Raw genomic sequence first — 72089 nt, forward strand, 5'->3', positions numbered from 1 at the left:
GGGTTATAATTTTTATAGATTTTAAAATTTACTTTTCTGTTGTTTCTTATTCTTTTTAGTACTGATTTTGTTATGCCTTCACAGGCAGATGGAATAAGACACTGCCTTCCGCTGCCAAGTTATGGAATTACTTGGATTAACAGAAGATGCTGCACATCCTTTTCCAAGTTACAAGTCCAGCTATGATGTATCTGTGTAGTGTATTTTTCCTTTACCTTATCACCTAAGATAGTTTTGCAAATCCCTTAGACCTGAGTAGCAGATTTTGTTGAGATATCATCTGAAAAAGGGAAAGTTGGAGTGTCTTGACACACACATGAGGGTGTCTCATCTCCCACACCACTGAATGCAAGAGCAGGAAGGAGACGGTGATCTTTTGCGTCGTGTTAGGTGTCACCAGCTCTCCCTTGACGTTGGAATGGGACTTTCACACAGTGCCAAAAGTGGCTTTGATATACACTAAGTATTGAAGACTTTTTCAAGATCCATGTAGAGTTTGTCTGAGTTGGTACCTCCAGGCACAACAGAGATGTCTAATAAAAGTCAGAAGTCCAGTCTCCTCCAAATAGAATGCCAACACACAAGCATGGCAGAGATGGTAGAAGACAGTTTTAAGATTTCTGAACCCTTTTTCTCTACAATTTCAAGTGAAGCCATGCAAACTCCTGCACCATAGATAGATAATCCCCATGGGTTAAATTGTATGGAATTTTATTTTTCTTTAATTTGCCTTTTTCTGTCATATTATTCTAAATATTTTTCCTACATGTATTCACAACATTATATAGTATAAACAGTGATGGGTAGTCATCATTTTGAAGCGAATATGATTCAGGGTCAGACATTTTGGCGAACTCTTTAAGGTTTGAAATAAGACCTGTGTCTTCACTTCTATCATAAACTGAACAAAAGATATAACTTCAGTATCTCAACTAGATGTCTGGTTTCCTATGGAAGGAGAAATATACCCTTGGTGCTTTCATCTACACTGCTTTCTTAGAAATAAAAGGAAACTTGGATATTTTTGGTATACCTTTGAAAATGCACAACAGCTTTTTCTGTGTATATATTTACTTTGCTTATCTCTACCTACTGCAAGCTGCAACACATCAGGGAAGCAGTTACAATGGAGAAAGGTCCTGAAGCCACAGTGTAGACTTTGCTGTTCATAATACTGGTTCTTTGCAAAGGAAGATAATATTAAGATGACTTTTCCTTTGCTGTGTGTGTCTTTATACATCAGCTAATAAGGCTCATGTGATAAGCTATGTCCACAGAAATTATGGCTATGGCTGGGGAAGGGTTTGTTTAGTGCAGGTGGCATGCAGTTATTCTCAGTAACACCGGACAAAGACAGGAATAGAAAAAAAAGCTATAACTTAAAATCTGATTGCACTGTCAATGCCAATGTATTAGAAAAATATGGAAGCGAACTTTAATCAGCTGTTCTACAGCTTAGTGAATGTAGGGTTTTAGCAAATCTCATGCTGAATTTCATTTTGCTATGGCTGCACAGTAACAGATAATGCTTAGCATTGGGGGTCTATAACATGCTTCAGTCTGAGGTGTAGAGGCATACTGGACATGCTGTCTCAGGTATGCCAGGACCACACCAAACCAAAGATATGTACAAATATACACTGTATTCTCCCTGGCTGTAATGCTGAAAAATATCCTGGGTAGGCTGAATTATTTTGCTCTTGATTGGATTGCATTTTTCTTATGATAACTGTAGATGGTTTTTCTGTTGTTTTAAACTTTTATTATATGCCAAATCTTCCATGCGACTCTGAACTTGGGCACAATTAACTATTAGCATATATGAAAATTTCATTGGCTGTTAGAGGGCATAAGTCTCTATACAAAATTAACTATATTCTAGTGCAGTTTGCCCTTCTTGTATCTTTCCCTCTTCCTTTCTAATTCTGACAGCATTTTCCAGAAATTCCATTAATGAAAGACTATGAGTCACTAATTACAAAATTATGTCATTGAAACTGTAATTCAAAATCTATAAAAGTTAATAAAGCCTCTCTAATGGTATAAGTTATATCAATTTATAAGCATAATTAAAAGTACAACTGAAACAAACCAATTTTTCACCTTTTGAAGAACTTCTAAGTCACTTCCGATTTTTTTTAATGTGGCAAATAATGTACCAAATAAAATGATAGACACTAAGACACAAAGATAAAATCCTAAGGATGAGATCCTCAGCCAGTGCTGTCAATATCATCGATTCAGATAGTTTTATGCCCATGGGTGTTTTAAGCCTATAAGATTTACCATTGTATCACAATTTCTTTCCTGTTTGTTAACATCTGTGGGCACCACTGGAAAAAAATAATGAAAACACAAACGAGAACAGGGTCTTGGCTGGGATTAGGTGATGCAGACAACTCTAATTGGAACCGACTTCCCTCAGGGCAGTGATGAGTAAAACTTAAGCCCACTGCTTGCTCTGAAATGTCATAAAAGAGAGAGCTATTTTCCTGTACTTGTGGTTGAACACTGTTGATTTAATTACAACAAAAAGTGATTGGGAAATATTTTTAAGAGAGATTAGTTTGCTGCTGTCAGCTGTCACTGGGATGGATAGAACTCAGGCTTACTCTTGAGGCAGTAGTTATGAGTTGGGTTGCTCGTGGCTGAGACAATAGGCTGCATATTTTTAAATTGTATCAGGAAGGACCTATTATTTAGGACTCCTTATTACTGTCAGTGTCACAACATCTTGCATTATTCAAAGAGAGCATTGCTTCCATCCGTCAGTCTCCCCTTTGCTGTCAAAGATGCAAATAGAAGTTCTCATTGCTTAGGGGAAATTTGTAGTATAAAAGGGAAGGAAGAAAGATGCCAGGAAAAGTTAAATGATATAGGAAGAAAATCCTCAGGGGAAAGATCAACTGGAGCTTTGAATTTTTAGAGGAATGAAAGAAAGAAAGGAAGGAAAGGAAGGAAAGGAAGAAAAGAAAGAAAAGAAAGAAAGAAAAGAAAGGAAAGAAAGGAAAGAAAGGAAAGAAAGGAAGAAAGGAAGGAAGAAAGGAAGAAAGGAAGAAAGGAAGAAACAAAGAAAGGGAGAAAGAAATTTATTTCCTTTTAGAAATGTAGATGTATATTACCTCTGTGCAAATATGGATGTCTCTTTCAACCTAAAGCTGGGATGGTAGAAATTGTGCTGGATGTGTCTCAGAGAAAAAAAGGGAAATTTATCCTATAAAGACCAATGATTAGGATTGTGAAGACAAAAGCAAATTCAAATAGATTAAGAGGGGGATGAAAATATAAATTATATGGCAGTTGAGCACATTTTAGAATATAGTAGTAGGGACTCAGACTTTTGTAATACTTTTTTTCACTATAACTGTTGATTTATTGATACAATATTTTATGGGGACAAGACTGGTATCAGAGACACTAACTCATAAATTGTTTTAGAAGGGTTTTCAAAACTAATTTCAGTATTGCTTCAAATTTTTTTTTCCTAATTTTTTTCCAGTTTAAAGTAACTTCTGTTAATAAAATGAAGGAAACTTTGTATCTTTTAAAATTGTTGTGATTAAGATTATGGATTTCAAGATAGTGTTGGAATAAGCTTTCTTCTATGCCCCAAAGTATTTGAAAATATATCTTTTCAGTCTTGAACATTTTTGAAATTGCTAGTGTTCATCCTACTTAGAGATGAAAATATTTTGAAACGTTGGTGTGCCAATGAAAAACATTTCCTATGAAGCTAGAACGCAATAATTCTCCTTCTGCTAGACATGCATCTGCTGCTCTCATTGAAAAAACTTCATTTAGAGGAATCCAGTGGCCTATGCAAACAAGCCCTCTGTGACTTGAAAATGACAGTAAGGGATTTAAACCACAAAGGTCATTCTGGGTCTAGAGATTCTGTGCAATGTTCCCTGGGCTCAGACCACAGAGATGCTGTCATTGTAGGGCACGCCATCCACAGGATATAAGGGAGCCAGGGCACTTTCTCGTCTACTTCATGCTACATCTTCAGAGTCTGCCTATGGAATGATTACTTCTGTTGTTTTTACCATCAGAATTATGGAGAGTAGTCTTTTACATTTGAATTGGGACTGGGGCATGTGCTGCCCTGAGGGAAGGGCTGTAAATGCAGTGTGGCTGTTGACTGATCTGTTTTCTGTGATGCTGCTCACAGCACTATTTGAAAAGTATTTTTATTATGAAAAGTAATCATAAAATGATATTCCAGTATTTTTAATTTGTGAAATCTTAGTAAAAAAAAATCAATGCCTGCATGTTTTTCAAGGAAACACTGCAGCCTGACAAAATTAAAACAAAACAAAGTGTGGTCTTTGTAGGGTGCTTTTAAGTGAATTCTGTATCACTGCACCTGACTGTTGCTCTCATATTAGCTTGAGAAATGCCTTTTCCATCTATTATCCTGAAAACTCTTTTAGCCAGGGAAGGGACAGAATTCCATAAAATAAATTTATTATATTTCAGGGTTTGCTGCTGAATTTTAGTTTATTTTGCAGGGAGAAAATGGGACTAGATTCAACAGGAATATAAAAGCTATTAGAGAGGAGACCAGGCTGAAGTGTATTTCATTTTCATTAGTGCAAAAGACTTTCCATCTCCTTTAACCTGCACTCTCACCATATGCATGATGAAAAACAAAGGGTTCAATTTGCTCTACAGCACTGGTAGAACAGAACTAATTGATTAACAGCAATTTCCCCCATCAAATAAATGGAGCGATGTGATTTCTGACATGGAGAGAAGCAAAGCTCTGAAACTGGTGAGGATACTGGTTTTGAATGCAAACAGGCAGGAACCAAGGACAGGAGTCTCAGCACAAATGAAGCTCCTGGGCAAACCATTACTCTGAGTCTGCAGAGGCTCCTTTTAGCTCTTACACAGCTCCTTCTTCATGACAATCTGGACTGAGTTTGAGCAGCTGTCCCAGGTAACTGAGCTATCCTTGAGCACAGGCAGCAGGGCAGGAGAGGAAAATGATCTCCTGGCCCTGAAACTCCCTTGCCACAAAACAAGCTACTTCTGCACTTCTTTCATTTGCAGTGGAGGCTTTGTCCTGGCTCCCAGTTCACTACATTTTGTTCTTTTATTGAAATTCTATCCCTTCAATAATGCAGAGCCCATGGGCCTTGAGCTCTTTCCCTCCTTACCCATCCTTTTTTCACTGACCCTAAGTAAAAACACACTTCTGAAGAGTGTTTTAAATTTTTCATGTTTTTTTGTTTTTCATTTTGCAGTGAAATCTTGTTTTCTTCCTTGGTCTCTCCTTCGCCACTTTCTGTAATGTATTTGTATCTTGCAGTAAATGCAAGTGAATGGAAGACTATGGAAGAACTAGATCAGCTATGCAAATTATCTTGGAAGAAGCACGGTGTTGGGTATTACACTAGCAAAGAAGTCAGTAATGTCCCTTAAGATAAAACAAATAAACTTCAGCCATATATTTAGGCCAAAGGAGACAGAAGAAAGAATATAAAAATTAGGAGTGTCTAGTCCAGTTTTTAGACATTGCTAAGTTGATTGTTTGCACAGCTGAGTCAGCTAATAGTGCACTTGGTAATTTTCTTTGACTTTGTAAATTCAGATTTTTGTCAGTGCTGTGTGGAGGTGTCTCTCTCTCTCTCCTCTGACTACAGAACCAGCCTAAGATGATTTCTCTGCTCTTTTAGAGGCCTAATGTTTGCCAGTAGTATTGCTCTGGTTCTCTTTTTTTTTTTTTCCCCCCCCACATAGATGTGCAAATAAGGTTACAAGTGGATTGCTTACTGATGGGATACCATATGAAAGCTCCACGAGAGGAAGGTAGACCTGATTACCTGCAAGAACATTTAGAATAGTTGCCATAACAATATGGAATAATCTTCACATTGATAAAAATTTGATAAATTAAAGAAATCTGTAGTAAAGAAATTGCAGGCCAAAGATGCAAGTCTTCTGTTGCTTTGGTATAGAATCATGAACTACATTTAAAAGGCTAGGAAATCAGTAAGAACATGACACAAAAGGAAGGAGAAGAAAAATCTGTGGTTTGTGCAAATCATTAAAAATTGTGGCAAGGAATGGAAGCTGGCAGAAAACAGAGGGCTAAAAGGGCAAAGAAAGGCAAAGAAAAGTGTAAGTTAAGGTAGATATTAAGGAGCAAGACACAGGAGGTTTAAATCATGGCAGTTGAACAAAAATGTTTAATACTTTCTCATAAGAATTCTACTAGATGAGTAGAGATGAATAGAGGTATGTATGGATAGGTTATTGAAAGTAGTCTTTCAGGCAAAAATCCAAATCTTTGAAAGCTCTTTTGTTGATATTGCTTGTAAATGGTCTTTTAGGAGAAGGAGGAGAATCTCTCAAGACCCAGTTTTAGTAGAAATATCAAAATATTGGTCCTTTGTTTCCGATTCTTGAGTTAGCAGAATTTCAGTATTGCTGTATTTGTGTGGAATGATTTCCAAAATATTTCCCTGAGGCTAGTGCAGTTGAGATGGTTTACCAATGCAGGAAGAGATTTTGCACCTGTATGCTCTCTCCCATGCTCCATTTCTTTTATGTTCTCAAAGCTTCCTGGTGTTTGCCTAAAGTTAATTCATCCCTTCCCACCTCATAGGCAAGAGCTTTTCCGATTGCACTTTAATTGCCTCAGTGTTAATCCCTGTTTAATAGTGTTAAATTTTGCAGCAAATTAAAACCTAATTTCTGAGTTTGAGCTGCATCATGTTGTGAGAGTTACATCTTGACATTACTATGTGCCCAGCTGCCCGCAAGATACTTCATATCCTGAGGAGTGTTTTGTGGCTGTTTTAAAGCAACAAAGCACTGATGTTAATCCTCTGCAATTTCCAAACTAGAAACTGTGAAGAGCAAAAGTGGAATAGTTTCCACAAAAGTTTTTGTGAAAATAATTGGGCTGAAAATTATTGCATGGTGGTAGAGACTGGGAACCTCATAGAGGCTGATGGAGATGCTCTTGAAGAGCAAATCTTCCTGGAGAGCAAATCATCCTCAAATGTCCACTTGTTATTGGGTAAACCTACCAGTCACTGGTCTCCCTGCTGAGCCCACAAAAAAAGACTGGCAGTAGGAAGGGAAGGGATGAGGAAAAGAACTTGTTCACTCTAAGCCTGAGGGCTGAAAGCCCTTACTATTTTCAAGTACTTGGTAAAAAATTCTGGGAACTAAAAACCTGAAAAATGTTCACATTTCAGGCATATAGTGGACAATGAAAAGTGTAGTCTCTTGCTTTTTTTGGTTTTGGATACAAAACCAGCTCAAAGGATATGCAAAATGAGCAAAAATACAGTAAACAGCTTTAATGAGAGGGCTCTACCTATGGCAGAGAGCAGTGGAGCTGACAAAGAGATCTTCATGTTGTCTTTTGATTGATATGTGTACTTAATTGAGTGCCATATCATGTACATGTTATGTGTGTTCTGAGGCACACAATAAAAATTTACCACTAGCAAGTTACAGCTCTGGGCACAAATAAAGCATTTAATTGATTGCGGACTGTGGGTGGAATTGTGACAGATCACATGCAAGCCACTGCAAACATAACTGGTGGCAAACCATTTCTCTGCCATTCACAGCTCCTTTCAGAACTATTTTAGCACTCATGCACTTTACAAGATAAAATGGAGAAGCCATGGGCTGTTACTGCAGGCTAAAGACGGGCCTCCTTACCCCTTCACTCAGTTTATGACAGTGAACTCTTTCTTTTTTTTGTTCCTATTGGGACAGAAAAAGGATGCAATTGACACTGCTACATTACTGTTCTGCTTGGAGGGCTGTCTTCCGAGAGAGTTTTTTTCCTGAATGCTGCTGTATCTTAAAGTGTTTTCACAATTGTGTGAATGTAAAATTGCACATACTCTGACACCTGGCTCTAGAGGAACCTTGATACATGACATTAAGCCTGGCTTGTGCTCTCCTCTCTGTGGTCCACAATCTACTGATACATGATCATTAAAAACAAAAAATGCTTTTTTTTTTTATTTTTTTTTTTTTTTAAGTAGGATAACACTACAGTGAGACAGGTCGAGCCTTACTAGGAAAAAGGGTACTTCATTTGGGACCATCCTCAAACAAACTCCTCTCCCTTTCAGAGGTGGACTGGCAAAGGAGACCATTATGTCATGTCTTTCCACTGTAAACCATTCCTTAGTTCCCTGGAAGCAAACTAAGTACAGAATTTTTTTTGCCTTGCACTCTGAATTAATGCAAGCTTTCCAAGTGCTAGTCTATTAGTTAGCATTTTCTTAGACAATCCATGCCTCTCTTCAAAGAGGTATTGTAAGGTGGATTTGGATCATGGTGATCAGAGTGGAAGGTCACTGATGATATAATGATGATTCACTAGAAGCAAGTAGACTCAATTTCACAGTAACTTTCACAACAGAGGAAAGGTAGTGTACTGAAGTTTGTATTCATGTAGTGCAATTCCTCTTGGCCATGCTGAGCACTACCATAAATGAAAGCCCCATAAGTAATGTTGGCAATACATACATACTTGAAACTAGCTAGTCACAAAGTGAAGTAGTACTAATAATTCAAAAAGTCAAGTAGCAAAGACTGTAGAGGTCAATTAAGAAAAATACTTTCATATTGGATGGAAATCTTGTTTCTCTTGCAGGGATCAGCTGTAAGTGTAGAGATTTTAAGCAGCTTAATTAGGGTTTGATCCAAGTGTCACTAAAGTTAGTGGATACCTTATGCTGACTTCAGGGAACTCTGAATTAGATGTTTGATTTCAGTCAAAGCAGTACCTGTGCAGTATTTGAAAAGTCATAGATGGGAAATTGAGAGAGAGACGGGAACTATCATTTTACCAATTACTTAGAAAATCCAATTAAATACTGACTTAAAGAAGTAGAAAACAGTGGAATTAAATAATTCCGTTTCCCTCAGTTAACAATAACACATCAGGTTAAGAATGGTTAACATTAATAGGTTAACATTTAAGAATCTACTATGCTTTTCATTGTGTGTGCTGTTTGCTTTTACATGTTAACTGCAGCAGGGAAACCTGAGTAGTCAATTTTCTTTTCCTCAGCTAAAGCTTGTAGATTTGTGTATTTCAATATGTTGGAGAGATTATTTATTAAATATATATATATATATATATACTTATATACATGTATATACATATGTATTTATATACTCTTGAAAAGCTCTTTTTTATAGATTTATAACAGAATTGAAAAATCATATTTTGTTGGCTGAAAAAAAAATAATTTAGAATCTTACAGTAATATGTTCATTATCCTGGCTTATATATGCCTCTATTCAGTCTTATACTTGAAGATTCAAGTATTCTCTTCTTCTGATTAAACCGTAATAACAGCAGGCACAACTTTGTTACACAATTTGCACCTCAAACTCACAATTTGTGTGCTAGTATGTTTTCTTATTTATGAGATATTTAAACTGTAAAAACAATGGTTTAATAAAAGCATCTATATCTTCCTGTGGGATTACCATATAATTATGGTTGCTACATTCTCTTTACCATTCTGGGACATATCAAATGTAACCATTCTGAGATGATGTTGCCTAGAAGGTCATGAGTTAGTAGAACAATTAAGTGCATTACAGTTTCTGACTTGTTTTTAGTCTCTTCCTATTAATGCTGAGAGCATGCACGGACTATGTACTTAAAATCTTTTTGCATTTCCAGGAAGATTATTGTTTAATGCCTTCACAGATGTGCAAAATGTTAGTATGTAGTATATAGTATGGTATACTATATACTATATATAGTGTATGTAGTATAAATACTATATACTATATCTATAGAGTATATAGTATGCATATGTAGTATATATACTATATATATATAGTATATAGTATTTATAATATCAAATGTTGTATTTGGTTTTGATTATTTGAAAAAATAAAACCAAAACATACTAATTGAAAATATGCAAACACTATTAAGATACTTAAGATATTTCATACTATTTATGCAGTAGACTTCTTGAGACTTCTCTCGAATTTGCCAAGAGCAGAATAGGCTGCTGGTTCTTTTGTAGATGATGATATAATGAGTAAAAAGACAGGAAAACAAAAACCACAGAACTCTAAATGTGAAAAAGTTTCCACTGTCATATCATATTAAAGAAGGTGAATCTTGAATTCGAAGCTTAACAAGTCATTTGAGGAATATGTAAAGAGTTTGTTAAAACATCAGCATTGCACTTATAGGAGACCAGATTCTGAAGATGTACCACAGTATGGCTGGGACACACATAATCCATTCACAGCCTCTCCTCACTCCTCAGCCAGTGGAACTGATATGGTTTATACAGCCACAGGTCTAACCTGCATCATGGGTTCATGTGTATATGGACTTTATATGTATTGCATCCATGCATTTGCATTGTATTGTCTACTGTGCATATCCTCCTTAATTCACTCCCTGATTCATATGGAACAGGATTCTCCACAGATGTTTTACATTGTGCAATGCCAGACCAAATGTGGTGTGTATAGTATGACATGCTGCAGTCAAACAGGGCAACTTGGGTTTTACCAGTCAAAAATGAAACAGTGGGTGCCAGCCCAGTCTAAAAGGAATGAGACCAGGGTAAGGAAGTACTGGCAGACAGATTGCAGGACACTCTATGAATATATTCCAAGATCAGTGAAAACTGTATCCAGTTTCCTTGTACCCTGGGAAATCCATAGCTGAAATAAAGCTTAAGGTATTTGTTTAAAAGGATACAGGTGATGAATTTTGACATCAAACTATGCATTCTGTAGTCTTCATGATCAGTTTTATGACGGCTTCAGGAGTAATATGACCCTTCTTGTATTTGAAGGTCTTAAGTGTTTAAATATTATAGAGGCTAATGGAGAATGGTGTGATTAAAAATTATCTGAATTATCTGAAGCTCTGAGTGCTTTCAGCTCTTAGAAATTAATCTAATATACCACACCTTCAAGGCACTATGAGAATATAGTAGCTATGATGGTCCAAGACTCTGGAAAATACATGGTTTGCAGACAGAGGCAACTGAGAATCTGCATCTAAGGGTTTGCATTGTGATACCCAAGCACGTGCCTGAGCTAGGAATATGCACCCTAAAACAGGCACATTAGCTAAGTGTTTTGTTTGTATTGAGGACCTTTTCATCCTCTCCCTTCTGACTTGTATAAGAGTTTTTTAACCCACTTAAATTTCCTAATTAAATTGTAAGAAAGTATAAAAAATTTGTCATGACAGGACACACCATGTGCACATTTATTGCAATAGTGTAAATTTGTTATATTTCTGTCTGGAATTAATGAAAGATGTTCACAAAACATTAGTGTTGTGGAGACAGATCAAAGTTGCACAATACATGTGATAGACACACATCTTTTTTTTCAAGGTGATAAGAAGATTAATTCTTGTTGTTGTTGTTGTTGTTGTTTCTTTAGTAGATTCCAGATTGTAGTTGTCAGTCTTGTATCTTTGGTATTGTCTAAATCTAGTTGCAATTAAATAAGAATGTGATTTCCAAAACACTTTGTGGCAGAATCATATGTCCTTTTGCTCAGCCAAGTGTCTACTTGAGGAGAAGAAAACAGAGAAGCGCCTTCAAGCCCAAGGACACGGAAAGTGTAACCCTTCAAACTGACTATCAATAATTAAAGTCTTTGATGCTTTGAATCATTTAGATGATAAGATGGTTTTGAAGTAAATAAATAACAAATTAGAATTTGTGGTAGTCACAGGTGTTTGGCACAACCGCTTGCAATCAAAAGCAAAATGAATGCATTTTACTCGGTGTAATTAGAAAAAGAAATGAAGTTTATATGCAAATTGTAAAGCACTTTACTAGGAGATAACCGGTCAGACGGCTTTTTGTAATTTAAACTTTCATTTATGGGGAGAATTTGCAAAGTATCAATTTTCCATGCAATTTCAGTGCAGCTGCTTGAACTATCTTAGTCTTCCTAAGAGAGAAATTCAAACATCACTGGTACCATGCCAATCTTGTTACAGCACAATAAGGACAACATATGCATTTTTAAACTTGTCTTGCTTTCCCCACCTCTGAAATGATAGCAAACAAAAATCCCTGAAGATTAGGTGAAATTACTTGATGCCAGTAAACAAATAGAGAAACACTGGGAGATAAAGAAAAAATCTGCTATTGTGTTTGAAGCATTTTTTGAGATTGAAAGTTAATATTAAAGAACAATGAGGGCTTTTCACCAATCTTCCACAGTCAAGGGAATATTTCCTCATCGGCTGGCATTGCCAAAGCATGTCAAATATTTCCATTTGGAGTACTGATGTCACCTTCAAAATTCATGACTGACGGAAAATGCATGAGGTAGACATTACTTGGAGAAGGTATGCCAAGAAGAAGATGAATGCAAGTGTCTTAATTATGAAATGGGATTTTTGGTGAAGGGACATGAGATAACAGATAGGAGATTAGTTCAAGGAAATATGAGAGAGTGGGATAAACAGGAAGAGTGTAGAAGCATCAAGAAAAATGCAGATTCAGACACAGAAACTGAGAGGAGGATTCAGAATAGGCGTGTGGAGAATGGAAAGTCTACAGTAGAGGAGAACAGAAGAGGCAATGCACAAGGCTATGATGAAATTGGTATTTTCAAGTTTTACTCTTCAAAATTATGTCTGTAAACTTTAGGATACTGTGACTAAGAAAGACAGCTGACATAGCTGACAGAATTAGCTGGTGAAGTTATCTTTGTAATCTATCTGAAAGAGAAAGATGGAAGGAATGGGTTTTCCTACAAGATTTCTCCTATCCTCTGAATAGTTAGACAGCAATGGCTGCAAATCTGTGATCATGAGTATTAAACCACACTTGAAATTCTCTTTGAGTCTCCCTTCTTGCCCTTAATTGTTAATATTGCCCTAGCTATTGGCAGAATTTCTTGTCTTTTGAAGAAAAAAAGACCCAAATTCTGACTAATTTTAGAGATACTAATCATGCCTTTCGTAAATACTTTCAGGAACCTCTTGCTTAAAAGCTAATGTACAGTTAAAATGTCTTAAATGCTCACCTCCTATATCCTTGTTGTGGTTTAACCTCAGCCAGCAGTCAAGCCTCAGGCAGCCACTCACTCACTCCCCCAGCAGAGAAACTGGGGAGATAACTGGAAGGGTAGAAGTTAGAAAACCCACAAGCTGGGATAAAAACAGTTTAATAGGGAAAGCAAAAACATACACAAGCAAAGCAAAACAAGGAATTAATTCACTGCTTCCCATGACTAGCAAGTGCTCAATCATCTTCCTATCACAGGTAACAGTGACTTGGGAAGACAAGACAAGACTTCAAATGTTTCCCCCTTCCTTCTTCTTTCCCCCACTTTCTATACTGAGAATTATGTCATATGGTCTGGAATATCCCTTTGGTCAATTTGGGTCACCTGTCTCTGTCTCCTCACAATATCCCCTGCAGCCCCAGCTTCCTCACCAGCTTAGCAGTACGAAAAACAGAAAAGGTCTGGGCTCCATGCAAGTCCTGCTCAGCCATAACAAAAACATCTCTCTGTTATCAACCCTGTGCTCTGCACAAATCCTAAACACAGCCCCATACCAGCCACCGTGAAGAAAATTAACTCTACCCCAGCTGGAAGCAGCATTCCTATATCCTGGTCAATGGCAGGTTGAATATGAGTCAGCACTGTGCTGTGACAGCCAAAAGGGAAAATTATATCCTGGGCTGCATCAGGCACAGCGTTATGAACCAGTTGAAGGAGGGAGTTGTCCTGCTCTACTCTGTGCTGGTGTGGCCTCATCTCAAGTTCTATGTGCTGTTTTTGGCACTGCAATATGAAAAGGACATTAAGCTGTTATAAAACATCAAAAGGAGAGCTACAAAGACAGTGAAGGGTCTGGAGGAGAAACCTTATGAGGAGCAGCTGAGGTCACTTAATCTATCCTGGAGGATACTCCTGAGGGAAAGTGGCAGGACAGGCATCCATTCCTTCTCTGTGGTGACCAGTGACAGAATTGAGGGAATGGCATGAAGCTGTGACAGGGGAGATCTAAATTGCATGTTAGGACATTGTTCTTCACCCAGAGGATGGTTGGACATTGGAACAGGCTTCTCAGGGAAGCTGTTATTACACCAAACCTGACAGAGTTTGAGAAGCATTTGCACAAAGGTCTCAGGCACATCAATTATCCCTTGTGAGCCTGTTCCAGCTTAGCATATTCTATGATTCTATGATGCACTCTTTTCCCCTACATTTCACAGTAGCTGACCTTTTGCTTTTATATGGCATCTATTTTCTTGATTAATATTATAATGCATCACCTTTATGAGCAGTTATGCCACCTCTCTTTCATCAGGCTTTTGTTGGAAGTGATTTCTATGACTATTAATTATTTCTCATAGAATTTAGCCCCAGCTAGTAACCATACTTATTAAGGAAAAAAAAAATTGCATCTGTAAGCTTTTGCATAATTAACCTGTACATATTTCTTAGGGGGAATAGCTATAAGATTATTTATGTCACAGTAGGAAAAAATTATTCAGAAAGGCCTAAGGATTCTTCTTACAAAACTTTTTTTTTAATATTTTTTACAATTTAAAATCTTCTTTGTGGAAGTCTATACTGACATGATTTGTATTAGCTTTGAAGTATTCCTTTTAATACCCTTGCTATTGACCAATTCTTTGACTACAGAAAATTCTTGATGTGTAGTATGAAGTAACTACTATTGTTGTATTATTGTGGTGGTTAGAGGAAATCCTAAAGCCACAAGTGCAGAAATGTCAGCTGTAGTGAACTGGCCAGATTTCAGTGGAGATAGCTGCAGAGTTTTTTTTCAAGTGTGTTTGCTGTGCCAGTTCCTTGCAGGACTTTTTCATTGTTATAATCCGGTGCTGCTGTTAAGCAGGTCCCATGTTCCAACCTAGCAGTAATTTCATCAGTGACAGGTAAAATGATCAAGAAATACCATCTTTGCCTTCCCCTTCTTCAGCAGATATTTAGACCTTCACAGCTGCAAGTGAGAAAACAGACCCACTTTTCCTAGAACTACAGAGGGTATTCTGTTGGTGGACATTTCTAGTATAGAATTGTTTCAATTGCATTGTGCTCTATTCATCTATTTCCTCCTTACTTGATATAAGCTAAAAGCTTTTTAAAGGAAGGCTCATAATTCTGTTTATACTTTGCTTAACAGAACAGGGATACTGATCATGTCTGGAGATGGCAGCCATGATCATGATAAAATAAACATTAAAAAGTCATGGTATGTCGCTCTATTGGGAACGATGAGAAGAACGACACAGACTCTCTTGTGAGTTGAACAGGAGAGTTCCTCTAAGGTTTATTACTTCAGATCTTCTTTTATAGACTGATACGTGAAAGTACAGAAAAGTGAAACTCTTATTGGTTAGTAAACTAACACATCACCATCATTGGTCAGTGGGGTTCACCACCCCTCGGCCTTCTCTTGCAAGAAAACAAGGAACAGACAAACAGCACCTGCAAGGCTGTTTTCTGTCTCTGAGGATTGTTTTAATTCCTCCTTATGACTTCCCAGGCAAGACTGAGAAAGTTATGCGGCCTGCTATTCCACAGGCACTGTGCTGCCTGCATCATAGTTAGCATCCATAATGGTAAATACATAAGCACGTTACATTCCCTCTAAAGCAAAGGAGTGGAACACAAACTTAAGATGATTTCATTATGATGCACTGTAATGTAGTCTTCTTAAATTCAGTGGCTTAGCACAGAAAACCTTCACCAAAATCTCTACACACTGGGAAATTAATTTTACAGCTATGCCTTGAAAATCAGGCATAAGACTTCTTGAAAAGGATGTGATTTAAAAAAGCACATTTATTTTTGGCAATTATTGTTTCCAGATATGGTTTCTTTTACAAGTTTTTTTCAGTAAAAGACAAGCATAAGAAAAATAATAGCAGCTATGGCACACATGTAGAGCTTAATATGCCCACAAATACCCGCTTTTGGAAACTGCATGGCATTTCATACTTTACACAATGTCAGACCCCACATGATCAACTGGTGCCATCGAATTCTCATTCATGTTTATGCAATTATTCAAGTTGTCTGTTCAAAGGAGATAAGGGAAAACTTTAAACAGAGAATCTTTCTTCACACAATGATTACAGCACAATATTAGCATGATTTGGATGCTGAGGCTCCAAAGCCTAGGACAAGAAAATACCCAGACATTCTAGCCTACAAAGTGCTGCACACTCCTTTCTTCCTTTGTCTCCAGCTGTAGATGAGGACATTCATTATTTCCATGTGTCAGGCGCAGAAATTGATTGCAAATTAGAGGCACATGCTTTTACTAAAGACAGGAACTGAATTATGATTATACTGTAGTTCCAAATTACACCAGTATATGAAAATATATAAGCTGCAGGGGAATACAGCTCAAGATGAATTTGTCCTTTTTATCTCACAAATGAAAGCTATTCTTCATCCAACAAAAAACTAGAAATAGACAGTATTCAAAAAATCACAAAGTTGATACAACACTTCATCTTATTTTTCACTAAAAATGTCTATTAAACATTTTTATTTTATCTTTTCTCATTCATCCAGATATTCTTTTTTTCCCCACTCCATTTTCTACTAATGGGATTTTTCCAAGTATGGAAAAAAAACCTAAAAAAATCCCACCAAAAAAAATCCCAAAAACAACAATAACAAAAAAAACTCCAACCAAACCAAAAAAACCCAAAACCAGCCAACAACAATAAAAACAAAAAAATCCCAAACAACAAAAAAAAAAAACCAAAAACCATACAGCAAAAGGTGGAAGGAGAGAGAGAGAGAAACACTCAGTTTCATTGCCTTATTCTATTCAAAAGCTCCATTTCTTTTGTCAAGAGAAGCTGATGCTTTTTAAATACTGTGTTGAAAGGTGTGGAGATTTCTTTTCACCTTTTTATTTCAGTCTGTGAGTTACATGTACTTTTGAAAGAACTTCCAGGTTCTCTAGTTAAAAGAGGCAATTATATGCCTAAGGACATATACAATAGGGAATGACAATGGAGCGTTTTACTTCTTATTTGTTGAAGAAAAAATAGTAACTATAACACCAACTTGGAAATAAGAAAAGACTTTCTTTAACTGGCAGAGTTCTGCATACACCTTGTTGGAAAGAAACTAAAGTCTAGCACAATTCTGTTTCAGTAGTAAAAAGCCAATTCTCTCTACACCCAGAGGAGCCTGGACTTCCTTCCTATTTAATATGAAGAAAGGAATTTTGTTTGAGATCCAGTACTCGTTTTCTTTTCCAGAATTATAATCACTGGCTGAGTCTACCAGGACTGGCTTAGAGGAAACTCAGATTTTCTCCTCATCTTGGTCACAGACTTTTCTATGAGATCTTAGTCACTTTCTTATATTGCAATCTCAAAAAAAAACCAAACCCAAACCAACCAACCAAAAAACCCCAAAACTCCCCACAAAAGCAGAGTACTTACCAAATTATTATATTACGTTGAGATTCTTGGAAGAATGATGTTAATATTAGCAGGTAAGTAAACTAGAAAATATTTTTAATGAAATCAAAATCTGATATAGGAAAACACTAATAGCAAATAACACTATAGCTTAACTGACTGATGAGAAATGTCTTCTAAAACTGTCCAATCTGGACATAAGGCTGATGTTACAAATAGCAATATTTTGCTTTGGCGATTGTCAGTATGAAATATTGATCACTTTATATTCCATCTAAATTCTCCTTATTTTGACTTTCATTTGACTGGAACAGGAAATGTCTTTGAAATCTTCATTTTTTATTTTTATTTTTGTTTTTCAGAGATTCTGTCTTTTTAATGGCTTTTACATTTTAATTTTTAATTCTTACTAGGAACAACTTTTCAGAGTGAAAGAGAAACCTGAGAAGACTCTTGAGAATCCAGTTTCACTTTGGGGCTAAAGAGACATTAGACTGTCAGTCCCATGCTTTTCCTATCTAGTGTGGGCTGGTATCAATTAGTGTATCCTTTGGCTTAACAAGAAATTATTCTCCTGGTCTCTGTTGGCAGGTAGGGATAGCACAAAAACCATCACTCTGTGATTACTCCCAACATTTTTTCCTGAAAAGAGACCATACAATTTTTTTTTTTTTTTTTTTTTTGCTTAGTATTTTGTCAAGATTCTATGGATAAAAGGAGAGTTATACTCCTGAAGCCACATTTAATACATCTCTTCTCCGGCACAGTGTGAACTGAAATACATCACTTTCATCACTTTGGCTTCCATCAGCTCACCGAGACAATTTTAATTTTCTCTGAATGGATGCTTCTCAACTCTTTCTTTAAAGGCAACCCATGTAGCAAGCTCCTGTCTACCAGCTTTCTGGAAAGACAGCATGAGCAGATGCAGCCAGCTGCAATAGTCAGAAACCTTATTTCCATTATATCTCCAGGAGTACAATCTATTTTTTTCCCTTTTTTTTTTGAAGACTGCGTGCATATGTGCAGGGATGGGTGAATTTTGTTAGCAGATGGAAGGTCACAGGTGGTTTTGCATCAAAAGATAATTAAATTGCATTGATTAAATTAAATGTCTGACAAATATATGGCCTACTCATCCCACCATGAATGGGGCAGATAAAATTCAGCTCCATACTCTAGCAGCAACTATTTGCTTTTGGAAAGGGAAATTAATCTGGAGTGAACTCACTTGATGCTTCCTGACTCTGAATACTTCATCAAAATTATTCCTCCAACAGCTTGGTATGAGAAGGCAAATCATTCACAATTAGCAGACTTGCCTTTTTTTATTTATTTTATTAACATTTGCACCAGTCATAGAGCTGCTGATGCCAGAGAACACCTTTCTCATACCAAACAAAATTGCCTCATACATGCCTGGGAAGATCATGCTGATCAAAAATAATTAAGAAGGAAGGAGAGTTATTAAAGCTGAAGGCAGCTATCTAATTGCAAGTACTGAGTAGCATAATCTTTACCAAAATATGGAGGAACACACTGTAACTGTTGCTTCGTTCTGTTCCATCTCTGAACTCAATTTACACAAAGCAAAAACCTAAGTATAGTCTAAATAATCTGGGGACAGGGACTTCAGTGTCTGTCACTGGTGTTTGCAGAGAAGACAGTTTGCCATTTACATTTCAGATAATAGGTAATAAAAATTTAATCATTAATAAATACCAATAAAGGTCTAAAACAGCAAAGTTTTTGAACATCCACACCTCTGCATGGTTTTAAAGTACTGTCTCTGTTTATTTATTTATTTAGAAAAAACTCAGAGCTCATTTTAAGGAACTGTCAAACTTCTATAGATCATTTTGCATCAGTTAGAGCAGTAAAATCAGATTCTTGTAGACTGTTTAATTAACTGATGTCCAATGAGACCCTCAAACAAATTAGTATAAAAATTAGTGCTTCATTGATGTAACATGGGCCAGCATAAAAGCTTTCCTCAAAAATGACAGAACTATGCTACAACTACTCAAGTATCTTCAGTCAACTGATTTGGGTTAGAAGCCACTTAAGACATACATTATGGGATATTGTTTTCTTTCTTTCCTGATGGAAAAAATGAAAGAAGCTTTTCTTAAGAACTTCATTCCTTCATTCTTGCTTGTTCAGTAGAACATCATATTTTAGTATGATGGGTTTAGAATTAAGTTTGATTTCAATAGTTTGAAGACTTTGAGAGTTTTTATGTTCTTTAGCACTTTAGCACTTGGCAGACGTAAACATGATGGGGGAAAAAAAGGTAGATTACAGGAAACTCATGGAATTATATAGCTATTCAAGGCCTTAATCTGCAGGGCTATGAATTCTGCAGGATTATTTCAGCTATATTATCTTGCTTGTACCTCAGCAAAGAAAATACATAATTAGGGAGGACATCACGAAATAGATTGTGTGCACTCTGTTCGTGTGTTTAGTTTAAGTGCATGGGTCAAAAAGTGTCCATCAAATGTTTGCATGCATGGCTAGTGCTTGTCCTGGTGCAGTGAATAGATATTAAACCCTAGATATAAAGTTTTTTTTTCTTATTTCAAACAATAAGTTTTGCACAAAACCACCATGGGATCCTGGAGTTTTTTTTGTGGAGCTTTTTTGTCATCAAGAAAGAGCATTACAATTACTTGCATGAAAGGGTTTTTTTGGGGGGGTAAGCAAGTTAAAAGTAATTTGGGTCTTGTTTTGTGTAAATAATAGCAAATTTGTTTGAAAACAATGTGTAAATTATCAAGTAGCTCTTCCTTGGACACATATATATAGGGGTTTGTGAGCAGACTAGACTTCTCTAGGATAGTCTGGAGATGTGTATAATGTGACCTATACAACATTTTACTTATAGGTTATTGCAGTCATTCAGAATCCCCTGGAAAGCACTTACTTAAGAGCAGAAGGCTTCCATGTTTTACTGGAAGAGACTCTGACATTTCCCATTCTGTAGCTGGAAAATTTCCTTCTCTTTCCCCAGGAAAACAAAGACACTTTTCAGAATAATCTTCCACTTGGAATAGCCACAAACACTGAAAGCTATCTCATGCCACACAAAGCTACTCAAAGCTAATTTTTTATTGAAAATCTCATAGGTTGAAAGCAACTTTCTTTCAATGCTCTCTCCAAGAATTTATCTACACAGACAGCTTATTCGGATTCTGAGATAGTGTTAGCAGCCAAGAAATCTGGCATTCACATGTTTTCAAGCCTACTTAAATCAAAATAAAACACATTTAGGCAGTATATAGCCTGGGCAAGAGCTCACATCATGAAACTGAACTTGTTTTTTAAGATATATGAATGCAAAGGGACAGGGTGAAGGTTTCAGCTTTTGGCCAGGCCTGAGGAACCACCCCTCTTGTGGTAGCTTTCAGCCATGTGAACATTCCAGTATGGTTCAGGGCAAAGCCAAAGTGGCAGAGCTGATAATGGCTTGCAAGTGTGACAGACAGGAAGCACTCTTCACACCATTTACAGCTGAGAGATGGAGTTCAGCAGATCTCCATCCATGTCTACAGTAATTATATACTGACTTCTAATTGAGGCTCAAAAGCTAGGCATTAATATTTAGTTGATAATGCTGGTGCTAAATACACTGGTATCGCGGTTGAGGTGATATTTTTCTTTGTGAACTCCTCAGTTCCAGGGGAACCAGAGATGAAGGATGAAAGACAAGTAATACTTACATAGACAGATACTGATATCTCCTGTCATGACAAGCACCAGTCTCAGCTGCAAGGGAATAGACTGCATTAACCAAAGCTTCTCAAGACCAGTAATCATAATGTTTGTATGTGGTACTAGCTTCCATAGAGGGATTCAATCAGTTATTACCTAATAAAAGCCTGCTTGACCCTCACATTGCTTCCATGTTACAGGATTTCAAGCCTGAAAATTCAGCTACATATGCAAGAGGTCATAGAGTTCTCAGAAAGTCTTTATGCCCATGACAAGTCATGCAGGAATTTTCTAAGAAAGCCAGGGGCACAGACATGGAGACTGCTATTTTCTATACCAATAAATTTCTCCAGGGTAGAAAACTAATTTCAGTTGTCAATCCCTTTCTTCTTGCAGAAAGTCTCAGACATGTGTCAAATAGCATAGAAACCTTGTACAGTCCACTGGCCTCCATCAGAAGCTAAGCTGAGACTCAACAAGGTCTGTGAGTTGGAACCCCCACAGAGGCTTTCAAACCAGAAGACAGAGGCTTTGAAGCTGTCCACATTCCCTCTTACAGGGATGCTAATTTGGCTTGGAATTGTCTTAAAAGTTAAAATAACTAGGGGATTGTCATATGTGATAATATGTGGTAATACAGGAAAGAGAATCAGATGTTTTCTGCAGAACTGTGTTAAGGAAACTTTCCTGTCTGACCATCCAGGACCCCTCTATCAGTCCCACTTCCCCACTCAGAGACTTCCATTGCTGGGACTGAAGCCCCTTGACAGCTTGTGGCTCCAGGGACCCGACAGGTGCCCCATTTGACCTCCTACACACCCCACACTCACACAGTCAGACAAGGTTTCCTCACCAGCTCAACTCTGTTTCTCATAACAGAGTACCATACTTCTGCATCCTTAAAATAGTTTAACCTTAGTGCAACACCAGAATAACAACTCCAGCCAGTATGTCCCAGAAAGGACCCTGAACAAAGGGCTGGCTACCTGGGCTTTTATATTCTCACAGTTTAAGCCCACAAAAGTCAGTGGTCATTGGCTCCTGCTGTGTCTCTGAGCATGCTCTCACCTGGCTGCCCACAGACCCCTTTAGGGTCTGAACATGAGGTCAGCAGCTCATGGCCCCTTGCCTCGGGCTCCCGCTGCTCAGAGCTCAGCCTGCAGCTCACACTGCAGCTGCAAGCCCAGCTACCTGCCCTGAATGGGTTCCTCAACTTTTAACATGAAAATTCCAGATACTGCTAATGACACACCTTAACATTGCAGGAGTTCCTTCACAGATTTCACAGCAGATGTTCTGAAACTTTCTAGGGTTTATTTTCTCAAAAAATGAGAGGTAGAGCTAGTGCTATTTACTTTATAATCAAAAAGGATGCCCCAGACCAGGGCATCAGGCAAGTTCCTGGTCACAGCTGACTTCCAGTTGAGAAGTCTGTTCGTGGCTTGGGGCCCCAGACCAGAGACTTCATTGTGAGGAATAGGCTTTGCTATGGAGGGAGCTGTAACTCAGGCAGGGACCAAGTTCAAGAGCTTCTACCTGACATTGGCTCCCATGGGTCAGCCTCTGTAAGCCCTCCCCTGGAGCTGTCAGGGAACCTCTCCCAGTGTCACCAGTTGCACTGCACCACGGTGGGCTCTGAGCTCAGACAGACAAAACCCCATGATGGGAGAGGATTTGTTCAGGGTCCCTCCAGCACCATTGTTTACAGGCAAACATGCTGCTGTTGTGAATGATTCAGCACTTCAGCTAGATCATTTTATCTACCTGATTCCAGCCCACTGCAAATGTGAAGTAAATTACTTGGAAATTGCAGAAGAGTAGGGGATGTGCAAGGAAGGAATAATAGAAGAGTCAGCTGAGAAAAGGTAATTTGTTATGACTTGGTAACTTGGTTGTTTGCAATTATTGGTAGCTTTCATAAAGATTTTTGACTTCCAGAGGGTTAACAGATTTCTATTGTTTCATTGTCTTCTAATGAGGAAGAATGGACAAATGGGGGAGCATTTAATTTTTTCCGATTATTCCTAATTTTCTAAGTGTTGTGTAATTCAGCTCAACTACCCAAGACAAAGAAATGTCAACAGATTGCTTTTATTTCATTAAAATCTGCTATTGGAAATAACCTCTGCAGAAGTACATCCTTCTTGGAAAACAATGCAAAATTAGCTGGATGTATTTTATGTTTTTCCAGTTCTTCATGCATTGGCTATTACAGCTTCATGCTAGTCACTGGATAGAAATTAGTTTAGTGGTCTAATCCGATGTGAAAGCATGTTTTATTTAAAACAGGAGGAAAAAGAGTGGAAGACAAACTAAATGAAATTATTTATTTCAGATGCCCCTAATCCTGGGAAAAAAACAAAAAAACAAAAAAAACAAACAATGAAAATATTTAATGAAATAATTTCTCAAAAATGTGCCTCAAACCAGTATTGGATGTGTAGTTTTCAGAATTACAACTTGTAATTTCACTTTTATCCGAAACAAATGTCACAAAATTTCCAACTCCATCATTGCACGGTGCTCTCAGTAATAATGGTATCATTTAGTCTATGACACATGTTGACCTTTGTAAGTTGCTTACTGCTTTGTTTTTTTCCCTTTTGATTAATTTTAGTAACTATTTTGATAAGTGCTATGTATTAGTAGGTACCATGATCCCAGAAGTCAGAGGTCTCTGATTTTTGCCATTTCTGTCACTTACTTGCTTTGAGATTGAAGTCCTCAATGTTTCAATTCCTTCCATTTTTTCTCCTCTAAAATAGGACTGAATTATTTTAAATCTATAGTGATGAAATAATGAATGCTTGCACAGAGATTTGAGAATATAAAGTGCTCTATAAATACCAAGCATTATTTTTACCAGTCTATAATGGAAGAATGCAGTCCTGGAAGGAAACCAACAATGAATTGAAAATGGAGGGATTAAAACTAATGATTTCAGAGGAAAGAGCAAATTTAGCCTGAGACGTGTGTGTCGTATAAACACATTTTTAGAGACCTCACACTACCTTCAAATGTTGCCCTGTCACACAAATCTCAACAAAAGTCCAATAATTTTATGTTTCCAAAATAAACAACAAAAAGATCTCAAAGCATTTGCAGGCCAAAATACATTATAACCTTAATCTGGTCACTGGGAAATGATATGGAGTACTAAATAAAGCTTTATTTCATTTCATTGTGTGGAAAAATCATAAACCTCTACATCTACATAAAAGAAAGAAATGATGCTTGTACTTGGATGTCTAGTGGCTGAGGATGTCTTGGGTATTTACCACAATAAGGCTTGCTGCACTGACATCTCAGTTAACACTGCCTAATACAGCACACAATTCCAGGTGCATGGACAGTGGAATAACAGCTCCCACCCTGATAACTTCTATGTCACAGGGTGTGCGCACCCTGGTACATGTGTTAGTGTGCACTTGACCTGTGGCATCTGTGATGTTTAACAACACTCTGATTGTGGCCAGGCATTCAGGAGGTTACAGTCTGTTTTGCTGTATGGCTTTATGCATATCTACCTCTTTCTCTGTGTCGCTTTCTTCTGAACATATCTGTTTTTATTTCTTCCTCAGGCGTGCACTAGAGTGGAGCAGGCAATGCCATTATTATACATATTTTTCTTTTGCTTTTTTCATATAGAAGGTGCTCAATTTCAGTCTACTGTGACCTCCACAATAGTTGAATACCAGAACAGATTGTGTTCCAATCATATTTTGTTTTTATAGGTTTATTTTTATTGGGGTTAGCCTGAGACACAGAGTTTAAGAACTTAAATACAATAGAGTTGCTGATGGTTAAGAAACAATATTTAGAGTTGTGATCCAACTTCTCTACTTATTTGCCACCAAAGTCAGGAACCATAAACTTGTGAAGCACTATCTAAAGTGTTATAAACTTGGAATTCTGTTGCTGTAGAAGTCCAAAACTGATCTAGCTTAAGCAGCTCTGAATAGAGCAGGCCTATATTTATTATTTTCAGGACATAGTGGGAGGGAGTTGCTTCCATAATTATCAGGCTCCTGTGCAAATTAAATTTTTGTAATGATTTCTACATTTTTGAATTACCTACTAGAAGGTTCACTAAAAGACCAGACAGAAGTCTTGGGCTTACAGCAGTTCACTGAACAAATGAAGTATCCTTCCATACACTCTATGTTGTGTATGGGGTGTCCAAGGCAGCAGCAACTGACTTTATTCAGCAGCAGGGAGAGGTAAAATATGTGAGTATAGGCACACAGCAATGCTCCTCCTAGCTCTGTGCCATAACATATTATTATGCTTAATTTCATCAACCTGTGGGAAGAAAATCCAGTTCTAGAGGTAATCTGGAGAATTAATCTCAGGTCAAGGAAAAAAATGCATAAGTTCTAAGTCGGAAAGAGAGGACAGCTCAGGAGAGAGATGTGGAGTACCTTAGCTGGAAGTTTGAAAGCAGGCAAATGACAAAGACTGATGGCATCGTGTGAGTAGCAATCATGGAGTGGTGGTTTAGTGGATTAATATACCTGAAACCTTGCTTCTCTTGCTCATCATTTACTCAGATGTTCTTTGAGGAGTGGATACATGAATGCTGAGAGGGAAAGCATTTTCATATGAAAGATTTATTGTAGAAACCTAATTCTATGGAGGAAGGTTATGATTTATATTTCACAGTCCTTAAAACCTTCCAGAGAATAGGATTTGACACACATTTGAGTATTTCTTTCTGACTAATCTGGAATTGTTTCCATGATGCCCACATTTGGCTGTATTTTATCATGATGCATCTGTACACAGCCTAAGTGAGCATAGAGACTTCTGCAGTAAAAACAATAACAGCATGAGAGCAAAAGAGATTTGTAACAACTTGTGATGTCCACATTATAAGCAATGTAGAGGAGGGTTTTATTTTAAAAAAAACAATGTATTCTTTTTAGTCTTACAGCATACTGTTATAATACAGAGAGCAGAAATACCAAACTAAGTGAGAACTGGTTGGAAATTTCCAGAGAATACTGAAAAGTTTTCACTTCACACTGAATAATTAAGTTTCTTCTGAAACAAAGTCTTGAACCACAATTCCTGATACTGTAATCACTGGGATATATAGGCAATTTTGCACCCTTCTTTTCTTACTCTCTTGGGTTCAGTTAATTAATATTCATGTAAAACATAGCTACTCTAGCAAAAAGGATTGAAAAAACCTATTGCATAATAACAAATATGTTTGAAGGTAATTTATTCAGCTTCTTTGTGTGGAAATGAAGATCAAATCCTGTTCAACACGTGGCAAAAGAGAGCTAGAATTTGCTAAGTTGTACAATCACTGAAAGCAATTCTGCAGCATGACTTTCTTAGTTAAGACTTTTTTTTTCCCTAGGAAACCTAGGCTATAATATATAGTATAGTAAATCCATTTTTTAACCTTCTTAGTGCCAGATTAAAGTGAACCTGAATAATGTGTCATCTGGCCTCCTGTAGCCATAGCAATATCAGCATAAAATCCCTTCATCCTGTCTAATTTGAAAGCAATGCACTTGTCAACCTACACCTGATCCAGGAACATCATATTTTCCCAGGTGAGTGGTGTAGCAAGACACAGGTTGAATCTTTAGTTATCACAGATATAGAAGATACCTTGAAATTTTGAAATCCCAGAAATGCCTATGGAATGGTAAAAGGACTAGCCATCCATCTAGCACATCTCAGAATGTGCTGAAATACTGAGACCCTCAAGACAACTGAAGATTGTCCTTACTTTGCCAGTTATCTGTAGGGTGCCAACAGGATAAGTGACAATTCATACTGTTCTCTTTCCACAATATAGTCCTTTCTATTCCCAATGATAAAGTACTAATGATACAGGATTCTTTTTACAAGAGATTGGTTTGAAATTGGTTTGTTACTTACATTGTACCAACAGTCTTGGTGAGCATGCTACCATCAATAATGTCTGAATGTTTGACGGTTGTCTTAAGGTTTAATATACATCTTATTGTAATCAGTTTTGTCTGTCAATGAGCACTGGATGAAATATCTATGTTCTTGAAAGTATTATCTCAGCAACGGGTACTGCTTGCCAAAGATAATTTGAGCATCATCAATGGACATATATATATAATGGGCAGCAGAGCTGCATCTACAACAGTATAGTTTTGAATATATAATATAAAATAGAGTAAAGTTAAGGAGGCCTATAATGCCCAGAAGTAATTTGTTTCATTTCTCAGCTGTCTTCATAAAATATGTCTTAAATACCCTGAAATGTATTTCAAAATTCAAAAAGAAATTTTTGCTGCAGCAAACAGGTCAAAATCCAGTACACCAATTTATCCATGCAAAGTAAAACTAAGTTTTTATTTACTAAGTGGGACATTGTCAAGTCTCATCCTGAATTGTCATCTTTGTCAGATCTGTAGACACCGTAAGAAAAAGCTGCAAACTAAACTGAAGGAAGACTTTTGCACACAGTCTCACTCTGTTTGTTCCAGGAAGTGAGAAGCCTTAGAAGAACTGTTGAATTAGTGAAGAATGAAAAAAAAGTCATTAAAGATCAAATATGTTCCTTATTAAGAACCCAAGCTAGCTACTGCTGCTCTGGAATTTAGTGTTCCTGAGAGTGACAGCTGCAGTACCACCTAAAGAAACAAAATTGCACTTTTTGTGCAGCTAAATAATTTCAAAGAAAGAAAATTAGTTCCTCCACTAATCTCCTACCCCAGAAACACTTCTGAAATGTTATATATGATGTCAGTAATCTCCTAAACCAGCAGGAATTCAATGTCTGAATATCTGTAACCTTTAGCTTTGAATCTTTTAATTATGCTTTTACCTCTAGCTATTTATCAGATTTACAAATTCCCCACTGTAGACTAAGACTCCTGGAGGTTTGCTGGGCCACTTAGAGTGAAGTACATTTTGTTACTGAGTTCTGTCTTGGTTTATTTCACAGGCCTATCCCACACTAAGTCTTCCTGCTGGCCTAGCAATTCTAGCAATAAGCAAAGGGGTACCTCCAAGCTTTAGACGGAATGAATCATATTGTACCTTCTATATCAAAAGCCCCAAAACTTTGCAACACTAAAGGAACATTGAGGCCAGAAAGATGATGGCATTTCTCTCAAGTTTGTTGAAAGTCAAGCCTTGTATTAGACCAAGGACAGTTTTCTGACTCTTCTCCTGATGGAATAGTAGCGGGGGGAAGGAAAGACGCTAGATGTGGCACTTCTTAGCTCAGAATGTGTAGTTTTCTCTGTGCAGTGATGTCTTGACATAAACCACAGCATGCAGATGATTACTGGCATATATTTTACTGTGTGTAACTCTCCAGTGCTAATGCTCCACTCATGACAGCATGGCTCACAGGAGCAGCCCTTCTTTTGGTTCTTAACACCCTCTGGTAGCTCTCCACAGCTGTGGGGAAAGCAGAACTTTTCTGCTTTTCTGCTATTCTCGCTCCCTGCTCTTGTTCCAGAATCAGAGTGGTACTCCTGCTTGTATCTTCATTCCACCAGATGCTGCCCCAACAATGGCAATGTTCATCTGTGTCTTTGCCCCACTCATTTTTCCATCCCTACTACATATTTCTTCCACCCGTGAATGGATGAATGTGGGAAGGTGTTTTTTTGCTTCATCCATCCCTGCAGTCCTACACTTATGATCTTCCAGCTCCTCCTCTATCTATGTAATGATAGAAGGCATGAAAATTGAGGAGCCACTGCTTTCCTCTCCATGTCAAGGAAACAGATGCTCACATTAACTCTGCTGATTAATTTTGTGCCAAATTTGTGGTCTTTAATTTTTCCATATTCCAATGGTGACAAATTGATGATCGCCAAGATAGAGAGCTCTGTACAGTTCTCTTGCTCTCCTGCATCCAAATGCATGGTGTAATTTGGATGACCCTTGCCTTCTTTTCGTTTTCACTATTGATTTCTACTGTTTGGAAGCTCACTTCAGCTACCTGGAAAATGGCATGATTGAGATGGATAAGAAATAGGAATGGGAGTGAGTTGGAGGTGATAAAGATCAAGGTTTATGTGCTCTTGACTTGACCTGGTACAAAGAACAAGACTGTCGCAAACACTGAGCTCTGGGGAGCCCCTCCTGTGCCACCACCAGCTGGATGTAACTCCATTCACTACCACTCTCTGGACCTGACCATCCAGACAGTTTTTAACCTAGTGAAGAGTGAACCTGTCCAAGCCATGGGCTGCCAACTTCTCCAGGAGTAGACATCTGTGGCAGACAATGTCAAAGGCTTTGCTGAAGCGCTGGTGGAAACATCCACAGCCTTTCCTTCATCCACTAGGCAGGTTACCTGGTCATAAAAAGAAATCAGTTTGGTTAAGCACCTGACTTTATAAAACCCACACTGTCTGGGCCTGATCCCCTGATTGTCCTGTACGTCCACATGATCACACTCAAGATAATGTGTTTCATAACATTCTCCAGTACCAAGGGCGTGCTCTCAAGCCTGTAACTTTCCACATTCTCCTTCCAACTCTTCCTGTAGATGTTCATCACATTGGCTAACCTTCAGATATCTGGGACTTCTCTGGTTAACCAGGACTGACGAGAAATCATAGAGTCATGGAATATAGTGAATTGGAAGTGACCCTTAAGGATCAGTGAATCCAACTCCTGGCCCTGCACAGGATACCCCAAGAATCACACCGTGTGCCCAAGAGAATTGTCCAAACACTACTTGAACTCTCTCAGGCTTGCTGCTGTGACTGCTTCACTGGGAAGCCTGTTTCTGTGCTCAGCCACCTTCTGGATAAAAAGCTTTTTCCTGATGTCCAACCAAAACCTCCTCCAGCTCAGCATCACAGTTTGCTCAAGTCCTGTCACTGGCCACAAGAATGATGAGATCAGTACCTGCCTGTCTGCTTCCCCTTGTGAGGATGGAGAGTGGCTTGGTGGGCTCTTCCACCAGCATCTTCAGTACCACTGAATCTTCATTCACCAATGGATAGGTGAATCCTATCCAGACCCATAAACTTACAAGTGTCTAAGGAGCAGGGTAGCTGCTGTAGTGATGAAAGCTAGAAGGCTGAAGAAATTTTTCCAAGAAATGTTGTATAGTCTTTGTATAATGTTGTATAGTTGTATAAATTTTGGAGAAGTTTAAGATTTCAATGGACAGGGCTTTGATTTTCTAGACCTGTTATGGGCAGGAACTTGGACTAGGTGACCTCCAGAGGCACCTTCCAAGTTAAATTATTCTGTGTTTCTGTGCAGAAAGATATATTCATGTTCTAAGTCATTCCACACTGGAAATGAAAGGTATCTTGGGAATATTATTATTATTATTATTATTATTATTATTATTATTATTATTATTATTATTATTATTATTATTATCACTACTACTACTGGTATTAATCTTGTATGAGAGGAAACTTCTGGTAAGTATAGAGAAAGAAGATCAGGGAATCCATTTGCAATGCAGCAAGCTCATGCAAATGCAAGCCTGTGTGCAGAACCATAACAAAAAATATTGTTGCAAAAATAAGAATCTGACAGTAACATGCTGCTACCAAACTGCCATTTCTCTTTATGAATTAATCTTTTATTGCCTCTCTGGATTTACCATAGGTGTTATATTGGGAATACCCTCATGATTGAATTGAGATCCTTTTAGTCTCATTCCTCATACTACAAAATAATAAACCCTTTTATTGTCCAAATTTCCTTAGTGTGTATATTATTAGGAATCATAGAATTTGTCTTATACCTGGCTGCAGGAAATCAGTAAGAAGAAATGCCTTTTAAAAGTAAAGGGTCTGGGAGGATTTTCACACAACCAACCAATGAATATATTAAGTGCTGTCATAGTAAATAAATACATAAATAAAATAATTAATATTTACCAGTCTCTCTTGCCTTAAAGACAAAAAATAACTGCATTTTCATTTTTATTTCCTCTACAAATATTGTTCTGGAATAACTCTTACTGCATTAGAAAAGCGTTGAATAGCTTTGATTCTGACTGATAGGAAGAACTATTTGAATCAAACAGAAATGGGAGCTTGGAAATACTCCGGAAAACAACATGGCTTTTATGTGAAGAAAAAGATCACTCTGTATTTTGAAAAAAACCAAAGTATTTTCCTAGTATTTTACCCATTAAATATGGGGTGTTTTAAAAGGCAGTCAGATCTGAATACTCTTCAAGTTTCTCTAGAACATGTTAAAAATTTTACTCCATGAGTGGGAGACTGTAGTAGCTGGACTTCTCAGTTTTCTTCAGTGTTAAGTTTATTAGTATCTTAATTTTTCATTATATTAGACTGCCAAAATATTGGAGTATTTTTCCTTGTACTACTTGCCATGCTTATTCAATGTATAACAGCTCTTTCCATTTACTAATCAAAATTAATTTTCCTTTCCTTTGTTCTCCTACCCTCTACTCCACAGAATTCTTTTTGGCATATTTGAACAGTTTAGAAAAGAAATTCTGACTTACATAATTAATAATCTTAATGAAATAATAATTTTAAAGAATCATGAAAACTAAATGCTTTCTTTAGTAAATATCTTTAGAATTGCCAAGGGTTCAGACACTTACAAATGATGAGAAAGTACTTTTACATCTCCTAAAATAAATCTTTGGAAAAGAATAACACACGAAACTATAAAATGTTGCTGTCCCTAGAACACTTTTTTGCTGTCCCAGCATTGCTTTCTTGATGTACCTGTCTGCCCCTGCAGAAACGTGGTGTTGCAGTGTAAGAGACAAGTCTTGTGAATGGACCTTAAGCAGCTGCAGCAGTGTTTAGGTTGAATGATAATAGGCTGTGCCAAGGCAGCACATCGGGACTGGGGGCCACGGGAGGAGTGCTTCCACCAGCTGCTCATCTGAAATATCTCGAGAGACAAGGTCGATGAAGAAGGAAGGGGAGGAGATACTTCAGTTGCCAGAGCAGGGATTTCTCTTCAGCCTGTGGTGAAGACCATGGTGAGGCAGCTGTGTCCCTGCAGCCCATGGAAGTCCACAGTGGAGCTGGCAGATGTGTCCAAAGGAAGCTATGATTCTGCGGGAAGCTCACAGTGGAGCAGATTTTCTGGCAGGACATGTGAGCCCTCGGGGAACCCACACTGGGGAATATGTTCCTGCAGCACCACACGCTACAGAGGGGCCCATAGTGTAGCAGTTCATGAAGAACTGCAGCCCACGGAAAGGGGCAACGTCGGAGAATTTAACAGAAGCCAGTTTCCCATTGGAGGGGCCCCATATTGGTGCTGAGAAAGCAGTTCTCCCCCTGAGGAGGAAGCAGTGGCAGAAACAACACATGATGAACTGACCATAAACCCCATTCCTTGTACCCCTAAAACTGCTGATGGGAAGAAGGTAGACAAATAGGACTGAAGTTCAGAAGGAGAGGGGTTTTTAAGATTTGGGTTTATTTCTCATTATTCTACTCTGATTGGGTTGGTAATAAATATAATTTATTTCAAGAAGTCCAACATGTGGACTGTGACAGTAATTGGTGAGTGATCTTTCCCTGCCCTAATCTCAACCCACAAGCCTTTTGTTTGATGGTTTCTCTACCTCATCCTGCTGAGCAGGTTAGTGACAGAATGGCTTTAGTGGACACCTGGCATCTAGCCAAGGTCAAAACATTGGGTCAGGTATCTGTTCATTTCTGTCACAGATTTTAGCTCTATTTCCATTTTCAGAATCTGAGTTTTCTGAGAAATTTGACACTATTCAAAGTGAATTTCTCACTGTTTTCTAACAAAACTGCATTATTAAATGCATTTGTACTTTGGTGTGACCACCAAGATTATGCATTTTGCTTATTCAGCAACAAAAATCTCCCACTAGGCCTTAAATGTGGATTATTTTCCTGTGAACACAGCTATCATGATATTCTCACTCAGTTATTTGATTGGAAGAGCTTAATGGCAAATGCAAAGGCATGCATAGTACAGCAGAGATAACAACATGTCATAGCTCAAAAGTCTATTAATTTCACACATATACTGCCTCATACCAAATATCTCCTTCAGGAAAAGAAATACACAGGAGTTCCTCACACTGAAATAAAACTTCTCCTAACTGAAACCATTTGCAAAGGGAAACTAATGCTAATATCTATAAAGCCTAGTCAGTAAAATAAATATTGTTCTGAAGGGCACCTTATTTAGATAAGTTGGAGGCTGGAGAGAGAAAAAAAACAAAGTAAAGAATTAAATTGTCAGTGAACAGAGAGCAGCAATAGAAAGGCTGTTTAAATGCATGCTACAGCACCTTTTATTCCTCTTCAGTAATGTGAATGGTTTGTCATATGTGCCTGGGGAATATTCTCTTTCTCTACTGTTAATTACTGCATTAATACACTTAAAATGTTTAGAGGGGAGGATGAGAAAGCTGATTGAAATTATTTTCCAGCAGATTCGGATTCAGATTATTCAGATAATTCAGATGCTCTGTACTCTTCTAAGTTACATCTTTCCTGCTCATGCTTCCTCTCCTCAGTCTGTGCCTTTGCTGAGCATGCAAAAGGCATGGAAGCTGTAGATTTATGGCACACTTAATTCTCAAGCAAGTGGGGATTGATATTCAGGACACAAGGTCTGCCCTACCCTGATAACTGTAAACCTTCCATCTATCACTGGACACCTCAGGGAAACTCACAAATCACAAAACACTTGGTTATCCCCTCCTGGATTCTTCTTGACTCCTTGTTTAAATTTAGCTGATAATCTATGTGACTCTTCCCTTGCTGTTCGACTTCTTAGGACTTAATGAGAAACCAGGAGAAGCAAAGGACAAAGGAGACTTTCTCTTCCTTCGGTGAGTCCAGCAACACTTCACCAGGCTTTGAGAAGGCTCAGTGGTTGGTTTGTTTCTTGTCTGTGCCTCTTTGCAGAAAACCAACATTTTCAGCCATGACTAGGGTCAAAATGGTTAGTATGCCCTAATGATCCAGGAAGTGGATTAATGTGTCCAAACTATCTTTTTGTCCCAATGGTGAATTCCCAGTGTGGTCCAGTAGCTGTTAGTGAAATTTCAGGCTGTGGCTGCCCACCTGAGGGAAATCTTGGAAGACCTAAGGAAAGCTGCCTACTCTAAATGGAAAGGTGGTGCAAATAAATAAAAATAATGAATATTTGCCAAATCTTTCAAAGGAGGGAATGAGATCCATGCAGAATGCTATGAAAAGTAATTGAAAACCTTCATTGAGGCCCTGTCCTTGGCCTTGGGATAAACCTGAAAACATTAATGGAGCTTCACTGGGCAGTAGTTAATTAAGTTAAAGAGAGACAGAACTAAGTGTGATAGAAAAGCAGGGAGGGGCAGTAGCATTGCCAGCTAGGGCCCAGGCCCACAATGGGCAAGGATGGAACACTCATCTCAGGATGGAATCCAGTGTACAAACAGTGCAGTGAAGCCCCAGCAAGCCCTTAGTAAAGAGGCAGATTAGAAGTCAAGCAGAAACCCTACCTTGTAGGGTTTCTCAGCACCTTTCCAGCTCCACTTCACCTGAAGCTCTGGATTAGTTTTAAATCTAATCTGAGTGATTTCCTAGAGATATAAGGTGCTAATGGAAAATACTTTTGCTATTTGGAAGCCCCTTTGCATCTCCATACCACTGGGAATTCTAGTATTTTTCCCTCTCCTAACCCTCAAAACTTACCTCAAATTTTGATCTGGACTAAGATTTAAATCATAAGACAAACCGTGACCCAGAAGAAGTTGTTAGAGAGAATTTCTGATGCAATCTAGTCCTGACTTTGGCAACTGCCTTGCAATCCCACAGCATCTATAACTTCTGTCTTTACATCACTACTAATGCTAATGCTAACCCAAAGACTTCAGGTGAGCTAAAGCTTAACACAAAACTTGCTTCCATAAACTAGAGGAAGAAGTCAGAGAGAATTCTTAGTAGAGCTCAACCTTCTTCTGGCATCCCTTTTTCAGTCTCACTGTAACTGGAGCTCCAGGCTTTGTCTCTCTCTCTGACTCCTAGGCATAACCCCAAAGCTAATCCTATCCCTAAGTCTCAGGGTAGGATGAAAATAGCCATATCCTTGAGGAAGCCACTGGCAGGAAAGAATTATTGGGGTAGTCCACTTTCTTTTTTTTGGTGTTTTGAGCCTCACCTCCACCTGGAGCAGTAAGCTTTGTGCCCTGGCTCACTGCTCTCTAGAAAGTTTTTATTAATTTCAGGAACTAGTCTCATTCTTCCTTTCTGACTATTCACATTTTATTCAGTATTTGTCCAACACACTTCTTTATTCTGTTCCTCAGATAGACATCAGTTGCCTCAGAGAGCAACAGTAACCTAAGAACCCACATCTGTTCTTCAGTCTTTCTCCTTACTGTAGTAGCCCATCTCTTCTTTTGCATCATGTGAGCTCCTGATCAATAGATTCATCAATGATACATTTATTTAATGCAATATCTCTGTCCTTTTATCAAGTGTGTATGGAAATTGTGGCCATGAACATCGCTTTGGTTAAAGAGACAGTGTCAATGAACTTAATATACATGTACAAGTATTTGCACATCTGTAGAATCTTAAAGACAGAGATAAGTATTTGATCCAAGGCAAGTTAAGCCTTGATCTGAATTATGAGTTCTTGTGCAGATATGACCCCACTGCTGCAATCCAGATGCTGCAGTCTGGATTCTTGAAGCCTTATTGCTTATATTCAGGTGCTTAAGTAACTGACCTTCAATGTTAACAAGGTTTATTTCCTTAATTTTTATGATTAAAAGCTTGAATTCTTGAACTTTAAAAGTCATGATAACACTTTTTATTTCATTCTGTAGAACCTAATAATTAGTAAATTATTCTCTTATTTGCAAATTCAGAGGTAGCAATATGGGAAGAATCCATCAAAATAAAAGGCTTATCATTAATATATCTTTAATTCTTTGGGCTATAAACCTCCTAATAGAGTTCTTGTATGGTTTTACCTTAATTATAGAAGTTCAGAGACAATTTTCTTTTTGTCCTCTGGCACAAGGATGTCTGTTGGTAGTAAGGGTTTTCCTAATACTTGCAGGTGTCATTATGGGGTGAATTCACTGCCCTTCTAATTCTCACTTTGGTAATGAGACACTAAATGATGAAGCTTTAATATCTCTGAAAATAAAACACTATTATATTTAATTTTGGTACTTTCTCTAACTCTCTCCTGGCAAGCCTCTGTATAGTCTGTCCCTGTCCATTTAGGGAAAGCAAACTACTTTTAGTCTAAATTGCTTTTTAAAATCCTCATGTGGAGCATGCACTCTGTTCACGTTTTGAGGTCTCACCTGTCCAACAGCCTGGGAAAAAAATGAGCTTTTATTTTCATTTCCTTTTATAAGCCACATAATTACTATTATCAAAGAGATCACTAGTTACAGTTAGATTCAGTTATTCTTGAGGTTTTGCACCATTTTAAAAATGTTTTTTTCTTTGACAAATCAGTTTGAATTGATTCAGCTCTGTTTTTTAGGTGTCTGGAAATCACAATATTTAGCATTTTATTTCTTCAGTACATTTAATCAGCTTAAAGAAATTCAGAAGTTCTCAGACTTTTCTCTTTGGTGCCTATCTAATTGAGTCAAACACAAGGTCATGTTGTCCTGGATTTTCTACACAATTTCTACCTAATAAGTTCCCTTTAAAAGTGAAAAACAAATTACATTTCTTAGAAGGACTATTACTTGCTAATCTTCATGCCAATAAATAGAAAAATGGAAACATTTATTCAGAAGGAAGAAGCTATTCCTCCAAGAAATTTGGATAATGCCCATAATCTTTTTGCCAGAAGTCTAGATGAGATCAACTGGCTTTAAACACGGAGAACAGAAGGAAGATATTTGGTGAGTTTGCCAAAGCTTGTAATAACTATACAGACTACTAGAAAATACAGAATATGCCCCACAGTTAAAATGCACTCCATGTCCAATGGATGACTGATAATGAGTGGGAGAAGCCAGGAGGCCCTTATTTCTCAACACCTTTATCAGTGACCTGTGTGATGGCAAAGATTGCCCTGCAACAAATGGCAGAGCTTCAGATCAAAGGGATCTTGCAATACTAGGGGATTAGGCCAGCACAAGATCCATAAAACTCAAGAGAGAAAGTGAACATTTCTGTATGAGAGGCAGAAAAGCCCCAAATATATTGATGATACCAGATGGGAAGCAACTGTCCGAATAGCAGCGCACAGACAGGACCCAGGTAATAAGACGAAAAACAAGCTGAATATAAACCAACAGTGTGAAGGGCAACCACAGCTGTGGAAATATTTGTAGAAATGTGGCTAGCAGAACAAAGAACTATGTTACAGCATTCTGCTTAGAGGTAGTGACATTTAGGACAACCTAGCCAATATTTAGTTGCCTAATTTCAAGCAAATTTTTGAGAAACTGGACAGGATTCAGCAGAAGACTACTAAAACAATCAGGAATTATGGAAAATGAGGAGGTAAATTGTTTAATCTGGCAAAGTCTACAGGGTCTATAATTATCTGAATGTGCATTAAAAAGTGGATGGAGTCAAACTAATTTTTCATAGTCAAAGTAGTGCAGTAGTGGCAGGCTCCTGAAAGATGATGGTGGAGCCTATGTCCTCAAAACTTTTTTACACCCAGATAGACATATCCATGTGTGATGTGTTTAGTGGTGCACATGGTCACATTTAAAGGGAAAGGTTGCATGAGAGGTTTGCAGATGTCCCTTCCAGAGAGTATTTCTAATGTCCTATGTTTGGTCAGATGACTTTGATTCTGAGAAATGTACATTTAAAATTAATGACATGCAAAGTATACTAAATGACTTCTAAAACTGCAAGTAAGTTCATTTATATTTGCCTTAATTAAGATTCTTCAGAAAAAAAATATAAAATATCAATGCACTTCGCATTTTGCTGGGCTTACTAAAAATTATTTAAATATTTCAAAATCTAGCCTGAGATTTAAAAGAGAAAGCATAGGTTTTGCACACAATAAATACTGCAGGAATAGTACTACCAAGGTTTAAACTTATTAATGTGGAAGAAAGATGATCTGCATGTTGAGGAAATGGGGATGGATTGCATGATGTAGTTTGTCTCTATTAAGATTACAGGATGGACCTTCCAATAGCCCTTAGGTAACTAACTTCTATGGACTTTCAGTGAAACTGAAGTGTCTAAATGCTACTCTTGCCTTTGAAATTCTAGCATGGATTTCAGCTCCAGAACCCCTGAGCTCATTTTGTCAACAAACTTGTAAGGAAAAAAGTTACTTTAAATTTATTCTCCTTTGAAAAGTAATTATCAAAAACTATTAAAGAACATTGGAATTATGCTGAGCCAGGAGAAAAATTCCTGAAGAGTTATTCTTCCAACACCTCCCAAATAGACTAAAAAATATATAGAATCATGGAAAATAAACTGATATTCCATCTGCTACCGTCAAAAGAGAGTAAAAACTATTTATTTCATGCCAAACTAGTGAGAGATTCACTCTTGTAATCCTCTGGGAATAGAAGTAAAGATTTTGAAAAGTTTAATGTGTCTTCTCGTCTTCTTAAATTCTTGGAATTGAAACCCTATATTTTTTCCTTCTCTGAAATTTGAGAAAGATACATACAATATACATATTTGTTTTTTCCATGAGAAATTAATTCCTTGTACATTCACTTTCTGGAAATTATGGCAATAAGTCCAAAATATTGCAAAACTTCTTTCCTTCTCCTTCACTGTAATTAAAATGTCTTTCATATTTCACCTGCTTCTGTTACCTCAATGCACCTATAGTGCAAGGTTCTGCATTTGGGTTGAAGTGAGCCCCAATATCAATACCAGGTGGGGGATGAAGGGATTAAAAGTAACCCTGCAGAGAAGGACACCAGGGTGTTGGTGGATGAAAAACCTGGATCTAAACTGGCAATGTACATGAACATGCAAAGCCCAGAAAGGGAACCATAGGCCCAGAAAGGGCTGCATCCAAAGCAGCTTGTCAGGGGACATGATTCTTCCCTGAATCTCATGAGTCCCCACCTGGAGGATTTTATCCAGCTCAGGGGTCCTCAGTACAAGAAAGATATGGACCCATTGGAGTGGGCCCAAAGGAGGGCTACAGAAATCAACAGAGGAATGGAACATCTTCCCTATGAGGACTGGCTGGGAGAGTAGGGGTTTTCAGCCTTGAGAAGAGAAGATTCTGGGGAGATCTTACTCTAGCCTTGAAATATTTAAAGGGTGCTTTTAAGAAAGACGTAGATAAACATTTTAGCGGGTCCTGCTGTGATACAAGGGGTAATGGTTTTAAACTACAAGAGGATAGATTCACCCTAGACATAAACAAGAAATTTTTTACAATGAAGATGGTGAAACACTGGAACAGGTTGTCCAGAGAGGTGGTAGATGCCCCATCCCTGGCAACATTTTAGGTCAGGCTGGATGGTGCTGTGAGCAACCTGGTCTAATGAAAGATGTGCCTGCTCATTTCTAGGGGCATTGGACAAGATGACCTTTTTTCCCAGCCCAAACCAATCTACGATCCTCTGATCTTAAATGCCAAGAAAATGAACCCTCACAAGAGCGTGGATTCATAAGACTAAGTACAGACCACTGGGTCAAAAACCTTGACTAAAAGTAGTGATTATTAAACCTTCATTTGTGGAAATAAAATTCTGATAGTTGTCTTAAATACATTCTGAATTCCAGTTTCCTAGACAACAGCTTTGCTGTCATCACTTTTATAAATACTCTTTCAGATTAGTGTCAGAAAAGTGCATGCAAAGACTGGATATACATTCACAGATGCAGTATCTAATAGGTTAAGAACTTAGATAATTTCAATACCTTATATTAGTAGCCTATGTTTAAATATCTGATGCTACCAGGCTATGTGCAAATTCAAGTACCATTCCCACCTGCGTTATTTTGAGTACATTCCATGTTCAATAATCATCCTTAGTAACTTTTTGTAGAATGAAAAATGTATTCTTTGATGGTGTAACTTTATTAATAAAAAAATAAGCCTTATACCATATGGTTTTTGCAGAGACTGAGCTGTGTGAATAGGAAAGACGAAGAGAGAGGGGTTAGGTAAATAATTAACCTTTGAAAATAACTCTTGCTCTTGGAGTGTGCATATCAATATGATATAATTACCACATTTTATTCAGTGTTGGCTGAAGATCACCACAGGTAATTTAAACAGTGAGCTCACATTTGCATAATGTACAAGCAGCAGGTTCTTTTAAATCCTTGCTGAGAAGAGGCCAACACATTTGTGTATCTACTTGAGAAGCACCAATTGTGTTTAATTTTCCTGATTCTAGGGTTCTTTTTTCCTCATTAATACATTCTTGCATATTTTTAAAAAGTATTACTAATACTTTGACCTGAAGCGAACTGATTGACCTCTGATCAGGTCAAAATTACTCAGAATTGGAAGAAAAAGTTATCTATCTTTTGGAAGAACTAAGTTAGTTAAGGTTCCCAAAACCTTAGTTTGTTTGTATTATTGTTCAGCCTGGATCTGATTTTCTAGTCAGCTGTCCAGGGTAGTTTTTAAAGTAAATTCCTTTTTAATGAGTCCAAGTCAAGTCTGGTTGTATATGGGGCACAGTTCAGCAGTCCAAGTATGGAAGTTTGAAGACAACCACAAGACAGTTTCAAATACAAATAGATAGAAATGTTCTGAAAAGATTTTATTTTCCCTTTCAGTTATATGCAAAGGCAATTGACTAAGAAACATCTTTGTCATTAAGAAGCTGATGTCTGAGGAATTGGAGCTTCTCTATGGTATGCCAGGACCTGTTGGAGTAGTAACAGGAACAGGGATTTTTTTCTGCTTTTTCACAAGAGAAATTGATCCACTTCAGGTTAATTATGAGGAAGAATGGGAAAATAATTTTCAGGGTATAGAAATCCATTTCTATTCCCACGTCATTTTGTCATGGACTGTGAGTCTATAAACCAATGGTATAAATTTCACTTTGGATTTTAATTACAGTCAAGTTTCTTTAGAAGCACCTCCAAGTGAATTAGAATTTTCAAAAATCGCCTTCATGCTGAGCCTTAACAAAAGAAATTGAGTTTATCTCACAGCCTCCCTCAGCATTGTCAGACCCTTGAGCCTGTGAGCCAGGCAGTAATATGTGAGAAATGATCCAACAGTAGAATACTTTGGGTTTTATCGCCTATGAATGTGCATTGGCATCATTCATTTGATTGACAAATAGTAACATCCTTTTCTCCATAAAAGCTGCAGTTTTTCTTTATTTATTTAGGTTTCAAGCCAATACTCCAGTTTCATAATGTGTTAGCGATTGCTTGTAAGCAGTAAAGTGAATTTTGTGCATTTACTCTTACAAGGATGAAATTATTAAGTGACTGGAATGAAACCTTTAATATAGGCAGGATTAATTTTATTTGTCCTGAATATCATGTAAAACACAACATTCTGCTGCTTTTAAAAACATAAAAATTACCTTTATGTGGGGATGAAGAGATTAAATATAACTTAAAATTATGATAACTGGTCTCCAGTGAAGTCCTATTCATCTGCCTTGCACAGATTCTTTTTGGCAGCTGATGCTCCTTGTAGCTGCCTTTTGTTTATTGCCTATAGGTCTTCATTCTGTTGTCAAATGTTAAAATGTTCCTTTTTTTGTTAAACTTGATGGCCAGCAAGGGAGTTTAAAGTTATAAAAAGCAGCATAGTTATCTGGTCATTATGCTGTGTCAAGCTATCTTGTTTATTTTGGCACTTCTTGTCCAGTGGGGTCAAAAAGTTGTACTGTCTTTGGGATATGGTACTCAGCCCTCTCCAGGACAGCAGGGCCTGCTCATGTCTAACAGTGATGTGGGAAGACAAATGCCATCACTCCAAACACGCTCCAAATGTGAGCAATTTATCTTCCTTGTTACTAGTAAGACATAAAGTAACCCAAATAACATCTTCCTGGTTGAGACCTTCCTTGTCTTAAGAAAATATCAAATGCCGTCACTTAGGAGAATACACTCCGAAGATAATTTAAATTAACAGATTGTATTTCAGGAACCATAGTACTGATGTAAACTTCCAGATGGGACCCATGGAAAAAAGATAGCAGAACAATCCAAAATTTAACCTTTCTTCTTGCTTTAAGCTCTCTGATTGCATTTTTCTCTATCCCAAGCTCGAATTTTCTGAAGGTGTTAAGTACGAGAAAGAGAGGTTACTCAGGAAAGAAGAAAGGACTGAAAACCTGTATGTCATTCTAGAAAAGGATTCACTTACATCATCACATTTGTTAAGGATAAAATAAAGCAAAACATTGCCACAAGAGAAAAAAAAAAAGGTAAAAAAAGCCTGTGATTTCTAATATATGTGAACATGTTCATTCAGCATGTCCCACTTCCTTTTAGATTCTCTAATGATCATAATATTTGGTGTTTTTTTATTTAAAATAAAACAACATAAAGACTACAATAGACAAGACCTCACAGCAATTCAGGAAGGATGCCAATCTTACTGTAATTACATTATTTTTAAAAATGTAGTGAGTGCTAGGGCTGCAAACCAGGCTTGATATGCTTTGAGTGCTTAGCTAGTGATTCCAGGTCAGATGTCCTTGCAGTTTTCTAGCTTCACAGTGGAAACTGTAGGAATTATTTTTGTTAGCAAAAACAATTTTTTTTTTGTTTCAAAAGGAATATTTTTTGTTTCTCAAAGGAATTTCAAAGCCAGATTTCAATGTTAATGTGTTTAGTGCAGCAAAACCAAAAGGTGGTAGAAAACCTGCATTAAAGAGAACTTAGTCCTAAATGGAAAAGAAATATTAGGCGATAACCTTAAAACTTCCTTTTTTTTTTTTTTTTTTTCTTGAAGTGAAGGAGTCTTCCAGATGAATGAATACCACTGCAGGAAGTAATGACATGGCTTATAAATGAAAGCCTTTCACATGCAAGTGAAAACCCATAATTTATTTTCCAATTTAAAATGTCTCTGCTTAGAATTTTTAATCTGAAAAATGCTTAATTTTGAAAGAAAGTTAAAATAGTCCCCTAAAACTTTTGGCCAAAACAAAAATAATCATAAGTGATCACTCTTGTAACATCTTCTGTGAGGGGAAAAAAATAACCCTCACATGCTGGCTAGCTTTACTCATTAGGAAACAGTAAAGATAAAACAGCTTTGCCAGACAGCACAAAGATTCAGTGGTAGAGACGGGTCTGGAACAAATCTCCTTAAAGTCATACTGTATAAAAATAAAGAGACAAAAAATGTTATGGGCAATCTTTCCCAGATTTTCCTGCTACTAGAGACAGTGCTTGAGCAGTTATCTTGCTCCCAGAAGAAACTTCCTCAGCACTTTAAGGAAAAGCCAGGCATTTTTCAAAGATACTCTTAGTAGTGCTGATAATTTGTGGATAATTAAGGAATATCTGGCCAAGACTGTGACTCTTATATCTTTTAAAAGTACGAAGCTGGTGCTGCAGGGACAAGATCTGTGCTGTTTAAATAAACAATAAAAATACTCCCATTTTCTTCATTTCAACATTTGCCATTTTTGGGGGGTTATTGTTCTATAAGGTACAATGGACTGAAAGGTTTATAGTTTAGAAAATCTCCTCACATAGGTAGGACTTTTTCAGTTTGACTGTCTCATGGATGAACATTGCTGGAATGAAAAGCTTTGTGATAAACCAAGTTAACACTGCGGACACTGCGCTAAACATGACACCTTTATTTAATCACCAAACATTTTTACAAAGTTTTCAGCGCAAATAGAGGTAGGCAGAGAAGGGAGTAACTTTTCTTTGTCTAAGGCAAAACTGTTTTTCTGTGATGATATCTAGAGCTTTGAGAAAGAAATAAAAAACTATTTCCAAAAAGGTCAAGCTAAGGATTATTGTATGCTTCATGATGTATCCCAAAGAGAGAGGCATGGAAGCACTGATTGCTGTGTATAACACACCACATAAATGTCAAACTGCTATTTTTTTCTTCTTGAAAAAAGTAACTGGGGAAGCTCAGAAAGCAATATGTGTATCCACTCTACAAAAGCCTGTGTGTTCTGAGTGCCTGCCTGGACCCTGCAGATCTACTGCTCAAGGCTTAGAGAAAAAGAAGTGATCAGAGAACATGGTGACAAAAGACCAAGAAATACAAAATAAGACATTTTGCACACCCTTAGGCCAGTGAACCTGATGAGGAAGAGAAAGAAGTTTTGTTAAAAATCACGCCATTTGACTGACTGAAAATTGGCTTTTGAGATTAGCTAGAGCTGTGTGTTGATAAAGGGGACTAAAAGTTTAGCTATACTTGCTTGTGTCCTTTCCAACTGACTGATTTCTTTGGGATTTGGAAGACCAGTGTTCCTTTCTATTTCAGCAGACAGATGGACAGTGGAAGGAAAACAAAAAGTACATTGCACTTTGACTTCAGTGTGCCCCTCTCAAAGGTATACTGGAGGGTCAAAAGGACGGAGATCATCCAGCAATCCAAGAAATTAAATATGGTCTATTGACTTGGGCACATGGAAAAATCTTTCACTTCAAGAGAAAGGGAAGATTATGCAGGAAAACTACAATTTTATTTATGTAGTCTTTTCTCTAATTTCTTTACAGGTTGCACAAAAGCACGATGCAATTTTAAGAGAGTTTGGTCAAATCACATTAAATTTTATATATGTAAAATCCAATACTTCTAGTCATTTTAGTACTTCTTTAATTTCTAATTCAATTCCATACTTTTTAAAGGCAACACAACCAGGGGCCCTGTTACCCAAGATATTTGATCGCACTTTTTTCTCTACTGTTTCTTGCCTCTCTTATTTCATTATTTGTTTAGTTTTTCACTTCTTCACTTTCAGCAGATATGTCCACTGTTATTCACAATAACTCCCTTCTTCTTTACAGTTTTCCCAAGTGCAAAGCACATCAGCATAAGCTCATACTTGTCACTGACAGATCATCCAGCTGAAGCTACCCATATCAAAGAGACAGAAAATATAAGAAGCATGATATTTTTTTCATGCTTTGCATCTTCAGTAAAGGACAAAACAAGTTCAATGTACACAATGTACTTTCAAAAGGACTGACTTATTTCCCCATAAGGATATAGAAAAGGCTCGTGTTTCCTGCCTTTTCTCTTTATTTTGGCCTCACCCAATTTTTCTGCAGGCCATCTTACTGCATTTATGGTGCTTTATAGAGTGACATTCAAAAAGAAGAAAGGGGAAAGATGGAGAATGCTCTTAACCTAGGCTTTATGAAATCTCTTCAGTTAAGAGGGAACAGACAATACAGTAATGCTTCTTAATAATCTGAGGCTGTCCAACATGCATTAGCTGAGTTAATTTTAATGGATTTAACTCCTCTTTCCTTTTCTCACTTCCTGAGACCTCAACAGCTTATTTGAGCTGAATATGAATGAGGAAAATGTGAATGAAATGTCTTTGCTCATAGCAGTGGGGTTTTTAATTTAAAGTACTTTACACTAGTAAGAATCTGAGGACATAATGTTTGACAGTAATCTATCACTATTTAGATCAGGCATTCTGCCTTCACCTGAGACTTGGTATTTCAGAGGAAGCTGAATTACTTCTCTGAAAGAAAAATAATGTCCTCCATTTGGAAAATGTTCCATTTTAAGCATTTATTCCTATTGTTACAACTAAAATTAGTCCTGAATCATAAGCTTTTAACCCACATATTCAGCTCCTACCAGTGTCACATTCATGCCAGTCCATAAATTTTGCTGAAATTGATCCTTATTTGCACTGGCTCATTATACTTTTTTTTTTTTATTTTTTGTCTTTTTTATTTTTTTTAAGAAAGGCATTATAAAGTTTGCCATTTTTGTTGCTTGCTACATACCTCTTACATTGCGAAGCAAGAAAGCCATTCTATCAGTCTTGAAGGACGTTTTCAATCCTAAACAACAAACACCTATGTCAAGTAAAGCAGGCTTTTTTCTGGTTTCATGATTATCCTCTTTTAAACCTGAAATAATCTCTTTCGCTTTCGGAAGACCAGGGTTAAAAGAAGATGACAGAACAGGTTTACCAATGCCCTTCACAAGGATTTCATATGCCCTCACAACAGCTCGATAAACGCTATTATTTCTAATAGGATTTTTCCTGGTCTCAATGGCAGCAAAGCTGGGACTTACCTAATTAGATAATAGGACACTCAAGACTTTACAAAAGCTGTTTTTCTGCCATATATACATGGAAGAGAGAGGGATAGTCCAGTGATGAGCATATGAGTATGCTGGACCTCTACCTCAGTTTTATTCCTGCTGTGGTAATGAATTCATTTAGTGCTCTTTGGTGTGACACATTGCTTTTCTTTGTCTTTTTCCCATCTTGTGGCATTAGAACTCTGTTTTTTTGATTGCTTTGAAAGGCATGGATCAAAAGTGACTACTGAGAGCAATATTGTGTGTCTAATTGTAATGATGCAAAAATTTTAGGAAATAAAAAGTTTATAATTCAGGGATTATGGGGAGTTTACTGTCATCATTGAATGGTGGTGTTCAGATTAGGAATTGCTGCATAATCACTTAATTTAGGTTTTTGGGGATGGGGTCAGGAATTCTGTAAGTTTTTTATTTGTTAGATGAAATAAGAAATTCTAATTTTCACAATTGTTTTGTTGTACTTGGAAAGAAAAACAGCAAAAGGAAATATATTCTGAAAGGTCATCAAAAAGAGATTTGCAGTTGTGTAATATGCAAATTTTCTCAGCTTCAAGTGTTAAGAGGACTTTAAACTGTATTTAAGGCCCAGTTCTAAAGGTGTCAAGCTGAATTTTGATTCACTGAAACTGATTTAGGATCAGTAGGAACTCACTTCTGAAGACCATGTTACTTTTGAAAATTTAAAAGCTGGATGCCTTGGGAACAAAAGTTGTGTGCTTAAAATGCCATCTTCTCTTGTGTCTCTGCCCCCATCATAACCTTAATTCATATTTACTACTTCAGTCTTGGTGCACTTTTGACCTGCAAAGCTTGTTCCTGGACTGAGCGTGCCATGCTGTGACTCTACTCACAAAGTGTTTTCTTTCTCCTAGAAAAAGAATGTGCTCTTTCTCCTAGAATTGACTGAAATGAGATTGAAAGGAATAAAGATGACAGGCACTAATTAATTAGCACCTGTTTATTAGACAGAAACTTGTTCATGGTGTATTAGTTAGAGGTTTGCAATTTATGATGAACAGCTGAAGACATCACTGTCTTTTAACTTCGGCTAGGTTTTAAGCAGTTATTTAAGTTTCAAAAAGTACACCAGGTCATCAGTTGTAGATTAATATAGTACCCTGAAATGGCCATTCAAAGTTTTGGAGCATGTCACCCTACCTGTGGCCTTTCACAGTGCTGCTGAACTATGTAGGACCTCTGTCTATGCATGGGATTGCAGTGTTCATGAGTGTCAATGTTACAGGAGTGCAGTGGAATGAAAAAGAACGTGGAAAACCCCTGCACCAAAACTGATGAGCTTCCTTCCTCTTTGTTGTTTCTCCAACTGAAATATAAACAAAATATGCAACGATCTGATAGCTCTTTGTAGTCTCTTCAGTATGAGATTGAAGACTAAAGTAAAATTCTAATGAGATGAATAACCTAAGTCCACCATGGGGAAAACCCTAAACAACCAAACATAAAGCCCCAGAATAAAGTAATAACAACAAAAAAAAAATATCTCCCCAGGCAAGTTGTCTCTGGCAACTGAGTTTAAAGTCAAAGTTTATTGCTCTTAGATTGTCCAATTCAGTGCAACCCCATGTACTTTAGAGAGATTTTATCCACTATAAGGATGTGGCATACTGCTTCTTTGAAACTGGGCTGTCTTTTGTGATCATGATCAGGCAAAATATGAAGTTTAACATGTTCCCATGATGGATGTCATTAGTTCCACACAGCAGATATTGAACATCTGATGCATTAGTTTTGCTAAGTGTGGGACAGGAGGAGTTGCTACAGGATCTTCAAACCTTATAATAAATTTGCCATCTCAGAATCAGTTAGCTGTGAGATTTAGTTAGTCATGATAGGAAAGGCCCATTGACTTTAAGAAGAACTTGTGGTTTTTGTCTTTGGTAAACCTAGGAGATACAGTGCTTGTCTTGAACAAAAACAGTTTTTTTCTTTATGGTTTCTCCAAAATAACAAATGCAGCCCTTTCACTCTTCTGCTGATGACATGTGTTTTCTATAAAGAAAATATTTGAAGCTTTCAAAGTAACTATGTCTCTGCCTTTTTTTTTTTTTTTTATTTGATAGGAAGACCATATTTAAAGTTCGTGTAATTTATTTATCTTTCAGCTAAAATGGAATAGAATTCATTTGTGTATTTCTAGCATAAATACCTACTTTACCTGCATTTACTGGGATGTTGGAAAGGCAATGAAAACCATGAACATTACTAGACAAAAGTAATTTTCTATCAGTTAATCTCAACTACCATATTTACTTTTCTTCCCTAATTTTGTTGAACATTTTTAGATTGTTTTAGTTCTGTTAAGATATGAGACAGTAGTTTCTGGAAATTAAATTCCTCAATTTAATCACAGAAGGTACCAGTCAAACTTCTGTTGAATCACATCTATTGACTCACTGCCTGTTCCTTCTATCCATAGACAGGCTGTTTTAACACAAGTCACAAGCTTGGCTTAGCAGATCATGACATCTTGAACATTTATTTTATGGTGTTAAGAAAATGCTGGTTTTGTCTATGTTAAGGAAATTTAAACTCTGATGACTTGTTTGGTTTAGTCCTAATGGCTTTTTAGGTTCAGTCCTAAATTTCCAGTGGTCTGGGATATAACTGGGTGATCCTTAAGGTCCCTTCCAAGCCAAGACATTCTATGATTGAATGATTTATCTGACAGTTGAAGTATTTACTGTTTTTTCCCCACTCCTGCATTGATTCTCTGTTGTCCAATGTAAGCTGTGGTCATGCTCAAGCTTTTGCCTTACAGGAAGCAAGAGGAAGCTTTCCCTCTACACACCTTATTATGAGAGGCATAAGCAAAGAGTACTCTGGGTCTGACAGCCCTATGGCAGACTGAATCGACACGGACTAAGAGGTTTCAGTTTTAACTGTGTGAGGCTGAAAGAGATTTACAAATGAATATACAAACACATTTCTTCTATATCTTGAACTTTGTTTCCCTAGGCTGAAAAAATATACTGCAGAGCCTGAATGAAGTGATTGACATAGTATAGAATCATAAACTCAGAGAAAGTTTTGGGTTGGAAGGGACCTTAAAGATCATCTAAATCCAACTCCCCGCACCATGGTGAGGTCCCCATTCAACCTCACCTTGAAAAATGTCAGGGATGGAGCATTCACAACTTCTCTGTGAAACCTGTTCCAGCACTTCACCACCATCTGGGTGAAGAATTTCTTCCTAATATCTTATCTAAACCCACTCTCTTTCAGTTTAAAACCATTCTTCATTGTCCTATCACCACATGGCCTTGTAAAAAGTCCTTCAGATTTCTAGTAGTCCCACTTTAGGTACTGGAAAGATCAATTATCAAGACAAACAAACTTAGGATGCAGAGAACAAGACAATCATTAATACTTAACTCATTTGAGAGCAATTGCCATCACGAAACATTCTTTTATGACTGCCATCAGCACAGAAGAAAACACAGTCATACTAGTGCATTGATTTTAATTTCTGATTTAAAGACAGTGTAAGAGAAAAGCAGACCTCACTAAGAATTCCCTCACATATCATCTGACCATTTTTTACAGCACAAATTATGTAACTAAAATGCAAGAAGAGATTGTTCCCTAAATCATGCAGATTAAAATGGAAGTTCACTAAGATGCAATCGTCTAATAGAGCTGTGCCACTTTACACGGCAATCTTGCTCCTGATCTTTACATAATTTCTATATTTTCAGTAGCAGATCCTTCCATGAGTAGGGTTTGCCTTTACAACTCACAGCAAGTGAAATGTCATTAGTCCTGTATTGTCACCATAACTGATTAGTATCTCTGAGTATTCACTGCACTGTGCACTGGGAATTATACATATTCATTTTCTGGCAAATATTTACCAAACCCATACAACACACCTTCACAAACATTTATCTCTTTTCCATTGGAAAGGTAACCCTTTGCATACAGTAATAGCATCTCGTGCATTAATCCTCCATAAACAAAAATTATTTATAATTACACAAAGCTGTAATTAGCCAAGCTGTCTGCACATTTGCACATTGGTGAAGAGCGGCTCAGGGGGTTCGCTAGAGTGGATCCCCCTGTACCACTGTCATATGCTAATTGGGCTCCTGAAAAGTTCAGGGAAATCATTCTGCATGCCAGTGTTCATCTGCCAAGTAACAAGTGTGTGTCCCAGCAGGGAGCAAAAATGCTACCAAACGCAGCAGATACACCAACACACACATACACAGCAACAGGATAAAGATCACAAAGAGGAAACTAATCAAAAAGGTGCTAATTAATAAACTAAGAAAACCACTTTAAGGAAATAGTGACCCTAAAGAAAAATGCAGTCAGAAATCTCAATGGACCTATAGCAACTGGATATTGGATACAGTGACTTTTGTATCCCATATCACAGGGCCAATTATTTGAGTAGAATAATTTCAGTAACTTTGGTTTCTCAAATCGCAATGCATGGCTGAAATTTCCATCAAGTCAATGAGCTGAATCAGGCTGCTAAGAGCAGACTGGTTCCACGTGCACCTTGTCAATAAATTGGTAAAATAGCTTCCTGCAATGTTTTATTTACTCTGGAAAGTAACACCTGTCTGCTGTTTTACTCCATGGGCTGAGGTTAAATATGGTTATAAAGCACCTAAGAATTCAGTGGAGGAAAGCTATGAAAAGGTTTATTGAAATTAAGTCTGCTAATAGGTAACCAAGAAAAAGTGATCCTTCTTCTTGCATGTCTCTCATAATAGATACAGGAGTAACTTCTTACAATATTGTCACAGCTCTTCTGGGGCACCGGGTAGTGAGTTTTTTGATTTGTCTGATTTTTTTTCCTCCTGCCTCTAGGCTTCATGCACTGTTATTCATGATTTTCTAGACAGCTGTCAGTGCTGTACTGATGTCATCCTTAATATCACGCAGTATTGCATTGCTTCTGTCCCTGATTTTCTTGCTGCTGGAAGGCTTATCTGAAAAATCTCCTGGAGCAGTAAAGTGTTTCTTTCCTTTGAGGCCCGTGGAAAACCATCTCCTTCTGATAGAACCTGATTAAAGTAAATGCTGTTCTGCACTCCCTCCACTCTTAATGGTTCATCATTAATAGTCAGGTAAAAACAGACCAGGTGACAGGTACCTAGAAAGTCTGTCCCATGGAGGTGTAGTCATTTTCTCTTGAAAATTCCATGTATTTTAGTAACCTGGCATTTGTCAAGAAGTCACATTAATAAAGGCAAGCCTCAAAAAGTAATGTGATGTATGCTCCAAATATCATCAATCTGTTGAAATGTATGTCCTAAGCTAAGATAGAATCTCTATTTTCTCTATATATAAATTTATTTCTCTATGTGATTTTTAAAAACTCTCACCCACATCCTGCTGCCTTTTTCCTCAAGGCCTTCAGCTGTGCTTCTGACTTTTTCTCAGATGCACTGCAGGACAAAAGGCAGGATTAGGGAAAAAAATAAGAGAATCAAGTAGAACCCATGCTTGCCATTTATTTTGATTAATGAAGTTCAACACAATTACACAAAACAAGTGGTATATGGGAATCACTTAGCACTTCAGGAAGCAATTATGTGAACTCAGACATGTCTTTGTTCCTTGATTTTGTTAATGGTTTACTCAGAAGAACAAGAATGGTTGGTCATTATTTGCCAGAGTGGAATAGTCTTGGATTGACAATATGCCAACATTGAATGGAAATCTTTAAATCTTTGCAGGAAACCTTGTTTTCCAGGCTTGGGTGTCAGGATACAGCAGAACACTGCCTGTCCCTGCTGAGAGAATATGTTGTCAGTGCACACAAACTCAGTGTAAGCACATACATGTATAAGAACAGATAGGCCTCGACCTTCCTTGTCTCATTTCTATGTGCTCTGACAACCTCACTGTATTAATTGCAAATGGTCTGACCATTTCCATCTCCTGTGCATTTCCTGCTTATGCTTGAGTAATGACAGGAGCTCCTTGTTCATCCATGTGGGTTTCTTACCCCTTTGCCCAACTTCTTGCACATTGTAATTCATCATTCTCTTTTCTTTGTAGGAGAGGTGATTCACTCCTTTAATGAGCTGGAGTTACAAAATGACCACCACATGGTCATTTATGTGAATGATGGAATTTTCTGCAGTAAGATCCTATTTATCTCTCACAAATACTGTAAAATCTAGTTCCAGCTTCATTCATTGTGAAGCTTAGACGTCTTTTAACTGCAAGACCAAGTCCTTAGGAAACCAGGCTTCATGGTGGGTGATACACTGTACACAGAGACAAGAATTGGACATCTTTCATTGTACGCACACGCTGAGCCTTACTCAAGCCCTGTCAACTGTAGTGATCTAATTGTTAATAATATTGTAGTTACTGTCTGCTCACTAACAAATGTTGTGATAATAAATGAGTTTGATTGGGCAGTTTTTATTTTTTCATGCTCTAAATCTGATGTTGTGTCATGTGTGTGTAGATACAAAACTTACAAAAGGTATTTTAAAGATATAATGAACTCTCAGAAAAGAAAGTGTGATGCTAATTTTCATGGAGTTTTGTCAAATAGAAAGTTAAAATACATATGAAAGTCAACATTAATGCTAAAATCTAGGAACAGGATTATTAGAAAATCTGTGTGAAATATTTGTTGCTGTACAATTTTTATTAACAAAGTATTTTGTAAGTTCATTGTAGATCTTGCAAGTTACTTCTTCCAGAAAAAAAAAGAAAGCAAATTTTAAATTGAATTTGCTACTTGAAACATGTCTGTGGGATTAATTTAGCAAGACCTGGCAGACAGAGGAAAAATGTAGGAGGAACTGTAACATACTAGCTCTGGGTTTTGCCTTTTCTTTTTGATTTATCTTAGTGAATAGTCAATGTACCAAGAACACTCAGACTTTAACAGACTGTAATGTCTCAAAATAATGTAGATACCATCTATAATGCATTCTTCTGGTAGATTGTTACAGTCTGGTCACTTTTTTATTTTTTAGATTTGCTTTTGACCTTTTAAAATAAACTATGACATATCCTAGTGATTTTGCTGGAGACTTGAGACTTGAACTCTGTAGAGACTTTAATCAACTCTGCTGGTTCCAGCATAAAGCCAGAGAATGACTGAGAAAGTCAGTGACCTTATCCAGGCTCCATAGGTGAAATTCTGGGAAAAAAAAGAACCCATTTACCTTGATGTCCTTCTGACTCATTCCACTGAATCAGTTTTAATAGAAATGTGCTGTCAGAGATTTTAATTAGTCACACAGTTAATAGTTTGAACAACTTCATAGAGAGGGTACTTCCTTCCTTCTTCCTGTCTGTGATTAGCTCTTAACTCTTCCAGAGACTGTGCCATTGGACAGAAGAGCTAGAGGGGTTTTGGAGGTTAATTACCAGTTGTAGCTAACTTTTGTTAAGAGGATGAAAAGAACAAAATTTAAAAACAGCAGTTCAGAAAAAACAAGCTCTGTCTTAATTACATCAAAGTGTTTGTATTCTGAAACCATTCTGACTGAAACAGAAGTTTAACTTAAATTCTGTCACTTCCTTGGACTCATAAAGACACACAATAGTGCTAGGATAAGCATCTGATGTATTATAAAAATCCTGTTTCAGGTCAAGAGGAGATGGTCTAAGCTTTTTACATCCCTGCTGATGACTGCTTACTGTGGCTGTGGTGAGAATTAAAATAGTCAATATGGAATGTTTGCACTGAATTTAGTGTCCGGCCATTTCCTTCAGCTGTCAGGAAAGAGTATGCTGACTGAGATAATTTAAGACTGTGAGTCCTATGAAATGCATTAAAGATGACCTGAGCTGTCATGTGTTAAACAAAAAAATGCATTCTGGATTGTGGATATGAAAAGGTCATACAAATGGAAACCTTTTAATGCTTCTGATGGCTTGACACAATCACACAGTAAAGCTGTGTAAATATTTCCTAGATGAAATCTTAAATATTCTCTGGTAATTTTCAAGTATAACTTATGAGCATAATGATGAATGAAAAGATAGTTTGAATTTGATGAAATAGAAGCAGAAACCCACCTCTACATAATTTTAAAGGTTGTATCTTCTAAGTTTACTGACCTGTCAAAGGTGCTGGTTCTTTCTGAAAGACAAGCCATGCTAAATGCTAAACATGATAAATACTTGAATGACATCACAAATAAGAATTAGGAGCAAAAGTTATTATACAAAGCATTTCCATACACTTACCTTGTTTCAGTCTATGTGTTCCACATTTTCCTTCCATGGTTCCATACTTCCTTTACATTTTTCTCTGCAGCATTGTCCTATATAGTTTGAGAAATAAAGAAATAAGATGACCCAGTGTACCATTTTAGAAGATCACAATAAAATATCTGTGGCAATGGGTTAACTCCTGGGTTATCGTTTAAGTAGCTGCACCTTACCTCCCTAATTTTTTCTTAGGTTTGAATTATAAATTATATTCTTCACTCACCTTTTGGACATTAAAACATCTGTAAGGGAAGCCTTCTAATACTTGAAGAATTACAACATGAATTCTTTAAGAGCAGCACTTAACTTTCTGCTTTTCAAGTGCTTTATTTTTTTTTGGAAAAATATTATACCAAAGGCAGGAGCATGGCATTGCAGGCTGAGAAAGGGACAGAACAGACAGGTGCAGGTCTTCTCCAGTTTGGTGTTCAGTGTATGGAAAACATCTGTGGAGCTGAGGCTGTGGGTGCCCCTGAACACTGCAACCCTGTTTGCCATTCCTTGGACATTATGGATAGAAACCCAAGACACTGAATCAGTGTTCCACCTGGCTGGCTGTAGTGTTTTTTGAGAGGTTATTGCTGACAACACTGAACTACTCTGTTCCTTTCTTAATGTAACATAAAGCACTGTAATAACTAAAATAGAGTATATAGAAGAAGTGATGGGGGAAGTATCTATATTCTTTGCTCAAGTCAAAAGTCTGTCTCTGTCAAAAAAAGGTAACTACTATTTTTATTCATTGCTTTTGAGGCACTGCTTTTCTTTCCAAAGCTCTTAGAAGAATTAGTTACAAGTACACTGCTGAGCAGTGTAAGCACCACTTTGATGCCAGAAATGGATTTCCACCCCACCCCCACCATTTATTTATTTTTTAAAATCACAGAGTCACAGAATATTCTGAGTTGGAAGGGACACACAAGGATCATCATGTCCAACTCTTAAGTCAACGGGTCAAATCCATGACTCTGGCATTGTCAGCACCATGCTTTAACCAGTTGACCTAATAGTTTGGGCTAGAGTGACAAATTATGCCTAAATTGCTTCTCTCTGAAGTCTGGAGACCTGATACCAGCATCATTCTTTCACAGCTGGTCTGTGACTAGGAGCTTCCAGTTTTGGTGACACTGAGACAAGAGATTGCCAAAAGCCTTCCCTAGAAAAAATAGCAGAGGATTGTCCTGCCTCAGCTCTCCTGTCACTATGAAGGTTGCTTAGATGAAAAATATTCAGGATTTTTTTTGTGGCACATTATGAAATGTCTGGGAGTTCAAATAGAGATTTAAAGATGAACTGTCAGAAATACGCCCCAAAATCAATACTACTTGTCACACAGTAAGTGACATATACTGTTGTGTACACCAAAAAAATTAGGTTCAAAGCATATTGGGTGCTTGTTAGTACACTTTTAACCTTGATCTTGAGTCTTTGTCAGTAAAATTTAACTAGTGGTTAAATTCACACTGTAGTTGAGTGTGAGCCATTTGGATGATCCCTAAGTCATTTCTTTTCAAATTCAGGAAGCCCAAATATTAGGCTATCACTACCTTTGGGTTTGTCTTGTCAAGTAGGATATTTTGGAATAGAAAGTGAAGGTATGTCTGCTGAATTTTATAATTTGAACAGATAATGATTTAAACCACAGATGAAAGACAGTGTAAGAAGTCTGATTCTGAGCCTCCACCTGCAGAATGCAGCAGAAGGAGAGAAAAAGAAATATTTTTTTCTTGCTGAGATTTCTTTCCCTAGCTCTGGTTTCAGAACTCTATTTAGTTGATGTAAGATGTAAGATTTGGGAACATAGAGAGAAGGGTCATAACCAAACTGAGGTCATCATCAGATAGTGTAAATATTTTTATCAAGGAGTCATTATACTGGCCAGGCCAAGACCAGGATACAAGTCCAGGCCTCATGCAGAGTATGAACGTACACAAAGTCACACTCTATCTTCCAGTGTTGCAGGTCATCAGCTAAAAAAAAGTTTCTAGGGAGCACTAGGAAGAAAACCATGAAGAAAATAAAAATTCTGTCATCAAAGTAGGGTGTTAATAGCAGACTGTAAATAGAACACTTCTTTACAGTAAGTGTAAACAGAAGTCAGGGGTTTTGCACACTGATGAAATATATTTAGGAATTATGGCTCTGGTTTATGCATTGAGAGAGACAAGGTTAGTGAAAGAAGAAGCAGAATGTGAACCCTTGCAATAAGTTTGGTATGTCAGATGGGCAAAACAGAAAAAAAAATTAGTGCAAGATTCCTTTAATTCAGGGATTATATTGGAGGTATATAATGATTATAACACTGCTTCATTCTATTCAATTTGACTGAGCTTAACACTGACATTTATGTGGAAATAGGGAGGTATGCTACACCAGTTTGCATTTGAATACTTGAATTGTATTAATGAGTATATTTGTTTTGGTTTTATTAAGACAGCAGGTGACAGAATTAGCACTTCAGTTCCCCTGTATAGAGACTGAGCTGTTTCATAATTTTTAATTTAGTTTTTAATTGAATTTTACTTGTTGGAGGGAGACAACGCAGATAGTGCTCAGTGTGTAGAGTATGAGATGTTATAGCTCTGGCATGGTAGAACTGTTTTGCTTGTTTTTATTTATGAATTATTCAAAATTAAATATTTTTTATGCATTTTTAATTCCTGAATATTTACTGTGGTACTGCCTTATTCATTAAATACATACCTCACAAAGCCACTATACAAGATGTGCAATTTCTCACTTAAATTGTGTGGAATGTACTTTTGCTTTCTTGCAAGATTAAATATTTTAATACCTGAGAAACAAATTCTACTAAGGAGTAACATTTGACATTCCAAATTATTTTTATCTACTTGAATACTATTCATATGGCATGTAGAAAATATCATGAAGCTCCACATCCACAAAGCTAATCTCAACTCAAATATTAATAAATGTATCTTTAAAAAAAACTAAAATTGAAGCAAAAAAATCAGCGTCTCTTTACTTAATACAAGATAAAAAAAGACCTCATATTTTTTTTCCTTTATTTAAAATAAAGGTGTGCATGGAGATGCAAAACCAGTTTGATTTCCAGATTGTGAACTGTGTATTTAGATATAATTTATTGACTTGTCTTACCTCTGTAAGGGAGTATAAATAATTTTTCTTATACATCTCATGGATGGGAAGGCTGCAATAGCAAAGTCACTGTCTCAGAAAAGAGTTCAGGAAATTTAAAAACCTGCTTTTATCTCAGCTTGATTGATACTGTGAATGATATATACAAATCTGAGTAGGTGCTTTTGAGTTACAACATAGGTTTTTCTATACAGAGAGACAAAAAGAATGAAACTGGGAAAGACATTGATTTATTAATGACAGCAAACCAATGCTCACATCCACATTTTCAGCAATTAAAAAAAACATGGACAGACATAATGGTTTCTCAATGGCTGCTGATGATTTAAGTTATCCCCTAGCTGCAAGGGTCCATACATACTTGTCAGCTATAAGATAAAGCAAGCCTGGTCATCTATATATTGACTTTCTGACAAATGGGATAATATATTAATATAGAATGTTGGCAATTTTGCTTTATCACTGAAGTTTCAATAGCAAAATTGAAATGTCATCTAGCTGTACATTTACAGCAAGATTTGATTGGATGCCATTGGCCTTCTTGGCCACCTGGGCACACGCTGGCTCATGTTGAGCTGACTGTAAACCAACACCTCCAAGCCTCATTCTGCCAAGCATTTCTCAAGCCACTTCCCCCCAGTCTGTAACGCTGCCTGAGGTTCTGGTGACCCAACACTACTTTAACAGAAGCTGCCCAAAAGCAAGTTCAGTGACCGTCCTTTATTTGTTAGGATTGTCCAGAAATACTTCTCATTATGGAATATGCTGTCAAATAAATAGATAAATGTGATTGGATATGTTTCTCATTGAGGAGTTAGAATTTCAGAATCACTGAAAATGAAGCTAAGTTTTATTCTTTATTAGCATTGCACACAGAGTCCTTATGATCTGAATTACTTCTATTGTCTTCATTAAGGGGAAAGATTACATCTCCTATGGCACCACAGAATGCATGATGGAACCCTGGTCATCAAGTTTATATATATACTTTTTTTTGTTTTTTAATATACCAAGAAACATTAATTAAGCATGGTGAGAATATAATGTGTTTATAGACAAATCTCCTGAGACCTGTCTGAAGCTCCTAAATATGGTGCAAACTCAGGATGAAGTTGGGCAGAAAAACTTTATTGGAAGGCTATCAGTTTTGGATAAAATGTGTGACTTCAACCTTTAAAACTTTACTCCACATGAAAGAGTGTCTTTAAGGAAAGATTTGATCCAGTGCTCTCTCAAAGGAGAGAGAACACCTCAGATGAGCCGGGGCACTGACAGAATTGTTTCCTCTGTTTGCTACACTGCATTTAATTCTAGTCAGCAGCACAGTAGGTCACTTTCTCATGTGTGAAACTTCCTTGTTTCACAATTCTTCCTCTGAAAGAAATTGTCACACACCAGAGCCATGTACTAATGAATAATAACAATATTGAGCAGTTTAATTCTGCGGTGGCATAATTGGAAGTGAAAGCAGAAACAGCAAGATACAGAAGATGCAGCTCTCACTCTCCTCCACCCTTGCTTATGACATTTTTGTTTAATCCACGTGCATAATCCAAAGCCACTGTAGTGGTTTCTTGTTTCACAAACAAACATTTCAACAAAAATGACAGTAACTAACCGAGTTCTGTGATATTCAAACGGTTTGAGCATACTACTCAATTGTACTTTTAATTGTGGTTTTATTCTTATTTTTAATATAATTCATGATTAACCTTCAATACCTTCCAAAAATTTTCTTTTAGTGGAATACCTCACCTGAACTAGCAACAAGGACAGCTTTTGTCTTCTCATTTGCTGACTTGTTCATGGTGCTCCCAATATGTAGACTTCTGGCAATTACAGATAAAACAAGTATTTGTAATGCAAAGCTCTAGAATGGAAAATATCTCTGAACACAGAAACATACTCTCTTTCATTTGAACCAGAGATCCCAAAGATTTGATATCTGCATTTTGTGTGTGTTTTGCACAAACCTGAGTACAAGGCTGAGGGAAACATTTTTCTGTTAGCTGTTAAATGTGGCTGCTAAATTATACTTTTACCATAACAGTGTGTAAGTCTATTTGTAAAAGGATCATAGTATAATATTTTTATATGTACTATAAATTTTTGGAACATTTTTAGTGGCTTTATTCTTAGAGTCTAACTAGACTGTGCAGATATGAATAACTCAAACTTCCTTATGATCTTACAGTAAAACTTTTTTTTATTTATATGCCAGATGAAAAGACTGAAACAGAAAGATTTTTGGAGCTAAACTGACAAAGTAATGGCTCTATGACTATAGGATGGAGTAGTAGTGAAACTATTGTAACTACTGTAACTTGTAACTGTACTTTAATTTCTCCCAGAAAGCTCCAGATAGATCTTAGTTGTCAATTAAGATGTACATTTGCCTGAACAGAAGCAGAGAATACCCCTAAGGTTGCCATTCTGGACACTTAAGTCTGTAATTTAGTTCCTCAAAACTTGCCTGGTTTTTGGATGTGATTAAAATCTCATCATGCTAATCCTTCCGCTGCTAAAATGCACTTTTAGCTCCCAAATGTCCCTTCTGACCATACCTAGAGTTGGACAAGCCTCTGCAGTTTGCATACATGCCCAGAGCAGCATTTCTTCTTGACTACTACCTTCAAAAGGCAGTAAAGCTCAGTGATGGCATTTATACCTGGTGATACTGAATTCTGAGTATAACTCTTCTGTATTACATTAACATTTATACTGCAGCTCCCCTTAAACTCCTTTTCCCCATGCAGCGTGCTCTTGACTTTCTTTGTTTGACCATATACTTCTATGTCTTTCTAAATGCAACAAAATTGAAAACAGAGAAGTAACAGAAGAAGAGTAATTTCTAGACCAATTTAATTTGCTTCCATACTTAAGTCAGAGTAAATCCCTGAACTGGCAAAAACGATTTAGGTAATTTTTTTGTAGTTCAGAGCCCTTACACACGTTGGTGTTGCTACAGACATCATTGATGGAATAATTTGCTGTGCTTCACCTGGGGGGTCTACAATAGCGGTGATTTTAGATTCATCACAAGTGTGATAGATATTCAGATACCATCTGACCAGACCTGAAACACTGATAGTGAGAAAAGCCAGCTTTTTACCTCTGGAATGTGTGAATCTGATGCAGTAGCAGCTAGAAGGAACTGAGTACTGAAGTGTATTGATGCCTTAAGTTTTAGTGTTCATATTTTCAGGTTCTGTGCTGCTTTAGTGTGTAACTCTGAGCTTCATATTGAGTGTTTGTAGGTTCTCTTCACAGGGTAGGTAGACAAAACAATCTTTTTCCAGCTTGAGACCAAGGACAACTGTTACAAGCTCCTGGCCCAAAAAGTATAAACAACAGTGAATTGAAGAGAAAAAACAAGGAGGATAGGACTTAATAACCTAAAGCTATAATTGGACAATTAACTCCAATATGGAAATGGACCAAAACTTATAAAAGTGTGAGAACAAGTGACCAGCCATCATTTTTTCTGTACATTTTTGGGTCCATCTTGGGTGTAGCCCTGGCCAGGCTCTTGTATGGACCAAGGTGTGTCCTTTAAGGCCTTTTAATAAATACCTACTTTATTCCTAATTCTGTCTAGCCTCTGTTCTAGGTTAGCCTTCTCAAAGCATCAGTTCAAGTTAACATTTTTAAGAATATGCATACATGAATGCATCTGCATTTTTAGTAGGTTTCTTTATACTTTTGAAGTTGTAAATCTTTGTAATCATGTAAGATATTTATGTTTCTTATACTACCACATTTTTTTAATGTCTTAGTGTATTGATATATTAATGTGTTGATCTTCCTCATACTCCTGGGAAGGAAGGTAATAGCTCTCTGCTCTTCTGGGGGAATAAAAACAAGATCAAAATATTAAAATTTTCCTAAAATTAAAGAGAAAATCAGGATACTTGCTTCCTCTACTGCTTTTATAGAATCATAGAATCATAGAATTGTTTGGATTGGAAGAGCCCTTTACAGGTCATCTAGTCCAACCCCCTTGCAATGGTCAGGGACATTTTAAACTAGATCAAGTTTCTCATAGCCCCATTAAACCTGACCTTGAATAGCTCCAGGAATGGGACACACTTCTCTGGGAAACCCGTTCCAGTACTTTTTTCACCACCAAAAGACCTTTTCCATATATTTAATCTAAATTGATCTTCCCTAAATTTAAAAACATTATCCCTCATCCTGTCAGTATGTTCCATATTAATAGTCTGATGGTTATTCCATCCTTCTTTAATTCACTTTTATCACGTTAAAAAAAAAGAGAAAACTTTAATTTTGAATCACAGTGAAGGAAGCTTTTGTTTCTTTGTGTATTTAGATGGCGAGGAGCACCTAGACTTTTCAGGGTAGGCCCACTTAAAGATGTTTTTGGTTTATTATGAAAATAGATATAATAACATTTTGATCTGTTTAGCTTCAAAAGAAATAAAAAGATGTTCATTAATCAATGGAATTTTGCAGGACTTTATCTGTGGGAGAAGGAATGCCTTTGAGAAAATTCCTCTGGGTATTTAGTTTTAAATAACCCATGCAGCTTGACCATAGTAAGTGTGAATGAAAGAATCATAAATTCAGTAAAAACAGTCCTGTAATCAAGAAGTCCTTAAATAGAACTCAAGCTGATAAAAAAAGAACAAAAAACCCAACAGAAAAACCCTCCTCAAAATCCCAGATTTATCAAAAACAAAAAATAAAACAAACAAATAAAAAAAATCCTCAAAAAAAGACCCCAAAAACCAAACCTTTCTGAATTGAGTGTTCCCATCACAATGGCCCTTTAATAGCAATCATTTGTTGAATGCTGGGAAGATTGCTAACTTCCTTCTGGGAATTGATTGAAATAATACTGAAGCTAATCAGCAATCAGATTTCTCATCTTCTATTCAGGACTTTCCTTTGGCTATGTCAAAAGGGCTGTAGCAGAGTGACCCTGAAACAGTCCTCCACAAATGGTGTGCTTTATAAACTGGCTATGCTCTGAATGGAGTAGATTGAATTGCTGGAAGTAGCTCACATCATCTAGTCAGCTTCAGAAAGTCAATGTACGTGGTGGGCTTGGAAAATCTTGACTAGCCTATAGCACATCAGATCTCAATGCACTTTTATAGCACCATTTCTAAACAAAGGAGAGTGTATGTCATGTTCTGCTTTATTTAGAAGTCAAGATATCCTTCAAGGCTCATTTCTTAGAAAATATTTCAACATGGACATAAGAATCTAAATGCTTGTGAGGATCTGGGTTCTATGTTTGTTTTAAGGTTAACCTCACCTACTGAGCTCTCTAGAATCTGCTAAATGACATTTGAGCCCAAAAACTATTTTTTAAGGTCCTAGTAGTAAGTAAGAAGGTTTGGTATTGAGAACTGAATAGATACTTTATTTCTGTTTAAGAACAGAAAATTGGTAAATGTAATAATGCAAAATATCAATGACTACCTTATTCTTTTCCAAATTCTAATAGACATAAAAAATTTTAGTCCTGCAAACATTTCAGTTGGTGACTAAAACAATTCTACTGACATATGGAACAACCAGAAAAATAACTCTTATCTAAATACAATATTTTCAATGCATTTAGGTTTTCCAGAAGTTTTGTGCTTTCTTTATAATACCAGAAATGCTGCAGAAGAACACATAGAATTTAAATGTTGAGGCAAAATCAAAAAGTTAAATTATGCCTTCACTTGTGCGCAGTCAAAATAAAGAGGAGACACGGGTTATAGAAGTGACAAACCCAAACAATATTTCATAGATGGTGACTGGGCCAAACTAAAGTACAGTAGCGGATGCTACAGGAGTGACCAGACTTGGATAAGAAAGAGGTTTTGAGACCTCACATATGACCATATTAAAGCAAAACAAACAAACAAAAAACAAAAAACAAAACCCACAAAAAAAACCAAACAAAACAAACAAAAGCAAAACAAACAAACAAAAAAATACAGTCCTGACACAGATTTTCTCCCTTTTGACTACTTTCCAACACTTTTAGGAAAGAAGTTAAACAGAATCAGGTTCTTATAACAATATATCATGCTGGAGGGACAAACATTTGATTAGGCTTGGAGGCTAAAGAGTTTCACTGAAAAAGTGGTTAGAAGCACTAGGAAAGAGAAGGAGCCTTTGTTTTAGTTATGCCCCAGGTCAGCACCTACACATGGTGGTGATACAGAACATGTAGAGCTTCCTAAGGACTAAGGTGGGATTTTGCTCTGAAGAGGAATCTGGAGGTATTATATCCTGAGGAACATCTGTAAAATGTACAATTGCCTATAGATCTCATGGGCAAAGCTACCTGCAATGCATTATTCAGGACTGTAGACAGGGGAAACTCTTCAGGCAAAAGCTTTTCTCAGTGAAAAATGCATCTGCCCGAAACAATTCACAAACTCATTTTGAATTTTTCATAGTGTTTAAGCTAGAAAAATGGGTGGAAAACAATAAAAATGCTAGGAGCTTACACTTACCATTCCAAAACGATGTTTCAATTCCAACAGTACTTCAGTTTAATAAGGAGAACAAAGTATTTATTTACAAAAGAAACATAAAAAGCTCAGACTAAACCATGATTTATCCACTTAAGAAAACCCACAGTTCCTTTCAACATTTAACTTCAAGATATTTCCTTTCCTGCATGAAAAAAGTGAAGACAAATTGTTTGATAGCAAACTGAAACTATTTCAATTTTGTTGGTTTTTTTTCAATTTGAAATGTGATTGCTCACCCAAGTATTTAGGCCTGTCTTTAAAGACACAGACTAAATGTAACATAAACTTTTCTAGTTACACCATAAGTTGACCATAAGGTCATTGTAACACACTTTTTAAGGTGAAAAATATTTAACTCCTAAAGGCAGTATAAAACTCTTGATTAAAAAGTCTATTTCTGAACTCTTCCATTACTTTCAGAAATTGCATGTGATGCTCTGAATAACTACTAACTCAGACCTGCCAACTGCACAGTTGTTAGTTATTTACAATAAAATCAGTCCCATTAATTTGCTAATGAATTGATATTGACTTTACATTTTGTGAGCTGGCAATGTTTCAAAAGTCATTGTTATCTCATTTCCAAAATGAACATCAATGAATTTCCCTTACTGCATAAAATGCAAAAATCAATTTAAAAGATTTAATTGGTTTAATACCACCTGGTTTCAAAGTATGCTGATGGCACCAAATCAAAAATTCCACTCACCAGTTAGGGGTGGAAAGGGGATGATTCTCTCTACTTAGTAATATGTTGTGAATCGAATAATGGTAAATAAAAATCTATTAACAGATTACAAAAAAATAGCAATTTAAGTAAGTGGGTAAAAACTGAGCTGAACTTTAAAGTACCAATAGTTCTTAGGGGTATTATACCCTCTCTCACAAGAATACCTTTTCTAAACTAAACACAGAAGTTGCATAACAGAGATTAAGGAGCCTGGTTGGAAGAAAACAAAGTTTCTCTAACATATAAGTCACCAAATTAAAAAAAATAAAACGTCTTTTTTAAATGAATATGTTCAGAGGAAACTTTCTCAATATTTCTGTGCAGCTATTTTTTGCTATCTGAGAGGAAAAATGTATTTAGTGAAAGCTTTTATGATAACCATACCACATCAGAACCCTGACTAATTTCAACTGTCTCTGAAATCTCCTAGAATTGTAAATGCTTCTTTTAACCAGCCCTCAACAATGATACTTCTGAATCTTGACCACTAGCACAAGCTGACTACGATGTATCTTCCAGATGATGACCAGAAGTTTGTTGTCTGAAGGAATTCTGAAGCGTTTGTAATTATATTTTAGAAAGATGCGGCAAAATGTATGCTTTTGCTTACACCTGTGGGCCATGAACCTGGAAAAATGAAGTAGACGCAAAAACTTTGTTAGAATAAGCTCTTTACTTGGAATGTGGATTTGCTGTTAACTCCCTATATTATTAGCAGAGTGAGGCACCCCAGCAAGTCAATCTCCTTCCCCAAAATGTAACTCCCTTTCTTAAAATGCTGATCTTCCTCGACTGATGAGAGAGAAAGCATACAGCACCTGGGTTGTAATCTCTTTTTTCCTGTCACACAGGCTAAGAGAAAACTTAGTATACAAGTTAACTTTTCAAAGGATTTACTCGGTGTATTCAGTGAAGTATTTAGGATCATTGAATGTCCTAGATAAGTATCCCAGGAAATAATAATTTCTGCTATTTACATGTGACCAGGAACAAAAATGTTGATTCTTCATATTTATAAGCAGATGAAGTCTTTGAAATCTTTCTCCTGCATGCACATCTGCTAGATTCTTACCTGGCTCCTGAGTCTATTGGACAATTTAATCTACAAGACAATCAACCAGAACTCGAGTTTGGAAGGTAGCAGTCAAATTTCAGCTGTGTAATTTAACAGTTATAAAACCACACAGACACAATCTACAAATGCTGGAGTCATGCTCCCTGTATTGCCAATCAATACATTTCTAAACACTCGTAACAGGAGCACAGAGTCTCCCTGCAGGTCCTGAATGATGGGTAGCAAGAATCTGAACAACTTGCACGACCCCAGCACTTCATTTAAGAAGGTGTTTTAGTCCTTATGAAGTTTAAACTCAGGATACATGCACAAGCTATACTTTCTACATAGGTAATCTCTGTTTCTTGCGGTCTGAATTTAGCAAAAGCCCCTTAATTTAAAGGACTGAGTGTTCCTAAAGTACAGAGAAATATATAGCTAACTCAAACATCAACTCCATTGACAATATCATGGGGTTCTATTGTCTTAAAAAGACAAAATATATAGCTAGGTCTACAGACATGTTTTTTAAAGTTTTATTTATTTTTAAATGCATAAAATTACCACTATGGTTGCATACAATTTTAAATGGCAAATGACTTCTGAAATAGTGTAAAAATAACTTCTGCCTAAACTGAAAAATTTATGCATTTGAGTTCCAATACTTTCCTGCAAGCATTAGACTTGTTCAAGTATCATGGCCACAGCACATAACCATGGCTACCTGAAAAATATAAACCTGAAAATGTCCCTTTCTCATGCAGATCATTGTCTAACTGATACTTGCACTGATCACAGGTCTTTTAAATGTGACCATGGATTAAAGAATTCAAATGGATATTTTTACGACACTCTTATTAATTGGATATAAATTGCAGTGTTCACATTTATTTTCTTAAATATGTACTAAGGGATTTTTAGTAAGTCTAAACAATCCTAGAAATTTTTAAGTGTTTCTTCTGAAAAAAAAAAAAAAAAAAAAAAAAGCATACTTAAGTTTCATTGATTTTACTGTCTTTCATTTTGACCTAAAAAATATAACGGGTAACAGTTATTCACAAAAATAATCTTAACTAGTACATTTAATCCTTGATTGCTTAGAATGTGTTTAAGGGATAGTTCTGCCCTCCATTACATTGGCTCTAATTTGGACTAAAGCCACACATCAGTAGCCAAATAACTAATGACCTATTGTTCAGATTTATAGACTTGCAGATGGAAGTGAAATTTGGCTTACTTTGTAAAACTCTAATGATAATTTCTATAATTCTCTGACATCGAGATGATCTTAGAATCTAGGGAACTATGTCAAAGTACATAAAAAATTGTTATGAAAATGAAGGAACCATCAATGAAAGATTAACAAGAATCAACATTGGTGTTATTAGAACACAGTTATTGGAAAGAATGGTGTTCATTTGCTAAAATTTTTGGTTTAGTAGAAGAAGGATGTAGTGAATGCTTCAAATCAAAATTGAATCGTCATTTTTATCTGAGTAAGCCTAGCAATGGGAAAATATACAAGAAATATCAGGTGAAATTGTATAAATTTCAACTTGTATATGTGTTGAATGCTTTCAAGAGGGAAGTGATGAAAGAGCTGTTCAGTCACTAAGGACTAAAACCTGTCTGAGAAGGAAGCAGAAAATAAGAACACAGTCAGCATACCAACTGCTAGCATGTTCCTGTGGTGGAATTCTGTTTATCTGAGTTTAGAAATACTTGCAAAACTGAAAAAATTCTGGGAAACTTTCAGAAGAATATTATAATGTTCTTTGCTTTTAAAAATACTACTGAGATTAATATTTTTTATTAATATGGCCTGTTTGTTTTATTTGTATGATGCTTTGTCCTAATAGTATCATAAATCCTGTACTCTTGCTTTTGGGCTACAAATAGGTGCAAGACAGTCTATGTGCTAAAACCATTGGAAACCACTGAAATTCTTAGAAAATATATGGGCTTTACTGAAGACTTTGGTAAAACTTCTGCATCCCCAAGTAAAACAATTTAATCCCCTGCTCCTCAGTGCTCCTCAGTATTAACTGCTAGCCAAGTAGAAGAATGACTTCAACAGTCCACCTCCTGGAAACTCTGGAAAGTAGCCCAGTGCTCTTCTGTGGCTGGGAGAGCACTATCTTCCCAGGAGCAGACCAGAAAACATAATGAAACCATGCTGTGATTGTCTTATATAGAATGTCTGAATAAATTAAAAAATTTGGAACATGCAGACTTTGCATACCATTTTAATATTTTTAGTTATCTTTTAAATAAAATCTCAAATAGATCTGGAAATCCTGCCCATGATATTGAACATCTCTGGCAGGAAATATTCTCCAATTAGGTCACATGAGAATAAATCAGAAGAAAATGCCTGGGACTAATCAAGAATTTTCACCCAACTTATCCTTCCTCTGTTCCTTGTCTCCTGTTCGATCTCCAGCTCTTCCCATCCAAGTGTCTCTATCTCTGTCATTGTAATGCAGGCATTATATAACATGTTCTTCAAAGCAAATCTAAGGGAACCATCATCACTCTTCATTTAAGGGTATCTTAAAAAACCTCACCAGTCTCCTTTTATCTTAATGTCTGGGGAGGAAAAAGCGCAGGGTGGGGGGAGAGAGCAGATCTGCTTATCTTCACAGCCATTTTTATGCATCCTTATGATTAAGATAATGAAGAAGTGTTATAAACTTACTTGACAAACTATTTTGACATTTTCTGCTTGCAGATGGCTTTTTAAAGTGACTCTTAAGTTCCCACACATAACTTTTTACTTTCTTGCATTTTATGTGTGGTAGTTAGTTAAAGGCTGACAGAGCTTCTGGGTTTAATTCTTCTGTACTTTCTAGCACCATCAGTTCACAAATTTATCAGGGCATGTTATAATCATGGTGAACATAGATCTCTTTCATTTGTAAATAGTCAGCTTGAATCTTAACAATAATTTAGAGATGTGAAGGGAAGGCACAGACGTATTAACACCAAAATTGTCCAGAAGCTATTAGTGTCTAGTTTGTCTTTATATTTATGAGGTCCTGATAGTTTATGGGAAAAAGAAGGGGAAAGGGAAAGAAAATTTATTTCTAATTTCATCCTGCCCATGATAAAAAGATCAGAAGGGAAATGGAGCCAGTGTTACTTATCACACCTATTGTATCCAGGAATACTCAAGGCTGTATTCTAAATGTGGGCTGAATTGTTAAAAATGCTGACATTTATGAAGTATGTAAATGGATATCTAATTAACTTGCTACAGCTATCTTGTTAAATACCAATTAAATATATTAACATTTATCACAATTTTAATGTATCAATAAGAATTTAACTGTACCTTTATTGTCATTGTAATTCCAAATTAATTACATGGCTAGATGATTTATCTTTTGCATAATTATTCAGCCTTAGTCTATGTTCTCTTAAACAATCCAACTGTTATAGTATGGATTCTCTACAGCATCTGATCTCTTTCTGTACAATTCTTTATCAAGTCATCTGCTATTAAGACACCAGAATCAAATGTAGAAGAGGAGGTGGGGCTTTTGCTACCTGAACTCAACTGCACTGCTATGAAAATACCAATTTCCCGAGGATTGAACATAATCCCGTAACGTTGATTATTTCTTGTAAACATTCTAAAATTTTTTTGAAGGAATATACATAATAATCAGCTCCAAATGACTGGTGGAAATGCTTTTATGGTAAAAAATTAATTCAATTTCCAAACTGCCATATAATAATTCACATCTTATTCTTTTCATATCCCTCACATTCTTTCAAATTAGAACTAAGACCACTGAAATTAGGAGTATCACTTAAACAGAAAGAGCAAATTAAAACCAGTTTATGATAATTTTAATAAAATATTTTTTACAAAACTCAACTGGATGCTTAATTCTCAAATAAAATCTATGGCTGGCTTTATTTAGAGTACTTAATAGATAAATAACCACTATAGGATTGGGAAGTACATATGGGGCATTGTTAATAAAAAATCTCAGAGCAGGAATTGAATAAAGCATACACAAGCAACATGTGAACTGTCTGGACTGTTTTCATAATAAGATCCATGCTATGAACAACATTCAGCGAAGAACTTGCAAATGTAAATATTATGTTGCAAAGTTCTTGGGCTCATGTAGAATATTCACAAGGTTTGACTTAGGCAGATGTTTAATGCTGCAGTGCATCAGATGAGAAAATTACCTCACCAGAGAAAATGTAAAGTGAAATACTGTACAGGGAGCAAAGTAAATTTGGTAGATAATGTATGCCTTAGAGAATCTGGAGCAGAGTACTGAAATCTTGAGGAGCAGAAAACACCTGTGCTTATACAGATGTCAAGAACTCCATGTTTGAGAGTAAGGGGGTCATTCTAGTCTCCCTTCATAGAAAGTTAAGAAAGAAACAGGGAACTCTAGGGAATAAGCCATTATCTTCTCAATTAGTTATTCAAAGTTTCTCTGGACTATGACTTAGATGAAACCTGCCCTATGATATTCAAAAGTAATTTATTTTGTTTTTTTTGGTGAAGACTACCTGCTTTATTCATGAATCCTAATTGCAGGGTAAGTATGCTTATAGGCTTAGGACTCAATGTATATTGTTCAATATCTGAAGTGGAGGGGATTTAATCCTAAATAATTTATTTTGGGAAACACAAAGCAAAAAGCAAAAAACCAAAAAAATATTTAATATTAGATTTTTAGAAAAAAAATATCTTTTTCTTAAATGAAATATTAATTTTGAAAATTAAATAATTATTTTTAATAACCTGAAATTAATCCATCTCCATTTTATCAAAACCCTTTCCCACAATGCTTGTAAGCTCCCACTGTTCTTTTTTTTCTTAATTGCTTGCCCAGGTTTACTAGCAGGGACTGAGCAGTCATATTGAGACTGCATGAATCATTTCACCTGTAAGGGAATTACAGCTATCCATCCCTGGAGTGGGACATTGCCAGCCACACAGCAGGGCTGCAGTCCTCATGGAGTTGCAGTTGTCAGAGCCATCTTTTGAGCTATGATGAACCTGAGGATGAGCTTTTCCTACTGGAGATGGTGCTTCCTAGTGGGGCTCTCTTTAAGCAGACCCTCAATATGTGCCATACCTGCAGGCAAGCCATGCACCAAACCATGTAAAAATGTAAGAAGCAGTTCCACAATAACAAACTACACTACTTTATGATCAACTGAAATTCAGCTTTTCCCTAAAGACATGGTAAGGAAAATACATTTGTGCCTTCACTTCCCTGGAATTTAGAGTGTATTAATGGCTATAGGATACAGAATAAATAAACTGGATATAAAAATCATCGTGTGAGGTCCATTTTCTGAATATTGGTTTGGATTCTAAGCACTGCAGTAAATTATCCTTAATTTTCAACTGAGAGCATCTCTGAAAATAGCAGAAATATGGGACATCATTGTCTTTTATCTTTATAGTGTTAAGTGATGTGATTGTGGCAGCTGACCTTATTGTATTTGACATTAGAAGTTGATTCACCTTTTTAAAAGCATGTTTACATATTGCATTTTGGCCTCTGATGAATAGAAAACAATCAAAAATAAATTGGGAAAATTTGGAAAAATAAACCAAATCAGAAAACTGAGGGAGACACATGAATACATGAATAGCCCCCTTCATCCGCATATCACCTTTTAATGAAAAATATATGCATGAGATAATAAATGGATTTGGATTTTAACATATGTCTGCAGCAACCCATTTAGCAGAGCTATGAACTGAGGAGTATGAGTCTTTCAGAAGTTAGTAAGAATGTCAGTTCTTTGCCTGCAGGTGGAGTGTGTCTGTCATTCCTGGATGAGCATGCTTTGTGTGCTGTATGGGTGCAGGCTCTCTGGAGGTGCTCTGCATCTGCTTGCCTGCACCATATTGCAGTGTATTCATGTAAATGAGTAAAGCAGTTTTGCCTTTTCTGGATGAACAACATTTGTATGGATAAATGTTAGATTTAACCAGGTAGAATGGGAATAATCTACACTACAAGCACTGCTGCATCACATGACAAATTACCTACTGCTGCATTAGGCACTGATCATGGTTTAGGGGCACAACTTTAGTCTCAGTAAAATTCTGCATTAATTGCATGTATGATTGGGCTGTCTAATGGTGCACATACTACCTTTTATTTTCAATTTCTGTGTGATATAAATGTCTGGAACATTTGTCT

The sequence above is a fragment of the Pseudopodoces humilis genome, chromosome 7 (genome assembly GCF_049639895.1).
Source record: "Pseudopodoces humilis isolate 2021_Gansu_Grassland_sample_001 chromosome 7, ASM4963989v1, whole genome shotgun sequence".
In the NCBI taxonomy this organism is placed as follows: Eukaryota; Metazoa; Chordata; class Aves; order Passeriformes; family Paridae; genus Pseudopodoces; species Pseudopodoces humilis.